This window comes from Camelus bactrianus, chromosome 20 (assembly GCF_048773025.1).
Source record: "Camelus bactrianus isolate YW-2024 breed Bactrian camel chromosome 20, ASM4877302v1, whole genome shotgun sequence".
NCBI classification, from domain to species: Eukaryota; Metazoa; Chordata; class Mammalia; order Artiodactyla; family Camelidae; genus Camelus; species Camelus bactrianus.
In genome coordinates, this window is record NC_133558.1 from 12,953,445 (window position 1) to 13,016,673 (window position 63,229).

At 40.2% G+C, this 63,229-nt stretch overlaps 1 long non-coding RNA gene across 3 annotated transcripts; it reads right to left on the reverse strand.

The window, feature by feature from the left end:
• Positions 1–24,046: 24,046 nt before the first annotated feature.
• Positions 24,047–60,293, reverse strand: LOC123614055 (uncharacterized). 3 transcript variants are annotated; one of them, XR_006721518.2, is made up of 11 exons: positions 60,176–60,293; positions 58,649–58,720; positions 57,810–58,031; positions 55,761–55,983; positions 53,172–53,288; positions 50,261–50,381; positions 49,503–49,630; positions 46,009–46,197; positions 32,267–32,425; positions 32,032–32,142; positions 24,047–24,336 (listed from the first exon to the last, which is right to left on the reverse strand). It is a non-coding gene; the product is annotated as an uncharacterized LOC123614055 (long non-coding RNA). The 3 variants fall into 3 exon arrangements; XR_006721516.2 differs by lacking the exon at positions 50,261–50,381; XR_006721517.2 differs by lacking the exons at positions 50,261–50,381; positions 60,176–60,293 and adding an exon at positions 59,490–59,810.
• Positions 60,294–63,229: the final 2,936 nt, after the last annotated feature.

The following is a 63,229-nucleotide window of genomic DNA, read 5'->3' on the forward strand; positions in this document are numbered from 1 at the left end:
ACTGGCGTCTAGTACGGAGAGGCCAGGGACACTGTTGAACATCCTACAAAGCACCGAGCAGTCCCCTCGCCACTCCCACAACAACAAATTATCTGGCTTCAAATGTCCATGGTGCCAAGGTTAAGAAACCCTGGTCTAGGTGGGAGAAAACACACAAAAAACTAGCTTTCTATCATTTTATGTCTAGCCACTCCCCTAGTCACTCTTTCCTTCATTGCTAAACGTTTTCAAAATATCTCATCTCATCTATTTCCAATACCCTCTGACTCCTTAAACATCTGCAGTTTATTTATCTTCCGAACAAGTCACTGCAACTGTTCTCTTTAGGACCACTAACCTCTCTAATGGTCCAACCAAACAGCCCAGTGAATGCTTTCCTGTCTTCAATTTTGACATCTCCTTGCCTTTGAAGTGTTGACCACTTTCTCCTTCATATAACGCTCTCGTTGCTTGGTACCGTTCACACCATCCTCTTCAAGTCGTCATCATCATCGCATCAATCATCACGACTGCTGATATCTCATGTCCCGCTTCATTCTGTTCTCCATAGAAATGTCCCCCATCAGAGAGGTTTCCCTGCCTGCCCTTCCCAGAGCAGCACCCCCCAGGTCTTTCTATTTCCTTCACTTGCTTTGCCATTTTCGTAGCTTATATTGCTACCTGATACTGCACTATGTTTTCGTTTTGAATATAAGAATATATACATTATATAAGAACATAAGCTTTGAGATGGAGCAGAGACAGTGTTTCTTTTGTTCGCGTCTATGTGATGAGGACCTGGTCCTTAGCCACACGTGCATATTTGTAGAATGAATGAATGAATGAAAGACTAGATGAATTTATGAATGAGTGGGGAAAAACAACCTATGAAGTACTTTCTACCTGCCAGCCCTGTGCTTAGTACAGGGTCCAATACTGGCTGTATCTGTTTTCTTAAAAGTCATTTCTTTCCTTGTCTCCTAAGACTTTGCCCTAAGCGGATACCTGTGTTTCCACAACCATTTCTCTTTTTCCTTTGATGCCTCCTCTGACGGCTACTAAAGTCACATGGAACTTAAATTCTATATAGTGCAGAAAAGCACAAGTTTGGGAAACACCCATGTAACTAAAAGAGATGTCATTTGCTTTTCCCTTTTTTACCCTACTATGTTTTCTTCTTCAAAGTTTTTTTTTTTCCTTCCTCTGTTGTGTTGTGTTTTTTTTTTTTTTTTTTTCTATCCAGCCTCTTTGCCTTTAAAGAAAACTCCTTCATGGTGGGAAGCCATTGAAAGTAATCACATATAATCTGAGTTATCAAAGGGGATTTGAAAGAAAGGTAATTTCTGACCAGGAATACCAGCCAAGACAAAGATAAAGAGGCAGAGAGAGAGAGAGAGTGAGAGGGAGGGAGTGTGTATGTGTGTGTGTGCGTGTGTGCACACGCGGGAGCACACTCACACCCCTCTATGTATGCCTGCCTGTGGCAGTGTTTATGCAAAACCCTGGTATCTGAACTTCGTTTTCAAAGACACGTGAACCAAACAAGTACCCCATGAATGAAAGATGATTCTATTATAAAGGGGAAACAATCACGTAGATTATTTTTAGAACCTTGAGAAAAATAAGCAGATATTATTAAAAAGAGTGAGTGTAAATACTTTGGAAACTGTGAAACATTAGACACAGATAATATACTGTTGCTATTGATAAATGATTTGTATATTTATTTGGCTTGGCACATTTAGATACGCTGTATGATTTAAATAGAACGATTGGAAGCTGCTTTAAATATGAGGGGGAAGTCAATTCTAGTGAGAAACTAGAGGGGAAAAAATCATTTTCTCTTTCTGAACTCGTCCCAGGATGTTTGTATTTGGAATCTTTATTTTAGATCACTGTTCCCTTTCTAATTATCTTGTATATTCATGTATTTGGACATTGAGATAGAGATTTAATACTCCACTTAGAAAGATTCTTCTATCTGTCAAATTATACAATGAATTTAACTGATTAATGAATTAACCAGCTGGTAACCATGGGTGCTTCTCTTCCCTGGATGTATTTTAGCACCTTTTCAGCTAAGAGGGACGAAAGAGGTATTAGAGACTGCTTGGGAATCATGGATGATAATAGCATACATTTAGATGAAGGCGATTTGATATTAATTTTCAGAGAAAAGAGTAGAAATCTTGCAGTCTTTTCTGGGGGATAGTTGGAGCCCAGAACCTTGGTGATTTGACTGGACTGTGTGCTGCAGAGTTTAAGACTGGTCCTCATAGAAATTGCTTGGTTTGCAAATTGTCAAGGGACTAAATGACTTAATCAACCTTTCCCATTTTTATCTGCAGTCAATCTAAGCTTAATATTATCAAACCACTCAAGTGATGGCCCTTGATTGAACAGAACGTTCCAGTGAGAACAGCGTGAGTAGCCTTCCCTCCTGGGGGGTGGGGGCGGCTCACGGATGTTGCTGTGTTCTTTTGTCACCTTCAACCTCTATAGGTGGACACTTAAAAGCCATTTCAAACATTATCTCATTATCCCTTCACTTTTCAGCCAGGAGTTGATTACCCTTAATTTACAAGGGGACACTGTATTGAGAAGTGACCCGATTTTTCTAATGTCACATATGAAGCACTCTGTGTGGGGCTAAGAACAGAATTCATATCTTCAGGTCATAATTTAGCCTCTGCTTTGGCATTTACATCGCGTAACATTACGACCAGGACCTTCACGACCTTTGAAAAATAACAAGATATTATTGACAAACAAAAATTCTTTTGTGCACCTTTAAAATCCTATTCCTTAAATCAAAGGTGGCTGTTTATGAGATAGAACTAAATTCAGACCTTCAAATATAGACGTGGTTTTATTTATTTATTTTTTTCTAGTTAGAAAGCTGCTCTGTTTAGCAAGAGCCCAAATGGATGAGCACATTCCTCAAAGAGACAAAGGTAACCCTGATTGTTTTGTTGACTTTGCTAAAGGCAATGGCCCAAAGCATTAGTAATTAAAACCCATTTAAAATTAATTTAATTTCAGGAGCTCCACAAACCCATAAAATCAGATACATGCAAAGTGAACAGCTACAGATGCATTTTCGAAATCAGTGGTTTTCAAAGTGAAAAGATGGACAACAAAAGCAAGGAGAGTGCAGGACAAAGACAGAGGATATAAAGGCAAAGAGAGAAAAGAGAAAGTGCCCAACGTTAGCCTGAGAAGCTTGCCTTCTGAGCCCCAGCCCACTGTTTCAAAGACAGGATTACTTGACTGAGTAAGGGTTCAAGTTACTGAAGCATCCTTCCCCAGAATGGAGCCCAACTGGACCAGGACATTTGAAAATGTTTCTCTGGGCAAACATTAAATTTGTATCCATTTCTCAAAACCAATCAGAGCTTCCATTGACTACCATCTTCACGCCTCAAAATTTAAGCAGCTACTTTCTGCCGTGAAATGTTATCCAAGCTTTGCATTGATGGCAACTTTAACCATTGCTCACAACTTTAAGACACAGGCTTTTAGATGATCAGATGTTGGTGTTTGCGGGAGGCGGTAAATATATCTAAACCCTGGTCCAACTCTTAAGGACAAGGGAAAGTGTGGAACCTGACTTATCAGGTGTGGAAAACAGTGTCACCTACAGCAAACTGCAAGTGTAGGGGCTTGGGTGTAAGCGCCCGAGGTGGGGTAGGAGTACAGGAGAGCAACGGACATGAAGATCAAAGCCAGAGTCTCCTTTTTCTACCTATTTCTTTCCCTTGCAAAGTATACACTTTCAATCAAGTGAATGACCCCGTACTAAAAATAAAACTGCCTAAAAAAAAAATGTAGGCAATTTACAGAACCCTATTCTTGAAAAAGACTTTAGAAATGACCCAAACCTACCTCTAATTACCTGCAGAAGATTCAGCTACGCCTCCCTGACAGTGATGTTCGTTCTCTCTCCCCAGCTCACTTGTGGTTGAGGCAGACAAGCCTATTGTTGGCACAGACCAATTCTTAGAAAATTCTTCTAGATCCTAATTCTGCTCTCTTGAGCAATGTAGTATATGATATCCATGTCCAGGGCTACAGAGATAGCTGTGCAGAGACAGGTAGGTTACTCAATCTCCCTGAGCTTCAGTTTACTTACCTGTGAAGTGGAATAATAAATATTTCTCACCTCATAGGCTTTTTGTAAGGATGATAGAAATAACACGTGTAGAACTATGCCTAGCATATAATAAATGCTTAAATAGAGTAACTGTGATCATGGTGTTAAAGGGATGGACTTTAGAGTCAAATCGTCCTGTGTTCAAACCCCAGCTCCACTGGTAAGTAGCCGTCCTTAGGCGAATTAATTTCTCTGAGCTTCAGTTTTCTCAACCTTGACATGTCTAGTTCACAGGGATTTTGTAATGATTTAATGAAAAAATATTAAAGTGTTTAATATAACATCTGGCCCTAATTTCTTTCATCATTATCATTGCTATGATTATGCAGTTAATCAATGGATTCCTTAAAGCCTGGTGCTGGGAACTAATAAAATAGTCACAACATAGTCAGAAGCAACACAAAGGATGATGTGAGGACTGCTTCTCCCCTGACCTAAGCACGATCCATTTATTAATGCAGCCTACTGTTGTGTTTGCCTTTCTCTTCAGACCCTCAGAAATAAGAGAAATGAAAGAGAAAGTACCTGCCCAGGATCCACTGGTTCCATCCCACGCAGAGTAAGCCAATGTCCGTCCAATAAGAATGCTAATAGTGAGGGTAGGTCACATGACAGTTCTCTTTAAAGAAAGACATAATTATACTTAGTTCATTTATCCACTCCATTAACTGTTCCAACAAACACTTGCCAAGTGGCTGCATACTGCATGACACAGACCCTGCCCTTTTGGGGGGGGGGTCTCATGGTTTAGTGGCATCTGGAATCCCAAGACCTGCTCAATTGAAGCCTATTTCTCTTAGATGGTCTTAAAACGACCTCTGTGTGATTCATTCTACATAATCATTCATGTTCCCCAGAAAGGAAAAGTGACGTACTTCCCGTAAACCCAGATGTCAAACGGAAAGAATGAACTACCACCATCAAGATGGCGGCACAGAAAAGGAGACCATCCCAGTCCCAAGACACCTGGCCCTTTGGACTTTCTGCTCATTTACTCAGCATACAGGCTCCGTGCTGAGTGACCTAAGACGTCCTTCTAGCTGTCTCGTTTTCAGCCTTACAACTGCATCGTTCTACTATCACGAACTTTCTGTAGCACAAACTACCCAAAGCCATATATGTCACTAGGACAGGATCTCTTGGCTCAGTCATAGAGGGAACCCTCACTGAGGGTTCTTTCTTAACTCTCAAACAAATATTCAAGAGGAAATTCCTAATGTCCCAAAATATACATGACCAGCCTAAAAACAGTTCTGGTAGCACACATGGTTGCTTTTCCCACCAGCTGTCTCTCCTGCCCACTCTGATTGCTTCCAGGCTGCAGAAACTCATTTTGTTCATATATTTATTCACCACATGTGTCAAAGAAGTCCCGGCCTCTACTTAGTCCCAGAGGTTAAATGTTCATCATTATCCTCATCCCTTTGCCAGTGATCGGTTTAGGGGCAGGCAAGTGATTGCAATTCTGGACAATTACAGGAGACATATAACATGAAGGTAAATCTACTAAGTGGCTTCTGGAAAATGTTCCTTTGCTGTTCAGTAGGCATATGTGGGAGGAGGAAGCTTCCTTTCTCCCACGCCTTCACCCAGCTGTGCAAGGGGAGGCCAGGAGTCATCTGTGACCACAGGAAGATGCACCTGAGTATAGAAGGAAACACTCAGAGAAGACCAGGAAAAGGAAAACCACCCAGGCTCTTCCTGACATCACTGTGTTGCACAGTTAACCAGGCCTGGAACTGCCTGCCTCTAGTCTACTTATTCGCTGAGATTTAAAAAAAAAAAAAAAAAAGAGTTCTGTTTAAGGCTGTGTTTCTCAAACTATAATGTGCATACAAGTAATCTGTGTGTCTTGTTAAAATGCAGATTGTGATTCAGAAGGTCTGGGCTGGGGCTGTGGATTCTGCAATTCCGTCAAGCTCCCAGGTGATGGTGGTGGTGATGCCGGCAGTCTGGAGCCCAGTCTTAGAGGAAGAAGGGTTTAAGTCATTTGAGATAAATGTTCTGTTCTCAGTAGCTGAAATCATCTCAAATGATACAATCCTCAATCTAGCATTCTTTCTCATCACCTTGTACCTATGTCGGTGAAATCCAATTGAGAACCTGAAAATGTAAACGTTAATTTCAGTGGATGTGAACCTGTATTCGTGCTTTGACTCAGTTCCACCCGTTTCAATATCCCACCGTCACCAGCACCTTCTCATTCTTCCCTGCCTTAACTAAGGCATTCAGGGGCCCCGGAAACCAGGCGGTGGCAAAGACGCCTGTGAATGCGGGGTGCGTTCGCCCTGCTCCACCACCGAGTGCTTGTCAGCGCACCTGGCCCAGAGGTGAAGCAGCTGCATGCACGGCGGTCCCTTCCCTGCCACCTCCGGCTTTAAAGAGAAATGCTTGAGTGCTTTTGCAAATCAAAATCTTTTCATCCTGAATTTGGTGATTCACCCTGAATGGCGTCTTCTTGGAAAGTCTGTAATGCACTATTGTGTAAGACGGGGTAAAATTGGCCTGTCTCATTGACAACACGCTTCTTCTCATGGCTCAGACTGGGCTGGGGGAGGTGAAGGAGTCACAATAAAAAGGCTTCTTTACGAATGGCCTCCCTCCCTGGTCGGTGCAGCCATGCCAGGGTGCCTGCGTGGGCTGAGCTCTCGGTACCGCCGTGGGGATTACTGCCCCGTTTGTTCATTACATAGCCTCTGGACGAGAATTAGGTTTCAGCAGGTATGAAGATGGTGCTTGTTTTTAACAAGGCGAATTTACAAAGCTTCCATACTTTAAAAAAAAAAAAAAAGTGTGGGGGAGGCAGACATTCAAAGGCCATGCCAAATTTGCTTTCCCCCAAAGCAGGGAGAGACAAAGGAAATCTCAAGCCTACCTCTCAGACACAAAGAACATGTGTTTGCCCTCCAAACTCAAGCAGGTGAACTCAGCTCATTATCCCAGGAGCTGGTCACTAATTCTACCCAGTTTAAAAGATATATCGGCAGTCCCATTCAAATAGTGAAGTATTCTTTTCATATTTTCGGTCAACTGACATTTCTTTTCATGCCAGACAACTCTACACTATGAACTTTCATGTATGTTATCTTTTTTAATCTTTTCAACAGCTCTGTCATAAAAACAAACTTCTTCTGTATAGCACAGGAGACTATATTCAATATCTTGTAATAACCTTTAATGGAAAAGAATATGAAAATGAATATATGTATATATAGGCATGACTGGGACATTCTGCTGTGCACCAGAAATTGCTACATCGTAACTGACTATACTTCAATAAAAAACAAAACAAAACCCAACTCTGTCAGTTAGCTATGTGAATCGGTAGAAGTCCAGAATCTGAAATGTACATATTAAACCCAAGAGAGTTTTACAAGAGGAAAAGATAAAATCTACTAAGTGGCTTCTGGAAAATGTTCCCTTGCTGTTCAAAAGGCATATGTGGGAGGAGGAAGCTTCCTTTTTCCCACTATTTAACTATGTTTAACTATGTTAAATAGTGCTAGAGCAATTTTAGAGAATCAGTAATTTTTTTCCCCCACAGAACTGAAACTGACCTTTCCTTGGCTCTGCGTCAGTAGGGACAGTTATGATCTTTGCAGACAGAAGGACTGATGGCCAGAACCTTTCCCTGGAACCTGGTAGTCCTGTATTTACAACCTGCACTACACTTCTGGACCACAACCGTCTGGATCAGAGCTTGTAAGTAGCCATCCAGAAGCCAAGGCCAGCCCATGGTCATCTTTTGTGTGGCTCTCTCAACTTTGTTCATTTAGATTCATTGCTGGCATTTTAAGATGTAGGCATTTCTGTAAAAACCTGGATTTTTGAATTCTCCAAAGAAGTCAAGAGATCTCTCTATGCTGCTGGGTCATGGGACATGACTCTTAATTGCTGGGTAGTGGGAGCTCCTTTATTCAGGGCACACTGAATCTCTCCTGCTGTCTGCCCAACACAGGGGCCACTGTCACTACCATATACATATCGGTCAGCCCCAAGGTTCCTCAAATTTGAATCTATGGCCATTTGGGGTCAGATAATTCTTGGCTGTGGGGACTGTCCAGCTTCCTCAGCCTCTACTTACTAGATGTCAGCAGTAACCTTCACCCCAGTCAGGACAACCAAAAATGTCCCCAGATATTGCCCAGTGTTCCATGGGCAAAACAGTCCCTGGATGAGAGGCAGAATAGAAAGACACAGAGCTCACCTTCTCCCACGAATACATCAAAAATACAATCTACGTGTGGGACAACTTTCACAAAAGACCCCCTGGCTGAGAACCACTGCTTTACACACACCCAGTCGTTTCCACTCATTTTAGATGCTAGCCAAGCCCCCATCCTCACTAGTCTGCATCTCCCACTGCCTCAGAATCGTCCCTTATACCACTAACGATAAAAAGTCTACGAAGAAATGCTGATCTCCTTCAACTTAAGGTTCTGTGTCCCCTTTATAACGCGAGTCAGTCTGGTAAGGTAGTGTATGAAGCTACCAATCCTTTCTATCTCAGATCTTCCAGATCTTTCCTTAAGGGCAAATTTTTACAAGGCAGAGGATAAGGGCAGCGTGAAACCACCGTGTCCTGAAGGAAGGTTGATACGAAAAAGCTGTTTTAAGAAGGAAAGGAAACAGGGTAACGAGTGGGCTACATCCATTTTTCTTTAAATTGGAAACCAAACATTTCAGGAAATTTGAATATGCAAGGTCATCGGGAGAAGCGGTTTCTGTTATGACTGGTTACGAGCTTACGGTGGATTGCTGGGGCTATTTCATAATCAAATCTTAATACTGAGGAAACACTCCAATGCTCACGTCTGCCAACCCTATCATAGCACGTGGCAGAAAGAGATCATCCTGAACAACGCCCACATTTTTGGTTTGCTTATTGAAAATATGACCTAAAACAATACTGAAAACCGTTTTGAAATAAAAATCACTGTAATCAAAAAAAAAAAAGAACCAAAAAACAAATGGGCTACATCATTTTCTTAAGTGCCAGCCCAGCAGGCTTCCACCTGAAACAAAGCTTTACGAGGCTCACCTGTGTGCACATTGAACTTGACTGCTTTGAGTAGGAGAGTAGATTTGCACAAGTCCACCCCCCTCCTGCCTTGTTTAATGATGCACCTCATCATATTCTGATGAAATCTAGATGTAATCATATTCCTGTTTTAACTGGCTGTTCTGGCAAGGGGTCCTTCTCCAGAACTCAATTTCTCACGTTGGCAACAGTTAAGAAAAACATACCCATTTGCCAGCTCCCCTCAGCGTCTGCCCTAATTAGAGGGGATGTTGCTGTTCTCCTCCAAATGGCCGTGGAAGGCAAAGGGAGGCTGCAAGGAGAGGGACCCTTCCCAGGGACAATCACTCCAAGTCTCCCCTTAGCAGGACCGACCATCAGGATCAGTGAAGGGATGTTGTCTGACAGGATCTGAAGGGAGTCATTGGGAGAACTCTGGGGTTAGACAAACGTAACTTCACAACTTGTTTATGACTGAACAGCCACAGGAACAACCTCCTGTACCAAACCTACAGAGAGCAGCTAAAGCAGTCCCCTAAGGAAACGTGTCCACTTGAAAGAATACGTCTCTAAGAACTCAAGAAGGGTGAAAAGTAAAAATCTAACAACCATAGAAAACTCTTTTTTTTCAAAGTAGAAGGAATTGATAAGAATAAAAGCAAAGGTAAATAAAAATAAGAACAAAGTAGACAAGTATTGAAGACTATGATAAAGAAAAAGATCAGAAAAGGTCATAAACGAATAACGTTCGAGATGAAAAGGGACACAGAAGTAGAGTTACTGATGAGATTTTTTAAAATTCTAAGATCTGAGAGACTCTGCTCTGGAGCAGTAAAACCCTGCCTGAGACATATTGCTTGTTTCTGCACAAAAAGACAGCTTATGCTCCCATAACACCTCCCGTGCACACCTCCACGCCAGCACTTAGCACAGCGCGCGGTTTTCCGTTCGTCTCACCCACTAGCCCTCGAACTCTCTCCCGGAAGGACCTGTTTATGTTGGTCCTTTAGCTCTGGGCATGCCTGCCGATAGTTAGTGCGTAACACGTTTCTGATGAGTGAGGGAAGTCAGAGAGGAGTGGCAGGATGATGAGGGGCTGCAAACTTTGTGATGAGGAAAGGTGGAAGGACAGAGGGATGTCTGAGCCTCCAAAGAGGTGATTACACATCACACCATAGCTGCGTTCAACAGTGTGAAGGGCCATCATGGGAAAGGGGAGGGCCCTTTTTAGTAGACACCCACAGAACAGACTTAGACCAATGGGTACAGTGGAGACAAATAAGATTCAAGGGGGCAGAAGAGCCAACTGGATGATCTGACTTAGAAGGTGCCCTCCTTCCCAGAAAGACTCTCTTTAACTTATTTAAAAGTACGAAATCAGTCTCACTTCCTTTAAATTGAGGAGGAATTCCCTGCTTTCCTCCTCAGTACTAACCCCCAGCGCACCCCCAAATCACCTGCAGACAGCCCAGGACAGTGGGTGGTCAAGAACTCGTTTTGACCAGCTTTGGGATGCAGCCACATACAGGCTACTTCCGGTATTTCTGTCAGATTTCCAGTTCCGGAATGGACCTCATCAGGCTGGGACGAAGCCTGATTCTTGCAAGACCTAATATTCCACCGAGCTGCCTGCCAGACGCTGCTAATGTCAACATTCTGTTCTGCACTCCGAATTGCAGTTAAAAATCAGTCGGGCTTTTTTTCCCAAATACCAAGGCCACCTGTTTAAATCCTCCTTTCCCTTCTGCCTAGCATCGACCTAGTTCTCCAAAAATTTGCATTAATGACTTTTCTTTATCAACTGCATTAACTGTAGAGCTTAGACTGACTTTTGAACCTGATCACAGCCCACCAGCTCTCTGCAAGGGTTTTGTTCTTGAGGCAAACCAACTCTTGACACGCTCACCTAAAGTTATACTTTCTATGAAGACCACTTTCAGACGAGAAATGCCGTTACTGAAACTGCATCAGATATGTGTAATTACTCAGGTCTCTCCCTGCGGTGAATTGGTTCCACACTGGAGGAAATGCAAATCACTTTAAATCCAGGTGGAGGAGTATTTCTCAGAGGTGTTTATTGAAAATCCTACAGCACAACACACCTAGCAGCTTAGAGAATGAGAGGTGAGGAGCTGAAAATGTTTTACTTGCTCAAATTCAAGATATTGCTGTGTGTTTGCCTGTATACATATATACTGTAAATACACATGAATATGTAACACACATTCATTTTCTAGAACAATCACAGCCAGCCTCCTGCAGCACACTCTCCGGACTGTTTTCCTGGAACACCAGTTTTGCTGGCGTATCTATTTCTTCCCTCCCCAGCCTGGCTCCTCACAGCGCCAGACCTTTAGGGAATTTACATGAAATAGGCAACAAGTATGTCTGTCAAAACACTTGGTTTCCTACTGGAAGCCCCAGATCACTAGAATAGTTAGTTAATAGGAACTTACTTTAACCAGTCAACTCAACAAACGGCATATAAAAGCTGAAACTCTCCTCTGTCACCGAACTCCCAACTGTGTATTGGTTGAAGAAATGACAAGTCTTGAGTTGACTTCTCCTTAGGCATAGCCACTTATCCGTTCCAGAGTCTCATAGTGAGCATTATTTGGAAAGATGCTGCCTACTTTTCATGGGCTTAACAAAGGGGAAAGTGGGGAAAGGCTGTTTTTTCATCCAAGGGATGCTCTGTTTTTCTTTGGTGGGTAGAGTGATCTTCTTTATCTCCTCCTTGTTTGTAAGTTTTTGATTTTTTTTTCCCCTTGGAATGTGATTTGGTTTTTTCTTACAATCTGTGTTTCTAATCACTCCATGGGACACCACACACACACACACACACACACACACATTTTCCAGAGTACCTGCTATGTCATATCATTGTTTCACTAATGATCCTATTGACAACACTTGGACATTGTATAAGATAGGTAGATTTACTGATAGGGAAACAACGGATGGACAGATTAAAAAAGATAGGTAGACAGACAGACAGACAGACATAATGTTCCCTCTATATTTAAGCCCTCAAAAGCTTAAAATTCCCTAAAATTTTCCTTGACAGAAAGGAGAAAAATATTTATTAGTGGTCTCTATTTTCATCAGGAAGCGACCACAGTGTCCATTTGATATTCTTCTCAGCTGTGCAACATCTAAATCCCCTCCTTAGAAATGAGAGCTTTCACTAAAATGAATCTTTGCAGGAGGTGGAGCCCATCTCCTCCTACACAACAAGTCCATTTTTCTGTGACCTCCACCAGACTGGCTGCCATTCATGGACACACGACCTAGTCTCAGCCAATCAGACGCCACCACCAGAGACACCGGGCCTGGCAGCCATGATGGAAAGACGCCTAGACGCCAATAGTGTCCCGTGACCACCGCAGCAGCAAAGGCAGCGTCAGTTGGAGACTGCACTGTCCCTCAGGGGTAGCAGCATTGTCCACAGCAGGACACTTCATTTATTTCTGCCCAATGACCAGGCATAGCTATCAGCTTTCCTGGAAATTCTGTGAGATAACCAATCTATTCTTTTGTTTTCATTTTCTGGTATTTCTTTTCCTTTCCTGTTAAGATTTATCAATGCCATATATGTGCAGAGTTTATAAATTAAACAGACGTGAAAGATTTATGAAGGAAACAGCTATCCCTGGCTTGCTCTCTCAGTCCCTCCCTACCTCCAGCCACGCACCCGAGAGACATCACTTTAATTTCTTTGTCTATTTTTTTCTGGAGTTTATCTCCACATTCTCCTCACAGCATACCCCGCTAGTCCTTGATTATCAGTGTCAGGCATCATCCATTGACGTCCTCTTACACTGGATAAGGAGTGAGAGCCTCTTCCCTTCTCCTCCTCGCCCGGTCTGCCATAAACAGTCGCAGGACAATTTTATTTAACCCAGCACAGAGTATTCGCATTATAAGGTCTAGAGAAAGGCTATGAAGTACATTCTATGATCTTTCTTCTACATTATCACATTTCATCACACATTTTTAGAATTGCATAGTCTCCTACATCCAATCACTGATTTTTTTCCCAAATGTTTCGACTGTACACGAATTTCAGTTGTTGTTTTTTTTTCAAGTACATTCTCATATCAGATAATTTCCTCTTGCCTTTTTTTCTCCCCCTGAGGATCTGATGTTTACTTGGCTGCTGTCTTTCCAGTTGGAAGCTTCATTCTGATGTTTGCAGGTCCTTGGCTAGCTGTTCACAGGGTGAGGGCCTAAAACCAATGGGAAATCCAGGGCACAGGGGAGGGTCCAAACCCTTGTCGGTTTCTGTCTAGAGTGAACGGGGGGAAGGTCTACTGACTACCGGTGAACTCCTAAGCTCGTGAAAATTCTCTTCTCAAGGGTAGGATCCACCAGTCTCCTTCATCGGCGTAAAATCCTGGCTCCTGACCCTCTGGGGTCGGGGGGAAGCAAGCATCCTACACGAATAGAAAGTTGGGTAGTTCCTACAGCCTGAATCAGGCCAAGGTGGAGAGTCAGGGAAGCGAGGAGAGGAGGGTATAAATACTAGACCAGTTAGTGTCCATCAGGGCTTAGAAAAGTAATGTGACAGACACATGAATTTCTGTACTTAACTGAAGAGTATTGCTTCTATTAAAAATATTTCATACCTTAAAAATGTCTTTGTTAAGTCTGGCATTGCAAAAAACTTGTGACTTCTCCAGTGTTTTTGTTGAGGTAATGGGAAATAATGGATTCTGGAGTCTACAGACATGGCACTGAAGCCCGGTCTCAGTACTCCCCAAGTGCAGCTTATACATAAGTTCCTGCTCTGCAGGAAAACAAATGCCCCGGGAACTGCTGCTAAGCTCCTTCAGAGGGATTTGCAAAAGGAAGGGGAAAACTTTCCAGATGCTCCAGAGCTTCAGAAAGCAGTAAGGAAATGTACACAATGCCTTGCCAGGGAAACAGGACAGCAGGTAAAAGTCTAAAAGGATCTCCAGGAAAGATTCCAATCAGGATGACCCATGAACCCATGAAGCAAATAAGAATCTCTGCTTTTAATTTGGGCAAGAAGACTCTTCCAGAGTTTGCCAGTGCTGGCCTCCAAAATCATCGCCATCTTTCAATCTATTCTTGGATCCAAGACTGGCCTTAATAGTAGATGGCGTCAGTGGTCAAGTATGAGTTTTTGAGAGCCCTGGAAATTCCCCTACCACTTGTAATTGCAGCTCTGTCACTGGAAATCCCTTTGTTTGAACTCATATCTCCAAGAGCCCGCAATAAAACTTTAATGCTATTTACAGGGCTATCTAATGTTGGTACTGGCTAATGCTCAGAGGAGATTGCCCTCCACTGGTGCATTACGAAGAGGAAAAAGTTAAAACAAGTCTCAGAGCTGACTGAGAACCAGAAGAACAAAATGTGCCAAAGGAAACACAGGAGGATGAATGGTCAAGATAACCTTGTATCTCCGTCTTCACAACACTCCCCTGAGATGGCTGTCCCCAGCCTCCTCCTAAAGCATAAAAAGTAGACGGGGTTCACTTCTCCCAGGTATGTTTCCTTGCAGCTTTGCCTGTGGATGACTTGCTCAACAATGACTCCATTTCCCTGACAAACTGTCCGGCAGCCCTGCTGTTACCACTCACCTCGCAGCGGAAATCGGTGGGCCACAAAGAACCCCTGCCTAAAATCGCAGGGCTCATCAGGGGCAGGAACCACTGCAAAATTCCCAGTCTGCCGAGCACAGGCACAGGGTCGGGAGAACCTTCCAGTTCTATCACTAGCCTTTGCTTTTCAGCTCTCTGGGCACACTGGTTTACAGAGTGTGTGTGTGCACAGAAGAGTACAGGAAGTCGTCTTTTTTTTTGCTCCATGATAAACAGAAACAGCCATGCCTACATCAATACAAAGTAACAGCACACATTTTTTCCCCCACTCTTTGGATTTGCCCTTAGAAACAGTCATCTACTAATAGCAGGTGAATAATTTTTTTTAATAGACTGGCACAGACAGTCTTTGACTCTCTGGAACTGACTGTATTTTCTTTGGTTAAGGACCAAACAGAAAACTGTGCTTGGTTTCTGAGACACAGGAGCTCTATTTTGAGAAGGAATCAAATACTAAGAGACATAACAAGTGTTCTACGGCAAACCTGAGTCAGATAAGCCTTTTCTCAAATCCCCAATTTCAGCCAAAAATAAACTTCTCTGAGGTTTAAGTCAGCATGAGATGTGTGAGGTACCTCTTCCTTCCAGCATCCCCAATGCTTGACGAGGCAAAAGAAAGACGACTAAGTGTGCAGCTGCTTCTCAGAGGAGAGTCATGGAAATCAGGAGAAGAATAGAAGATGACATGTGTGGAGAAAGTTGAAGGAATTAGGATTCTTATGTCAGAAAAAAAATCAGTGTAAATGGGAATTTTGGGTTCCTCATATATGAAAACAACAATTCTGACAACAAAAACAGTAATTACATCAGCAACAAGCTTTTCATGATTAGAGAAAAACACCAAGGGGCACACAGGGCACAGAGCATTCTGAAGACCCGGGAAGCAGCTCAGAGCAGCCGGCGGAGGCCACGTGGAGGCGCAGGGTAGCGACACCATGGTCTAGAATAGAAGGATTGTTAGCTCGGCTTGGGCATTAAAAAAAAAAAGCCAATGGGGGTGAATTCATCTTTGAGTATGTAAGGGATAAAGAGCTGCAAGATGCCATCTGATTTTCTGTAATAAGAGCAGACCACAAACAAGGGCAGAACGCAAATACGTCTGAATTGCTGGCGCTGTAACAAAATGACGCCACGAGGGACGTGCAGCTGGAAGTTGACCAGAACTCTTCACGTCTCTCCTCAGCCGAGGTGCTGATGCCCTTTAGGTATCAGACACCCTAAAGAATAGGAAACAGCCCCCCACATGCAGAGTTTACAAAAGCAATTCCTGAAAATCGGTCCTGTAACTCCTGAGCCCCATCACTTACTGTGAAAATATGAAAGGATGGACAGAGAGAGAAATAGTGAAGAGACTCGGTAGAGGAGGTCTGCCCACCCAAGAAGGGTGGAGACTCCTGACTCCTCTGTGATCTCAGCCCAGACAGGGGGCTTGCAGGGGGCCATTTGAAGATCTGGGAATGGATTTCCCTCAGTCACGAGACACAGAGGATTGGCTCCCACCTTATAGCTGAGAAAGCTGAAACAGTCGAAGGAGGGAGGATGGGGGGGCGGTGATACTGGGATTGGCCTGCGTTCCCTAGTAAGGACATGTAGATTCTCCCTGTGGAGCAGAAGTGAACTAAAGGGCTTTGCAGCGGACCCTGTGCACTAGGAGCAAGATGCTGGAGATTAAAGCCATCAGAACGACATTTTGACTTCCATTTGGTTATGAAGATTGAAGGAAAGACATCTCAGCTCTAAAAACTAAGACAACATTGGAAGATTTAAGTAAGACTTTAAGAGAGAAGGAAATCACTTGATTGTTCTTAGATTGGTTCAGAGCAAAGCAAGGTGAGGAAAAATTCAGTTACAAACTTTAATGTATGGTGCTATACCACTGTTGGAAAGAAATTAAGAGTTTTGAGGCAAAACCAGCTGTCAGACAGGTAGAAAATATGATACAGCCGTTGAGAAAAGAGAAGGCTCCTCGAACAGATGGGCGCACCTCTGAGCTTTATAAAGCATTAACTGGCTGTTTAAATAAGTCCTTAGCAGATGTTTTCAATGTAATTTTGGAGGTGAAATGGAAAAAAACAAAGTCCAAGGCACAAGGGGAATTGATATCACAAATAAGAGACATTCTTGCATTCAGAGTGCAAGTTATTGTCAAAAGTTTTTCTTCTTGTAAAATTGGAGCACATTACCAAATTCTGCAATTAAAATAATGCATATTGCATTATTAGCCTGTAAATGAAGGAAAGAGGCATATTTAAAGGAAAAGATAGTTGACCTAGGTGATACATACAGCTATTTACCAAAGACCAAAAAGGTGAGTAAGCCTCCATACCTGCATTGCTACTTGTAAGAGGGTTGTCTTTGTAATGGTACCTTGTTTATAATGAATAGATTCATTAGGAAGGAGATAAATCACAAAAGGGAAAGGCAAAGATGCTCAAAGATCTGTGTCGAATGTATTGATGCTCATTACTATGTTAAGAATGTGTGTGTGTGTGAGAGAGAGAGAGAGAGAGAGAGAGATGATTATATTGCATAGAAAATAAAAGGGGGCAATGAGTTTTCTTGTAAGATGACTCACATACATACATACCTAGTTAAGTAGATCAGCAGATGTTTATCAAGTGCCTCTGCATGCCAGGGAGTGAACTGGGTGATGCACAAGGCAGAAAAATAACACCTGGTCCCTGCTCTCAAGGAGCTGACCTTCCTTGCTGGCTACCCTCACCACTGCTAGAACCTCTGGTTACCTAACTTTCCCTACAAATGCTACATATACCCACATCTCTCACCATCCGCCTGTAAGGATGGTGGGAGGGGAGCTAAAGAGATAGTGGAGGCATCTATGAAGACTTGGACTGCACTCAAATGATGGGCTGCAGAGGAAAGTGTGTGAGATCATCACTCCAATAAGATGGAGACCCATGGATCTAACCCCGCAGCCCATTCACTTCAACACCATGATGACATGACATCATTTAAGGTGGAAGGAGAGAAGGCATGGGAGAGGGGAGGGAAAGTAGCATCCATGGCTGTAAAATCTAGGTATATGTATTGAGAAATAATGTGGAACAATCCAGGGATGCTTTCATAGAAGTGTAAGGAGGAAAGAAAGGACTAACTTTTTTAAATTATCATTTTTGGCAGAATTCTTATCAGTCAAAGGGTCATTAAATCCAACATCATGGTTTAGAGCATGGGTTTTTGCCTTCAGATAACCCAGGACTAGAGCCATGACTTTGCCACTCACTAGATGGATAACTTCTAAGGTTCATTTTCCTCATCTGCAAAATGGGAATAAAAACAGTACCTACAAAGGGTTGCTATAAAAATTAAATCAGACAATGCACACAAAGTACATTTAGCACAGTACATGGTATGTACAAGAACTCAACAAATGTTTTCTATTATTAAGATTACCAGAGCATCTTGTTTGCATGGCCCTGTGGAATTTATCATTGATGCATTCAACAAGAGGTTCCTGAGATCTGTTATGTGGCAGACACTGTGCTTGGGATACAACAGAGGGTAAGACAGCCTGGTTCCTATCCTCCCAGAGCTCAAAGTTTGGGAGAAGAATTATTCCAGAAATGTGATGTCATTGGCCACGTTCTTAGCATCAGAAAATTTCAGAAGAATCCTTGTGAGACTCATGATGGGTCAAATAACTCTTACAAAATAAATAAGATCTTCCCTATAGGAAAACTAGAAAGGAAAAAAATGAGCCGGAAAAACACGAGCCTGGGATCGGATGGAACATGTACCTGACGTGGGATCGTCTGACCACAAGCCTTGCTACTCCCCACTCAGACCCATTCGATGGCTGCCCTCCTCTTTTCCTTCACTGCCACGATTCTAGTTCCTTTCTGAGCATCTCTGGCAGGTACGAGACTCCTTGGTGAGTGTCTGACATCTGGGTTCAGTCCCCACTAATCATTTCTCAAAACTCTCCCAACAGTCTTTCACATTGTTTCCCATGAGCTCATTCCCCTGTTTAAAACTCCCTGACACCTTCCCATTGTCCGCAGGGTAGAAGCCAGTGGCTTTTCAAGACAATCAAAGCTGCTCATGAACAGGACCCTTCTTATACGTCAGATCTTGCTAGTTCCTCTGCCGAAATTGTTATCTTGTCTTCATGACTTAAAGGTTCCAAAAGGATCATATTATCTCTCACTTCTGTTTTTCTACATGCTGGCCCTTCTGCCCAGCATGCCTTGTCCCTCTGTAGGACTCCTGTAATATCATCAGGGCTCCTCAGACCTGGATTCCAGGAATCTTAATGGTTTGTCACATTTGGTTTGGTTTTGCGTCCATCTCTCCACTGACCTGCCAGCTCCTTGTGAGCAACTTGTCTTATATTTTGGTATCCCATCATCTGTAATATTACATAACTCAAAATACATGCTCGACAGACAAGTACCTACGCTTATTCTACTTGATATTCACAGAAACTGTGCCTTTTAGAAATTACATGAGATTGGTAGGGCTGTCTGGGACTTCTGTTCCACTGCCAAACGATAAAACCAAAGTTAAGAAACACTCAACAACATGTTGTTACTTAAATTCTTGCATTGTCTGCTCATTGTCTCTTCTTTCTCAAGTTCTGTGTGACCTCTGAGTATAAAGATATGAAGCAAAGAAAACTGATTGAATAATAAAATAATGCAGCAAGAAAGCAGAAGGCGTTTTCAGATGTAAACCAAAAATGAATCTAACTCATGACTCTCTGCTAGTCACTACTCAAAAAATTTACTCCCAAAGAGTAATTTTCTACATTGTTTGCCATCCTCAAACCAAACCAAAATTCTTGCATACTTTCTAATCTATTTGCTCTTTAAACTTTGATTCTTCTGATATTTGTAATCAACTTCAAATTTCCAAAATGTCATTAAGCATTACATTGAATTATATAGCAAACCTACATTTCAGGTAGGACACTGCCTATAGGACTCACACTTGGGGATGCTTGGGTAATCCAAACAGGGAGACAATATTGCTTTAAGCCACATCAGCTCTCAATGGTGTCACTGGTCGCGGGGAAAGAGGCAAACTCACAAGCAGCATTGTGGGAGTTAATGAATGGTTGACCAGATGGCGCCTGTCAGAAGGTGTTGACTCTTCAGACAACTGGGACTGTTTCCTGGGAGTAATGAGAGGTGCAGCAGAAACGGATTGCATCTCAATCACACAGAAGCAGAGAGGCTCCTTGTTAATGAAGATGATCACATAGCCAAGCATATTTTTCCTCATATGATTTTGTTTGTTTTACATGAGAGGCGTGGAGGAGAGCCTAGCTGAAAATATACTATTCTCGGTAAGATATGCTATGGAGTAAATATGAAAAGCTATGTATAAACTGCACACTAGTATTTTTAATTAGGAAATGTCAACTAGAAGGAGGAAAAACTCTGTGAAAGAATAGTAAACTACCTAGAATTAATAAGGGTATTTCAATTACTATACCATCAACTGCTTAGAGAGAAATAACAGTTGAAATACAATAATCGGCAGATGTTCTAGAAAGACATTCAAACGGGTGGAGCCCACTCAGGTCATGCTGGCACTTTTGACTTTCTAACATAACACACTGAAATAAACCACTCTTCCCAGTTTGACCATTTTCATTTGTTGCTTTACTCAGCTGGAGAAGTTTTCCTATTACATGCTCAGTGATGTCTTTGATGGGTAAACCCTGGCACTCAATGCTAACATTTTAGCAGATATAATCAGTCAAAAACTTCATTGACTTTTTGTCGTTATCAGAGAACGTTACCTGAACATACTCTGTCAATGGTGTTGTGTTGCTGTCAGGTATGGCCCAAAATCAACTAAATAAATGCCGTCACCAAACTCTCGGTGGGCAGTTGGATCTCTGTGAAGAAGTCAACAGATTGTATGACCCACTTCTTGTCAGCTGTGTGACCTCAGACAAGTTGTTTAACCTCTCCTTGCCTTGGTCTTCTGGTTGTAGTCAAGAGTATGTGAAATGAATGAAAAGAACTTGACATAGAAGCTGGCCTGAAATCAAAGCTTAATTGCTTAACTGCTTCTCTTTCCTGACTACAAAGAGCACTCAGTCAAGCTCATTCATTCAGTTCATTTTTTTGTTCCTTCTCCTTGATTGCAAACTCTGGGTTTGTCTCTACCTTTGCATCATCCTGAAAAACCTTCTAGAACTTCACAGACGTATCCAGAGATTTGCCTTGTTTGTTACCTAACAAAGGAAGCAGTGACTATCTGAGGACTATATGGAGATACTGAATATCATACTACCATTTTTTGCAATTAGAGTCAGCAGGGGTCAGTGTAGTGAGTTTTTCCTTTACAATGTCCTCTATGCTGGGCATTAAGCATTTCCTGGGGGCAGGGATTTCTTGCAGAGAGTTTAAACAATGCAGTCAGCAGAAATAAGCAAAGTTCCATATTCTTAGCACTGACCAAAATACAGGTTATTTCTTTCTCTTTTAAATGTGATTTTAAAAAAAATCTGTTGGTTGTGAGATGTGCATCAGATATGTAATTCATAGACACATTTCTCATTACATGGGGTTAGGCACGCATTCAGCCTCCATCTCTTCCTGCATGAGAGATTTCAGTAACTATCAAGATGTGGAACCGGTTGTGTTGGTCAGAATAACAATGACATATTTTTATTTCCAACAGACTTAATAATGAAATAGAATAACAGAATGAGAAAGATTTTGACAGTGTCCATGTGCATTCTAAGAGAAAAGGAGGGCAAAGAGAATACTGAGCTCAGAAGAGAATGTTCGCCAACCTGGTATATGAGGGGCAGTGACTACCAGGTAACCATTAGCTTGAAAAAGCCATTATATCGATCTCGGAAAAGTCTCCAACTTTTAACACTTACCTAAATTCCAACTCAAGACATTTAACCATGAGGCAAATGTCCTTAATGCTAATTCTGAGAGATTAGAATGCTTCTGAAACTGTTGTTGGGTTGAGTCGAGTCAATGCTTTTGCAGACCTGCGGACAGCACTCCTAACAGTAAAAGCAACACTATTTCTACATATTTGTCTCACGTCACTCTTCTCTCAGTACCAGCCTTTTCTCTGTCTCACCAGCGTCCTTGGTGAGACAAGCATTAAGACCCAAGGACACTCAGCACTCCTGATTATTTCACATGGAGAGTAATGAATGCATAATTGCAAATCAGTTGGCCTCCTAACTCTAACCCATTAGATTTGTCACATATCCATTAGCACCATTTACAGAAATAGAAGTGCTTCCCTCACAAACATCTGCAGACCACCTATGTCTAGTTACTTACAATGATTATGTGCACATTGCATGCAAGATGACCATCACAAACACACCCCATAAAACCAAGATATACATGTGTCAAATGGAAGTTGAATCTTAACACAGCTTTCCTCCCTAGGGATCCGTGATTTCCACATTTCAAGTTCCAAACCAGGGTTAGCTCCATCTTGAATCCTAATTGCCTGTTAAGGAAACAGCTTTTTTCCATTGGGCTCCAACAAGACAGAGAATTGAAACGATGCTCTGGATCATCTGGGCCAGAATCAACTTTAGCTTCATATATTTGTGCTGGATAGTATTTTTGCCTCATTTCTCTTTTTCACTTTGCATTTACTGACCCAAGCAAAGAAGCATTAAACACTGATGAGATTAGAGATACCAATGTCAGCTGGGTATTACTGGTACAGGCTGTGAGAAGACTTGCGAATTATCTAGTGTGTATCATTCATCATGGCCCATCCAATGAGGCCGAGCAATTTAAACACTGGACTTTCTGGTCTTCTGCCCACCATGGGAGAGCCGCTTATACTTAGGTCAAGTAAATGTCTAACTTCTAAGTCCAGTGGCCCAGTCACCATGTCCTCATCCCCATCCCTGACATTTTTGCCTCAGAATTCCTAAAATTCCTTTCACATGGGGCAAAGCTTTTCATTTTGAAATGCAACCAGGCAGAAGCACTAGAAGCAAAACACGTGTGCGCATCTTTACGTTAAGGAACGGACAGCCCTACATGGGGAACCTCCTCCCCTAGTGTTAGCCTTGCAGCCTCCCCTGGATTTGACTGTCTGGTTGCTGGTTGTCCAACCTGAGACACTCCTTTCAAGGTGGCTGGCTCTCACTTAGATCCCGTAGGTCCCTGATCCTTCCAAGTCAATACTACCTTATAACCACACAGTCACCCAGATCTTCCACCTACGACTTCACACAAACGTAATAACAGAGAGTATCTCCCCTACAGACCTGAGTACTGTGCTCTCTTCTGAGGAAAGCATGAGGTATCAACAGGAGGAAGAATGAGGTGGATACCATTGCAGGCGCACAGGCTGAAGGAAGAATAGGCTGGGGTGATAGATGTCAGTCCCCTTCCCCGTTCTCTATTAAGATCCTGCTCATTTCTGAAGGCTCAACACAGATTCTTCCTCGCCACAGAGCTTTTTCTGTCTCCATGAAGTCCCAATTTACCCATCTTCTAATCTTGTAACATTTTGTTTATACATTTATCATTGCCCTAAAATTATGCTGTCTCGTAGTATAATTAGTTGTTTGCTGTCCTCCACCCCAAGTAAAGTAAGTGCTCCTTTGACCAAGGACCCTGCCTTATCTCATGTACTGCTGGAGGCTCGTTAGAGACAGTAACAATAGTAATAATACTAACAGTGATGGCCGCCGTATACTGAGTGCTTACCTTTGAGTGCCCCAGCCACCAAGCCTTGACATGAGGATTGTCAGTCCTTTTTCACAGAGGTAAGAACCAAGGTTTTAAACAGTCAAAACAACTTCTCCAAAGTCACGTAACCAATATATGGCTTCAGTCCCACATCTGACTAATTCCCAGAGGATGTGGTTTGTTCTTTCCAGTGACCACTAAATAAGTGTTTACTGCAAAAATAAGGATAGTAAAATTTCACCTGTTTCCCAGTTTTGCTCTGTAAATGGCCCAAAGGGAATCAACAGGCAGAAGAGGTTACTTGTTGTTTTTACTACCTAACATGGCCCTGCCTAAGTGAGCCCCACTTCACAGGCTTGTGTTTCCAAGATGCCCATACATAAAATGGATGAATATTAAGAATATAAAAATAAAGATGAGACTATAAGAATGGGTAAAGGTGATCAACATGCATAAACTTCCAGTTATAAGTAAGTCCTGGGGATGTAATGTACAGCACAGTGACTACAGTTAACAATTATATATTTGAAAGTTGCTAAGAGAATAGATCTTAAAAGCTCTCATCACCAGAAAGAAAAAAAAATGTAACTATGGGTGGTGATGGATGTTAACTAAATTTATTGTGGTAATCATTTTGCAATATATAAATGTCAAATCATTATGTTGTAGACCTAAAACCAATACAAGGTTATATATCAATTATATCTCAATAAAAAAGAATAAATACGTATCTAAAGATATAACTTATTTTCATTTCTGCCATGATTTAGGTGGTCCCTCTTACACTGAAGAGACTCTTAGCTCCCAGCAAGCCAGGTGACTCACTACGACGATATGATGCTCAATCTGTCTGCCAACTTCTGCAGATGCTCTATAGATGCTCAAATCCTGTGGCAAAGGATAAAAAAAAAAAAATCAAAAGAATTTTCTGAGATCTATTTTAGTATGTATTAAGTGATGTGAATTCAGTATTATCATTTTTTAATAGAATGAAAAGTCTGTGAGAGAACTAAGTTATCTTCAGGTTATTTACTGTGGGGAAAAAAATAATTCTTTATCCCTCGATTAATCAAGCTTCATGGCACTGCACACGAAATCTGCTTGCCAGAGGTCAGTGCTGTGAATGTTAAACGACTTCTGTGCCAGAATATTTAGACTTATCCTAGCTTTGGGATACAAAGACAGCCCTGCTCCACCAAGGCAGAGGCAAGTCTTATACCTGGTGATAACGTTAATCAGACATGAACGGATGAGCAATGAGGAATGTGGAACAGCCATTATTACTGGTGGGGAAATTAGAAGTAAAGAAAGAAAAACAAAGACGATACAGCCACCCAAACACACATGAGCACATACTTGGGAGAGGAGATCGGAAAAGAACAGAACAGAATTACCAAGTTCACTGTATTATACGGGGCAGTTGGTAACTCATGTAATTGCCAAAATGATGGGCTAACAACAGTATCGATCTCAATTGATATTAGAAGGTTTAAAAATGTTTTTTGTTCATTTGGTCAATCAACTAATCAAATTAGTTTGTTTTCACAAGTTATTGGGTTATTAATTATTAACTGTGTTAGGCTGTTGAGGGGGGAAACAAGGAAATAGTAAAAGATAGTTCTTTTCCTCAAACTTCTCAACCTCCTTCATTGCACACTTTTCTGATGCTGACCCTGTGCCAGGCACTGTTTCCAAGTCTCTCTGTCCCACTAGACCAAGAAATCCTTGTGTGCTGGGACATAAGAAAACCATTATGACACAGCGTGATTAGTACTAATCAGAAGAATGACCTTTGCAAAGCTTCCCAGAAGGGATATTGATTGAGATGATCTTGATTAATGGGGAAATGTTATGTGTTTGAAGACAGCATGCTGCTTTTAGAGAACAGTAAGGGAACCCATGTGACAGAATCGCAGTGCCTTTCAGGAAACAGAAGTTAAGGTAGCTGGAATGAAGGGCCATCACAAAGGGTCTCAGATGCTACAATCTGGAGCTTGCACTTTGTCCCCTGAGTGATGGAGAGAGGAACAAAATGCATGCACAGAAAAATACAGCCAAGAGCATAATGGAGCAAATATGGAGAGTGAATGATTAAGAGCTCAAAGTTCAGAGGGCCTGTCTTGAAGGCTGAGTAGACAGAGAAATGAGAAGATCACTTGTGGTAGACATAACAACCATCCCCAACTCTCCTTCCTCTTGCCTGTCTCCCAGTAGGAAGGCACAAATCAGGAGACCGGCTTTCTAGCCTCCTGTAAGCCAAGGTCAGCCACCTGACCAGTGCCCATGAGATCCTAATCAAGCCACTGAGCTTAAGAGAATGTCTGCAAAAGCTTCTCACATACACAAACACAAAGGAATCGCACACGCTACCTAACTTAAAGACTTTTCTTTCCTAATAAAAGGAAAGCCTCACCAAGCAAGCTTCTTCTCACTCCTCTACCACGCCCACGTTACTTCCTTTGAAAAGGCCTGGTAACCTTGTGAATTTTGACACAGCAGTGGCTAATTTAAGATTATAGCAGAAGCTGGGGGCACTATTTCCTAAACTGAGCTCAAACTCACTAAATAAATCATTCCTGGCTGAACTGGTGTCTCATCTGGTGAACAGACCAACACCAACCATCTGATTACCACCATTTATATCTTGAGGTAAGTAAACAAAACTTCATTTTGTTGCATCATCAGGTTCAACAAAGTAAGAAAAGACCAAAAGCTAAAAGGCAGATACCTGGGAACTAGAGGAAAGTCCTCTCTGGGTTTTTGTTCAGATGGCCATACTGTATAATCTACTGGAATGAGCACTAGATAGAAAGCCAGACTCTGGTATGTGCTTTGTCTTTAGTTAACAAGCAGGTTAGATTGCCTACAGAATGAGTACGCTGGCTAGAAGTCAGGACCTGGAATCAGATACATTCCTTGGGGTTGAAGGCATGTTAGACACAGAATGCCCATGGATAAGGCTGCAGGAGAATTCTTGGTGAATGACTGTGTTCTTTTCCTGCTATGTTTTACACCTCCCTTTCCCTAAGATCACATTCTGCTTCTGGATCATAGAGCTACTGGGACCCATCTCTTACTAAGTGATAATAGGAGTGATTAGCAAGGTGGCACTGGGGCACCTGGAGCTAACCAGAAATCCCTTGCCACAACTGGGTTCTGGGTCAGAGTGAGACTCACAGCAAGTGTGAATGTTAGGTTTGTTAACTCCAAAATAATGGAACCCTGCCTTTCTAAAGGTGGGACTGGTCCTAAAGACAGGGAGGCTGACTGCCTCCTACTGAAGAACAGGTGGTGATGGACCTAAGCAGCAAGGAAGGAGGGCTGACCACTCATCAGAGAGGAGGCGGTATCCGATAAGCCTGTTAGCACTGGCCAGTTGAAGACCCTGAATCTGAGTTTATGCACTCCTGATTGTCCTTCAACTCTTCTAAGACCCAATGCAGAGATCTGCCAGCAAGGAGAGCTACAGAAAGAAGGAATTTTTTCTGTACTTAAATGTTAATGAGGGACCCTTAGAAGTAGCCTTAACCCCTCCTCCCCACAAAATGGATTCTAGTGTATTAGACCCCTGGGGAGATATTAAGACAGAGCTTAATTAAAAACAGAAACGATTGCCTAATTAGCTCTAGACCAGTTCATTTTATACACTATCTAAAAAGGTCGGTAAGTACTATGTTAATAACAGTGAGTAACAAAGTCATACTAAACTAATACCACCCCAGATTTGGGAATCAATCTTGTTATACCCTCCTTGTATCCTCACATGCTTTATTGTTTACTTCTTTTTCTATGGTTGCTAATTGTTACATAGTTCTCTGCTGGGGTTCTGAATCCCTTAATGCATCTCTTAGAGATTCCTAGTTTCACAGCTTCTGAAATGACGACAGAGCTAAAACAGAAGGAAATACAGTATCAAACCCCTGCTGGTGTGATTCTATATAGCTTCCTCAGAATGGAAACATTGTGTTTAGCTATTTGCATATCAACTCCAACCTGTGCAGGAATATCAATTGCTCTCCAGAGCTGCTCTCCTCTTTGTTTTTCTGAAAGTAAGGCAGGCCAGTGGTGCATGCTGATGAGCGGACACCCTCTCTCCCACACACAGAGGGACTGGACTGATCATTGAACTTCACTCTGTCTGAGAAGCAGCTATCTTTTGATTAGAAGATTTGAGAGCAGGTGTAAAGTTTTCTATTAATAAAACAAATGACAAATCAAGATCTTATTTAGAACTAATGTATGTTTAATAAGTTTACTTTGACAAGTACGTAGTATGCACTCATCACTGATTCTGATTACTACATTGATCACCAAATGAGATGCTGATGTGGAATGCATTAGCTCAGATGTCCTATCTCAAGGGCTTGAGTTTTGATAATCAGACTATCATCATTTCAATGCCTTGTCATTGCCAATGTCTGATCCACAGATATGATATATGCCTGATGGTGTGCATTCTAAACAAAGCAGAGAAGAAAATCTCAATAAACTGGCAGCTTCTATCTGTAGGAAAAGAATCCAACAAGAGAGAAACACTAAAAAAGATGGATTAAAAAAATGGATTCAAGTTTTGGAACAATATCCCTGGACTGAGGAACAAAGGGTTCAGTTTAGAGAGGACAGTGCCACAGCTGCCACCATGATGGCCAGGACGTTGTAACACTTTCAATACACTCAAGGCTGGTAATGAGTGCTGTGAGGACATCCCAGCTGTGGCTACAAGAACTGTAGTTCTTCGTACACCATGTGCAAGAAAGAATCCTTTGACTTCTGGCTGCAGCAATGATTAGCAGGACCTAGATCTAGCATCTGCTCAGTTGCTACTTTTTATGTGACACACCCGGATCCTGACTGCCTTATGGCCTGACATGCCGCACTGCTTTCAGGATCTAGGACTGAGCATCAAAAGAGTATTCACGCTTCTAAATGTTTTAAGAATTATCTGAAATAGTCTAGGACCTCTAACTTAATGGGCATCTTTATTTGCACAAACAACCTAGGACAGAAGTGCCAAAGGAACGGAGGATAAGCTTGAAAGAGATGTGTCCCAACTCCATTCCGTCCCATCTCCACTCCACGCCAAAAATGTGTATTACATACTCAGAGTTCCTCATTTATTCTGGATAAAAATCCCTTTTTGATGTAATTCAAAAACTGATTGTAAAATTCATACAGAAATACAAAGGACCTAGAATAACCAAAATAAATAAAAAACCCCACAAAGTTAGAGGACTAGCATGGCCTGATTTCAAGACTTATGAAACAGCTACAGTAAGTAAGAAAGTGTGCTATGGTGTCAACATAGAAAATTAAATGGATGGCATAAAGGATCCAGAAATAGACTCATACATCTATGGCCAACAGGTTTTTTGCTTGTCAATACTGGTGCAAGAAAAAGTTGACTATCCATATGTAAAAAAAGTAAAACTTGACACAATTCACACCACATCCAAAGATTAGTTCAAAAACGGACTATACATTCAAATATAAAACCTAAATTTATCCAGCTTCCAGAAGAAAATATAGAACAAAATCTTACCGACCTTCAGTTAGGCAAATATTTGTTAAGTAGGACTCAAAAAGAAAAAAAATTGATTGAATGGACTTCAACACTTAAAACATTTGCTAAAATTTTGCTCTTCAAAAAGTACTGTTAAGAAAATGAAAAAATAGGCTACAGATTGTGAGAAAATATTTGCAAAACGTATGTCTGAAAAAGGACTTGTATGCAGACTATATTAAAAATTCTTATAACTCCACAAGAAAAGCAAATAATTCAATAAAAAAGCAAAAGATATCAAAGAAGACAATGTAAGCACATGAAAAATTTCAACGTCATTAGTCACTAGAAAAATACTCATTAAAACCACTAGCTACCCTCAAGAATGGCTAAAGAAAAATTTATAAAAGCAGAAAAGGCCAAGTGTTGGTGAAGATGTGGAGCAACCACACCCTTACTCGTTGCTTGTGGGAATGCAAAATAGAGCTGCCATGTTGGAAAATATATTGTCAGCCTTTTATCAATTTAAATACACACATACAATATGGCCCAGTAATTCCACTCCTAAATACTTATCCAAGAGAACCGAAAATGTGTCCATACAAAGATTTGTACTCAAGTTCAGAGCTGCTTCATTCATATTAGTAATTGTCAAAACCCAGAAAGAACTCAAATACCCATCAAGTGATGAAAGGATAGACTAATAGTGGCATATCCATACAATGAAATATTATTCAGCGATAGCATAAATGTTCCTAAGAGGCTTATGTTAAGTGAGAGAAGCCAGACACAAGAGACTGTATACTCCCTTTATGTGACGTTCTAGACAAGGCAGGCAAAAAGACACAAAATGATAGTATATACCTCGATGACTTTTTAACATGCACAGGAAATCAAAAGACATATGTAAGAATGATGACAGGGATTGTCTATGAATGGGTTTGTTGAAAAATTATTTTTAGAATATGAAAATGAACATATGTATCTATATGCATGACTGGGACATTGTGCTGTGCACCAGAAATTGACTGTACGTTGTAACTGACTGTACTTCAGTTAAAAAAAATTGTTTTCAGTAATTTCCAAATTTTTATGAGAATGTACTACTTTTGTAATAGGGCCTTTAAGTGGATAGAAAGGAATGCAAATAACACATAGGAACACTGTTCCCAGGAAGGGACTGCTAGCAGATTTATCATGATAGGCAACTTGTTCCACTCTATTTCATCTACCTGTTGAGTTCATGCTTTTCTTATTATTAAAGACCTTTTCAAAAATATTTTCTTACCTTGCAAGCAATGGTCTGACCTCCACAAAAGGCAAATCATTTCAGCAAGACTACAATGGCTGGGAACACTACCTGGGCAGGTAATTCAACCACTGAATATAGGTAGTGCTCAGGGAATGGACACTTTCTCACCACAAATGACTTCTTCAAATGCTACATTCAGTCTGACACAAAGATAGTTCCCTGGGACAACCAGCTTATTAGCAGAGTTTTAATATGAGTTAAAGGTACAAACTTATAGAAGTCATTTTCTTGAAAGTAATTGCCGAACAAGACATCATCTGTTATCAAAGCATGGGAAATGTGTTGAAAAACGTACAAAGAAAACTGATGCTGTGGGAAGTTTTAAGTACATTTCATATTGACAACTTGAAATACGAGAAGAATGCCTGGTGCGTGTTTTGGGGAATGTTCATGCAAGATAACAGACTTTGAATATAAACAAGTACCTAGAAAACATTTTCGAATTACTTAGAAGGATATCCGTTCTTTTAAAAATGTATGGATTTGTGAGGTAACTACCCGTAAATACCTGAGGGCGTGCAGCTATTAAGCCAACCTCCAAAGCTGTGCATTTCTCCAAAGACACTCTACTTTCACGGACAAAAGTACAAAATGGAAAAAGGAAACATTTTTTTTGCCACGAAAAATATCCTGTATGGAATCAAACTCACTCACCAAACATCATCCATTTTGTCACGTTCATTTAAACCATTACCCAAAACACGAGCAACTGCTTCATCGAAGAGAGAACATAATGATATCTAACATCTGATGAATTCTAAGTCTGTGCCAGTAACTCTTCTAACAATTAACGTTTTGTATTAATTTATGAAATGCACTCAGAAATAATACTTTTCATCTGACTTGACCCCGGAATATTAAGTTGTATCCTTGGCTTTTCTTGACCACCTCTTCCTAAATCCATATCAAAAATATTTAAATTAAGTGGCAAAGTGGACACTTTTTTAATGGGCCTCTTGTGGAGCAAATTAGCTCTTTCCAAGTTGCCGTTAACACCAGGGCACACTCTTACCAAATACTCCTTAGTACTGTTCACGTCCTACTGCCATTTTTCCCCTGATCACTGCTCTACATTATACAGCACATTTTGTCACGATTTATGATTCTCTGTTATTTGCATTACTTACTCTATTTATTGTCGCACATTAGTGTCTGTTTAGGAAATATCTGTTTGCTTCGTTTGAAGGTGATGTTTCCTCCAAATGGAAAAGCTTCTAGAGAATAAGGGTCAGTTTGGGTTTTTCTCTATTTTCCTGGGGCCCAGAACAGAACCCTGTCAGTGGTTCAGTTGCTTTGAGCTGAAGACCACTAAGCAAGAGTGCTTAAAAAGAATTTTCTTCACCTTAGGACATGGTCTGATAACCTTGGGAAAGTCTCAGGTGTGAGGCAATATTAGCGTGTAGGGCTGTCTGCCCAGGTAATTAATAGAAGGCAAGTGGGATCTGGCTCGTTCCCTGAGAAAGTTCAATGGTGGCATCCTTAGTGGGGCCAAACCAGTTTCCTAGTACGCTATTCGGTGACCTTCCTTCCAGCCCTGGCTAAAAGCAAATGGGATTAAGAAGTCTCAGAAGCTCACACTCGATGTGGCTTGCACAGGCCCTGCTCTGACTCACTAGTAAGGAGATAACTCCAGGCACCTCCGTCTACCTGGCCTGGCCTCGTTTTCCCTTTCTGTAACTTTGGAATAACCTCCAAGGTCTTAAGGAAGCAATATAAATAAAGCACTTCCTCGCCTAGTCAGCACTCAGTCAATGATAGCGAGCATTATTACCTCTCTCTGTAGCCCGTTGGTAGAGAAAAGCAGAGTGGCTGTTCTGTTCAACCGCAGATTTCTTCAGCAGATGGTTCTGTTAATGAAGGATGCCCAGGACCTCTACTTGGGCTGGAAAATGACAGAACCAATGACAATGTCAGATTGCTTCCACCTGGTGAATCAGTAGGACACGCATACCAAAGAATTACTATTCGCAAAACAGCTCTTCCCCGCCCACTGGAAAGAGAATCACCTGGTCTGAGTCAGTGAGCAACGTGCAGGCTCATCTTCCAGCAGCTTCGGGTGGCCGTGAGCCCCACGGGGACCAGCGCAGGTTCAGTCCAGCTGCAGTGACCTTGAGCCTTCCCCCAAAAGCCTGCCGGTCATTGGGGGGATGATCCCCTCCAGGCTCCTGGGGAAACCACACTAGTGAGGAGTTGGAGTTAAGGTGGATATTTCCGGGAGAGGGACTGGGTACCAGAAAAGAGGTGGAAGTCCCAGTGTTTAAGGAGTTCTGTGCTGTGTGGGGAGCAAGACAGATGTGGCTCAAGAGTTCTGGCTTCCAAGGCTGAACAGTAGTGTCATCCAACCCTCTGAGCCTCGGTTTCCCCAGCTGAGCACATTTTCTATCATAACACTTGCCTATCTCCAAATATTATTTGATAATTAGATCAATGAAAAGACTCAAAAACCTGTATTTTGGAAATGTAAGTGCTCATTGCTTCCTCAAATCCCTGCTTGAGAAATATCCAAGAGATGTATCTCTCAGTCTCCCTGAGGATCTCGGACAAGTCACTGGACTCAGCCTGTTTGAAAAATGGGAATGACAACTCCATGTCACTAGCTTTGTGGGATATATGAAAATACAAATACTCTCACAGCCTTTTGGAAAGTCCTAGGTTAAAAAAAAATGTACCTTAATTAATTGAATGTTTCTCCCAAGAGAATATGTCCAGTTTATGTCTGAGGCATGACAAAAGAGCTGGAAATGTTTCTGCTGCATATCAAAAAGCAGAAGGGGCGCTTCAGCCTCTTTCCCTGGCCCCTTCTGGCTGCAGTGTTGGGTTCATTTTTCCTCTACCTCCATACATTCTTTCTTAAACTCGTTTGGAGTGTGGAACTCAAAGTTTTGCCATTTCTCGCCCTCTCCTTTTTCTTTAGGATATCCTTTTCCTAACAGATTCTCTGCACTCCATTATGCCTCATACCTGAGGATTATAAAGACCAGACATTTCTCCAGGGGCCCAAGCTCTGTGCTCAGCTTGCCTGGTCCTGATTCCTCACAGGTCTGCTCTGGGTGTGTTTGCTCAGAGGGGGCGGAGGCATCATTAAGTTCCTGGTTCCCTTGGAGATTAGGGTTGAAGGCTCGCTCAGGGTGCATTCAGCTCACACGTTCTTTCCGTCTCCATCCAAATTAAAATGCAGCAGGTACTACGCCTGCACATCTCTGTGAAAACGTTCTGCCTGTGCTGACCACGGAAATCAAGTCCATTACAGCTACCAGAACTCATCCTCACTCCCAAGAAGACTCATAAAAATTAGGCTGCTGTATGCAGCAAACAAATTGTTTTTAAATGTATTCTCTTTGGCTTTTAAATCTCTTTGGCTTTTGAATATGAGCACATTAATATGGTCTTTGACATCAGAAGAATGAAACCAAGAGCTGACAAAAATTTAAATAGAACCAAATATTCCAAACCTTATCAGAAAATGCTGGACCATCCCACTCTATTTCTCCCCATATCCAACAACCCCCAAACCATATATCCTTCCCCCAAAAATATGAAAAAAAATCATTTAAAAGATGCTTAGACATTTAACATCATATAGGGTATGAACATTAAAGTATTACTCTAATCAAACCCCCAATGCCTTATGGAGAGGCAGCACAGTGAAGCTGTTAAGACCTCAGCCTGAGAGATCTGGGTTTGAATTTAGACTGCTCCTCAGTATCTCGGACCTTGATTAAAGTATTTTAGTATTTCTAAGGCAGTGGTATTTCATTAGGGGCAAACAATGGCAATAATTTGGATAATTCTTTTGCCATGTCATTCCATGCACTGCCTCCCACCAATTCAGAGAACTCATCCTTAAAATTCTGTTTTCGTGGCACCAGATGACAAAGAGATAGGTAAATAAATAGGTAGATATAATAGATAGATGATAGACAGACAGGTAAATAGACAAATTAATCACAGAAAACTGGCGTACAGCTGTGAGGGCTAAGTCAGCAAGTCAGAAATCCACAGGCCAGGCTGTTAGGAAGTAAGCGTCGTGAGTGGAACTCCACGGGCACAGAACAAAGCGTCGACCGTAGGCAGAATTTCTTCTCTCTGGAAGGGAAACCTCAGTGCTGACTTTAAATCCTTCCAACTGATTCAGCCAGGCCCACCCGGATTATCCACATAATCTCCCTTCCTTACGGTCAAGCCATGAAAGTGACTAATTGCATACACAAAATACCTTCACAGCACTGATGTTTGATTGAATCACTAGTCTAATGTAGGAAGAAACAGTCTAGTGGACTCTAGTCAAGGTGACACATGAAAACACTAACATATATCTTTCAAAAATCCAATACCTAGGTAAAAACCTAAAAAAACCCAAAATTTGTAAGACCTCTGTGCTGAAAACTGAGAAATTACTAGGAGAGCTATGCTAAAAGATGTAAATGAATGGAGGGTGATGCCATGTTCATAAATTGAAAGGCTCAATACTGTGAAGCTAACAATGCTCCCCAAACTTAACGATACATGAATACAATCCTAATTAAATCCCTAGCCGATATGCAAGTGAATTTTGGCAAAAGGGCAAAAATCACAAAACAATCCTGAACAACAACAAAACTCTGGGTAACTTACACTCCAGATATTAAGACTTATTATAAAGCTACATTAAAGACAGTACAGACTGCTGTAAAAATAGAGTAGTAGATCATGAGAACAGAATAGAATTTAGAAACTGTAACAGAGAGAAAAGGTTTTGCTTCTCAGTCAGAAGATATGTCATGTAGATGGATGAAACCCTAGGATCTGGGTTGTTTATTTTGAAAACCTGGTACAGTTTACCAACTGAGTGTTGGTTACTGCTCCCTGAAATCAAACACATTTTCCTTTTCTAACTCATTTTCCATGCAACTTCCCATGAAAAGAAATAACAAGAAACTATATTTCCTGGAGCCACATCAGGCTCTCAGGAGTGAATATTTGGAAAGGTTAAGTCCCACATCCTTAAGATTAAATGACACCTCTACTGTAATCTACATTAGACCAATTTTGACCTGTGAAGTGCAGGGTTCGGAATATTATTTTAGGTCCTGTCTTTAGATTCACTCCTTTTGATTAAATATCTTTTCCTCCACATTGAGAGAGAGCGCCGAATCCTAACCACTAGACTACCAGGGAGCGCTTCCTCCGCTGTGAGATGTTTAAAACACCACCCAATTATTTCCTAGTACAGCATGATCCCCTAAGTGTTTCTTAAAGAACTGGTTCACTCTTGAAATTGGCCCTCTACCAAACATTTGTGAATGTAATTAATTCATTTTCTTGATTTCCTAGGTGTGATATCACACGTACAAATTATAATATACAGATCTACTTCCTGGCAGGAGCACCGTGTGCTTCGCACAGTAATCTATTACACCACACACACATTATTCATTAGCACTAATGGACATCATGTGCATAAAACCCCCACTCATTAATTGGAAAATTAAACCCTCTTGTGTATAAATAAATCACACCTCCAGCTATAGAAAGGCACTTATTTTTAGATTTAAATTTGCATTTCAGTGCTTGTCTAATACATGCAATTGGGCTCTTCTCTAATATCTTTTATTGTAGCAAAGATTTGGCTATGCTGAGAACAAATCCCATACGCTGAAGTCTGTGCATTTCAAGTCCAACAGGGTAGCAACAGAACCATTATTACCCTTCACTCAGTCACTAATGTTCCATGTCAAAAGACGCGTGTTTTGCAGGCTGCTAGTAAGGCATGCAGGTCCTATTAGCAGGGAAAACTTTGGCTAAGTTTCAGGCAAAAGGGCCTCGTGAGCTCAAAATGTCACCCTTATGTGTTTCTGTCTGTCTGAAATGGTGAATAAGCTCGCACTAGTCTGTGTTCTCATTTCCCCAGCTGTAAAATGGGATAATAATAAGACCTAGCTCACCAGCCTCTGGGAGGATTATATGAAATAACAGATGTGAAGCGTTTGCTGCAAGACCTACCACAGCTGAACAGAAGCTAGGAAAAAAAAAAAAAAAGCTGAGATGATCCACCAATTAATTGAAGCCACTAAATATTGATAATGAAGCCCTCCTGTGTGTCAGTCAGTCACTTTAAGGGATGCTTTTCTTGCCTTATTTCAAGCAATCCTCATGATGCTGATGGACAGTTATTATTGCTACTGTGGACATAAAATAATGTTGCAGTTTACAGGAACCTGGCTCAGAGAGGTCAAGCTGACTCTCCAGGTCACACAGATCCTGGCCCAAGGATTCTTGATTGAGGTCTATGCCCTTTCTCTGATCAAAACAAAGCTGAAGAACAAATGCAGGAGGAGAACTTTTTGTTCTAGAAAAATATCCAAAGCCCCATAAACTGCGATGAAGTCTTTTTTTGTAGCTCCTCAGAGAATTTTTATAGATAATAGTTTAATAAAGCAGGAAAATGTTTTTGACAATATCATCAAGTATAGAGAGATTCAACGATAGAGACCAGAATATTAAGCATCTTTAGCATCAAATAAATGAGTTTCTGAGTAACTTTGTTACCTTGCAAGCTGTCTTAGCTCAAACTCCTGCTTCACACACGGGGGAAGAGAAACTCAGTCAAATCTATTTGTTTGTCACAATTTCCTGGTAAAATCGGCAGAATGTCTACATTAGTTTTTTCAAAAAAGAGAAAGAAAAGGGTTGGTTTGGAATTCAGACTACAAAAGAACAAGCATGCTTTTATCCACATTTACACAAAAAATTTCTTAATGTTTACTCGTCATATGATTAGTGTTTGAAAAGATTTATCTGGTATAAAAATAGTTTTAAAGTTGTAAAAAATGTTTTAAATAAATAAGAGGCTCTGAGAACCATCTAGCATTTACAACACTGTTAAGTACTGATTGAAGAGCCATTTCAGTAAAGCTTCTAAAATTTCCTGCATAAACTAGTGCCCTTATATGTCTACATAGACAGTTTCTCCACTGCAAACTGTGCATTCTTGGCTCTTAACAAAGGTGAATACCTCAAGCAAGGGACTAGTATTAGCATTTCTTCAACAAATGGTAAAAATTCATTATGACCTTTTTCCTTTAATATATCCTTGCATAATCTACATTATATTTAGACCCAAGAAACTAGTATAAGAATTTCCATGGGAAAAAAGTGGCATTTTATTGTAAGTCAAGAGAGATTTTTTCCATACATACACTGCTACCCCTCCTGTATGTATAAATTAATATTTTTAAAACCCCCTCAGTTTTCAAATATATATGTATATAACATATATAAAAGCATAGAGGACATTAATAATATTTTGTGTTTTTCCTCAAACTCAATGCAGCCATATTCTTTAATTTGTATGTTTTGGTATTTGTCACCACTCAGAATACCTAAGATTCTAAAATGCTGGCATTCTGAAACATAACCATTAGGATAGTTGTTACATATTTAATTTCATGCTCCACTCAGCATAAAGCAGTTGTGGGACTACAGACCAAAGCAAATTAAGTGACTTCTTAGATAATTTCCTGCTTAATTGAAAGCAGGTAGCTTTTTAAAAGTAATAACTGGCTTTGTTTCAAATGCTTGTAAGGTTATTGCTTTTTAGTTTTTAAATACACGATTATAGGATAGCTTTCTTCTTAGTCCAAGCACAATGCGTTGGAATTCTCCCACTGAGTCTAAGGGACAAGAATTGGAGCCAGTGCTGGTAGCAAATAAATGGGAACACTCCATGGAGGGGTGTGCCTGTGGGGCACAAACAAAGTGGAGAAAAAACAAGAAAACACACACACACACATGTACAAACATATACATACATATTTTTCTCATTAACATGTACAATAAATTAGATTTCCTTTCTATTGCTCTGCTTTACTCTTAGCATTGGTTTAATGTTAGCAAGTGGTCAATTAGGAGATTGGTAGCCCCAGTCCCTATCTAACAGACAGCTCGTGCTCATTACAGTATTGAACTAAGCATTGGCTGTGATGGACTCTACCTTTACTATAGGAAACATAGTCCTAGGAGTGAGAGAACGTGGGCATGTGAACAAAGAAGACATAAAGGAATCAGGTTTGACATAAATGCCTATATAATAAGTGGACGATGGCATTCTGATGTGTCAGGAGTCAATATTCAGACTTTTTCAAATAAAGTAAGCCTGCTAAAAGGCTTTTAAATTACAGAAAAGAGAGAATGTTTTCTTGCTGCCTAGATTTAAGAGAAAAATAGAGAGACAGAGAGAGAGAGACAGAATGAGACAGAGAGGAAAAGGTATTCTTCAGAACCTCAGATTTAAAACACTACAAGGGAAAATTATATACTGAATTTTCACATCCATCAATTGCTAAGGTAATTCATGCCACTGCTAACAGTGAGCATCAGTGCCCTAGAGCGATGGGGTAAGTGTTAGAGGTGCATTTTCGGTATTTACTAAAGTTCTAACTTGCCTGCAGTCTTTTTTATATTATTATTGAAGCAGAGCTGATTTATAATATTGTGTTAATTTCAAGTGTACAGCATAATAATAGTGTTTTTTTAAAGATTATATACCATTGTAGGTTGTTACAAGATATCGGGTATGAGCCCCAGGGTCATACAGTGAGTCCTTGTTGCTTGCCTAATTTATGTACAGTAGTAGCCGGGACATGGAAGCAACCTGCAGCCCTTCTGGCCCCTGACTCTATTGTCTGTGCTGCTCTGGATGACTGCTGTCAGTCAGACTGCTCTTAGGACCACTAGCTATGCAGTTACAATGCAGTATATAAGAAGTCAGTCTTTTTCAATACTTGTAACCATTGTATAGCACTGAATGCTCAGTTTCCCATTTTTGTGGCATGCCTAGGAATGTCTTTCCAGTCATTTTTAAAATGTCAGAAGAAAGAAAAGAAAGAGGGAGACAGTGGGAGAGGGAAGACTGACAGCAGAAGAGTTATGCGTGAGCCCAGCAGTCATTACAATTGTTCACCAGCTCTTCCCGTTTTCCACCTCCATGGTATAGGGTAGAACTATAATTCCTGATCTACTTGAAGCTGGGCATGGTAATGAGACCTGCTTTCTTTGATCATTGGAAGATGAGTTCAATTGATGTATGTCACTGCCAGACAGAAGCCTTTCAGAGCTAAGGTAGGATATACCTGACTTCCTTCTATCTTTTTGGTGCAGCAGCAGACAACTCTCTAGATAGAGGCTCCATCAGCTTTACTCACACCCAGAAGAACTCACAAGGCAGTGTCTGCAGCCAGTCCATGATGGACATGTAGCAGAAGCAAGAAATAAATCTTTGTTTTTATATGCAACTAAGGTTTTACTTTAACATAAGCTGGATCCTAACTAATAGTACGTGATGGGCAATAAGAACTCAGCTTACAGCAAGTATTGTAAAGTTAAAAAGGAAGAAACAAAACAAAGTAAAAAGAATTGAGATAGTATAAGAGGATACAAAGTTCCAGAAAGAATATGAAACCGAAAATTTAAATACTAGCCATAAGTGGTCTAGACCCTTAGGACAATACTAACAGAACTCCATCAGGTGCCAAACATCCAAGTTTCAACTGAAAATCATGCTTCATAACAAGAATCAGAAAAGCCTCAACTTCGACGAGAAAAGACAATCAACAGACATAAACACTGTCATGACAAAGATTTTAATATTAATTTTAATTTGACACTTTATTTGTTTGACATATTATTTGACATTTGACACATAATAAAATATGACACTTTCCAGTTAATTTTACGAAACCAAAATCCTGATAACAAAACCAGACAAATACAGTACAAAGAAAGAAAGAGAGAGAGAGGAAGGAAAGAAGGGAGCAAGGAAAGAAAGACAGACAGACAGGAAGGAAGGAAGGAAGGAACTAGTCTAATATCCCTCATGAATATAAATGCAGCAATCCTTAACAAAATATTAGCAAATAGATTTCAGCACTATGTCAGCACAGAATTATATACTGTGACGTAGTAGTATTCATTCCTGGGATACAAGGCTGGTTCAACATTAGAAAATCAGTCGATATAATCTACCAGATTAACAGGCTAAAAAAGGAAAATCACCTACTTCTATCAATTGATGTAGAAAAAGCATCTGACAAAATTCAATATCCACTCATGATAAAAACTCTCAGAAAACTAGGAATAAGGAAAACTTCCTTAAATCGATTTTTAAAAACTTAATAAAATAAAATAAACCTATAACTAACATCATACTTAATGATGAAAGACAAAATGCTTTCCCTGTAAGATAGGAATAAAGCAAGCATGTCCCATCTCACCACTGCTACTCAACACAGTGCTGGACATTCTAGCAAACACAATAAGGTAAGAAAACGAAGTAAAAGGAAGAACTGAAACTCCGCATTTGTAGATGACATGATTCTCTATGTAAAGAAATCCAAGGAATTCAAAACAAACCAACAAAAAAACCTCCTAGAACAAATAAGTGAGTACCGTAAGGTCACAGAGTACAAAATCGACATACAAATACTAATTAAATTTCTATGTACTACTACTAAGAATGTGTAAACAAAAATTAGAAATATAGGACCATTAGCAATTGCTCAACAAGGTGAAACACTGAGGTGTAAATTTAACTGAACGTGTTCAGGACTCTGTATCCTGAAAACTGCAAAATGTTAATGAAAGGAACCAACGTCTACATGAGTGAAGAGAGAGACATACTGTGTTCATAGACTGGGAGATCCCACCTAGTATAGATGTCAATTCTTCCCAAATTGATACACAGTTTAACACAATTCCTACCAAAACCCCAGTAAGGTTTATTATAAATATATGCAAAATTATTCCAAAATGTGTATGGAAAGGGAATAGAGCTAGAATAGCTTTTGTACAAAGGGAATAATGTAGGAGGAATCAGTCTACCCAACCTCAAGGCGTATTACGTAGCTACAGGTGTCAAGACAGCGTGGTGACTCTGGAAAGACGGATACATAGGTCAATAGAACACAACAGAGAAGCCACGTGTAGACCCCCACAAATACTGCCAGCTGATTTCCACAAAGGTGCAAATGCAATCTAATGGAGAAAGGATAGTCTTTTTCAACAAATTGGACATTCACAGGCAAAAATGAACCTTGATCTAAACTTCACACCTTGTGCAATAATTAAAATGGATTATAGACTTCAATGTAAAATGTGAACCTATAAAACTTTTAAAGGAAAACATAGGAGAAAATCTTCAAGATCTAGGACTCGGTGGAGGGTTCTTAGACGTGACACCAAAAGCATGACATATTATAATATTAAAATTTTGGATTTCCTCAAAATTGAAAACTTTGTTCTCCAAGAGATCTTTTCAAGAGTACAAAAAGACTAGGACAAACTACTTGCAAACTGCATGTCTGATAAAGGACTTGTATCTAGAATTTATGAAGAAGTCTCAGAACTCAACAATAACAAAGCAATCTAATAAGAAAATGGGCAAAACGCATGAAGAAAAATTTAACTCAAGAGGACATGTGGATGGCAAATAAGGACACAAAAAGATGTTCAACAGCACTAGACTTTAGGAAAATGCAAATTAATAACTCCATGATGAGACATCACTAGACACACGCCAGAGTTAAAATTAAAATTTTGGCAAGGATGGGAGAAACTGGTTCTCCTGTGCATTGCTGTTAGGAAAGTAAAATCGCATAGAATTTCAGGAAAACAATTTGGCAGTTTCTTTAAAAACTAAACATATACTTACCATATGAGCCGGGAATCATACTCCTGGGCATTTATCCCAGAGAAATGAAAACTTATGTCCACAGAAAACCTATACACTGAATGTAGATAGCAGCTTATTTGGAATTGTCCCCCAAGAAGAAAACAACTGATGCAGGAAAAACGGATATGGGGTGTCGAGCACCAAAGATATGATGCAGGAATAAAGGATGTGGGGCGTGAGGAGGGCTGTGTCCCAGGCTTCGGTTGAGCCCCTGGGACATGCCCCGCTACGTGTGGGTCCTTGGCTTCAGGCAGGAAAGAATTCAAGAGTGAGCCACAGTTGAGTAAAGGTAGATTTATTTAGAGAGATACAATGAAAGGCAAGAGAAAGGCCATGAGGTGTGGGGGTTGGGTGCTCAGATTACAGTAGAAGTAGGTACACACGCTACAGACAGAGCACAGGCCCTGAAGAGGAAGAGAGAGGGCAGCGGCTGCGAGGAGGTGACAGTGTTGCCAGTTTTTATGGACTTGGTGGCTTCATATGCTAATAAGAGGAAGGACCAGTCTAACTAGCCTGGGGAAGGGTCTGGGATTCCCAGAAAGTTGGCCATTTCCCACTCTTTGACCTTTTGTGCCTAGCCTTGGGACTGTCATGGCACCTGTGGGCATGTTATTTACCATGTTAATATATTACAATGGGCATATAATAAAGCTCAAGATCTGCTAGAAGTGAAATCTCCTACCAACTTGAGCCTCAAGGCCTACGAGGAGTTGAATCTTCCACCATTTTGATGTTAATTGCTGTATTATTCCTTGAATGGCTGTGCCCTGCCCTCTTCCTGTCTCACAATCACAATGTTCTACAATAGGTGATTAATTAAACTGTGGTACATCCATATGATGGAATATATCTCAGCAGCAGAAAGGAATAAACTCTTGATACATGCAACAACTTGTATGGGTCTCAAGGGAATGATGCTGAGTGGAAAAAGCCAGTCTCAGAAGGTCACAAGCATGTAACAGTCAATATTTTATATACAGCATACTTAAATGACAAAATAATACGGATGGAGAAAAGATAAATAGTTGCCAAGGGTTAGAGATTCTGTGAGGATGAGGGTATGACTAAAAAGGGATTGTACCAGGAAGATCTTTGCTGTGGGTTGGAATAGTTGTGTCTTGATTGTGCTAGGTGGTTATAAGAATCTGCGAGCGACGAGATGACACAGAATTACAAGAACACTTTCTCAATGTCAATTTCCTGATTTAATAACTTGTCACTTTCCTGATTTAATAACTATTCTATAGTTATGTAAAATGTAAACCATGGTGGAAACAAAGTAAAGGATGTATGGCACCTCTTTGTATCATCTTTGCAACTTCCCGTGAATCTATAATTCAAAATCAAAAGGTTTTTGTTTTTTGTTTTTTGTTTTTTTCTTTCAGTAGATGCCCAGGCCATACCCCAGACCAAGTAAATAAAAATCTCCAGGGAAGGAACCTAGCCAACTGTATTTTTTTTATTTATTTATTTTTTAAGTTCATGGAATTCTGAAGTGTGGCTAGGGTTGGGAACCACTGGCAGCTAATGTTATCACTGAAACTACAGGTGAGTGAAACACCTGTGATTAAGTTTAGTTGAAGATAGAAAGGAAGGGGAAAAAATAAATGTGCAAATCTGTTTTTGCTCTCTTGAGGATTCCCCCCAACCCCATGTTGAAACCTGGCATTTAAGTGAATCCAAATAATGTGGATGGGATAATCACTCATCCATTATGTTAGAGACACTTTCATACAAAAGAAAAAAAAAAGCCAAACCCAATAGACTGTTCTTTGGATTCTAAAGCATTTGGTTATCAATGTTACAATTTTAAAATGCTAAGGAGAATTACAATCACTTAAATATGCAACAATTTTAGAAAATTAATGTTTCACTCAGTCCTCATTTTTGATGGGTAACAAAATGAGTCTGGAATTTTTATTTTATTTTATTATTTTTAAATAAACTGCTACCAGCCGTTTCCTGGGAAACACGTGAAAAGTAAATATTCCAATCTTGATAATGAATTCTAATATATTAGTTATTTTTTATTAATGATCATCAACTACGATTAGTCTAGTCTCTCTGCACTGAACTGTCCCTTATGTCTGGTTAGTAATCATTCCTTAGCACCATCATCAAGATACTCAGCTGGGCCAGCAGTTTTAAAGTTTAGGAAAGAGTCCTTCTCTCCCTTCGAAGGGTTTAAAATTCGTTTGAAGACAGAACTAAATATTTAAACAATAAATAACAAAGCAAAAAGGATATGCTGAGCTCCAGACTAACAGAAAGTTGAAAAGGGCCAAAGTGCTTGTTTTTTTACTGGAGGTATTTTTGCAAGAGCTGGAAGGGGAATTTGGGTCCTCTGGGCTCATGGAACCCAAAAAAGAGCAGCTTCAACAATGCAAATTTATGCTATCCGTGGGAGGGTTTCGTTTAGTTCTCAGTTGTGGACTTAATTCCAAAAAATGCAGCTGTTTTGAAGAAGTTTGTCAAAAAAGCGAAATAAAGCATAAGGAATTACCTCCCACCCAACTCTGGCCAATAGCTATGTCTTCCCCCGCCCCCAACCCGCCACCCCCGCGCGGCCCGGACCTCAGGGCTTAAAGATTTCTGGATGTGTGTGGAGTGAGGGTGGAAGTGGGTTGCGTACCGAACAATTTGCCTTACCCCGAAAACCACCAATCTCTTCCATCTCTCCTTCCCTTTCTTTCTCTTCCCCTCCCTCCTTCCAAATACCTCCTGACCCTCACACTCTCCATCCTAATTTACAGCACTACAACTTCCCAGATCTGTTTTCTCTCCTAGAAAGATTTATCCTCCTGGAAGCGTTCAGTTCCTAACTTCAAGTTCCTAACTGTCGTGAAGTCTGATTTAAAATCAAAATAAGAACCACCGCGTTTTAGGAAGGGAAAGTGCAAAATTCTTATAAAGAAAGTTGTTTTGTGATTGTGGGAGGTAATCAACACCTACTGCGACATTCTTCCCTAAGACAGCTGAGGTTTATCATTTTCGCTATTATGGCAATAAATTTTTCCTCCTTTTGCTTTACGCCTTTTGGCAGGAGCCTCGACTCCGCAGGTGTTAGCGCTGCAACGGCTGAACGCCACCACCAGTCGGTCGGCCGAGCCTAGCATGGGATGTTGCCCAGCAAAACACAGAGCCCAGGGAGACCGCACCGGAGAAGGGGAGCCTGCAAGCACGCTTCCGAAGAGACTGGGACTAAAGCCCTAGAAAACTAGAGAGAATGCATTTCCCGGCAGGGGGAACCCGCAGGAGCCTGGAAAAAAAGAGAGAAAGAAACCCACCCCCGCGCTCCCAGGCTCCGCGCGAGCGAGGGAGCGCGCGGGCTGCCGGGGGCTGCTCCAGCTGGAAGTCATTGTGCCGGCTGGCGTCTGCGTTGCCAGGGCGACCGCCCGGCCGGCGCCAGCGGAGGGGGGAGGCGGGCTCGGTGAATGGGTGACGTCACGCGGCCGGCGCCAGGCAGTCTGGGCGGCCGAGCCAATGAATCAGCTGTCGGGAGAGCGCGGCGCGGGAGGAGGGCGCAGGAATGCGCCGGAGCCGCGCGGCCCCGGCGGGCAGGAGGGAGGCGCCTCCGCCCCGCCCCGCGGGTCCCCGGGCGGCCTGCGCGTCCCTGGCGAGGCGGGGCTGATGCTCCTGGCTCTTCGCACCGGGGGTGGCCCCCTTGCTTTCAGCCGGGCCCCCCACGGGCGCGCGCTCTGCAGGGAGGCCCGGGAGCTGGGCCGGGTTCCCTGAGAGAAGACTTGTTTTCCACTTAGTGACTATGCCACTTACTCATTAAAAAAGGGAAAACAAAATAAAACTTGCCCTTGTAGATTAAGTGGACCTCCAAAGTGTGGGATTCCTTCACTGCGACCTTACTGTGTGCTCTGCATTGTGCTAGTATCACAACAAAATTTTTTTTAAATAAAAATAAAAAATCATAGGGCTCAAAAGAGCTCAAAATTGTACAGGGAAGAAAGACATGTAAGGAACCCATGATTCGGCCTGGAGCGGACTGCATTTTCTTCCTTTTTTCCATTATGCTGTACTGTACAGTACCTTGAAAGGACTAGAAGGTGAAAGGTTCCAATTTTTCAGTGCTTTTATGCTTTCTTTTTTCCTCTGTCCCGTCGTGCTGTCCATTAGTGACCTCCAGAAGGCCGAGTACCAGGTCATGGTTAATTAGTATCCCCAGCGTTTAGCTCTCTCCCAGACACATGGTAAGGACTCTGATTTGTGATGGATACTCTACAAAGCAAGAGCAAATAATCTTTGAGTAAAGGCCTGAGTTAAATGAATACCTTTGAATTCCTAAGTATATATTTTGGGTACTTACTTGTTGGCTTTTGGCAGTGTCAACATTGATGATGCATTGTTACTGAAACTGGAAAACTAAAGTGTATCGCCTGAGTATTATAGATATTAAATCTGCCCTCCCTCCTGCAGTCGTTTCCCTCACTGGGCCTCCTGTTTCTCCATCTGTAAAAGGGGTCGATTTGGTGAACTGTTCTCTTAAGGTCCCTAAGGTTCTATAAGCTCAACATTGTATTTATCAACCTTTAAAACTAAATTTTGGGTTTACTATTTCTATAATTCTATCTGGTAAACATGATCATTCATTCAACAAACAGTTCTGGGTGCCTGCTATGTGAATACACAGTAAGTACTAGAGGTATTGTATTTGTTAAGTTAGAAGATAGGATCTCTGGCCTGAAAAACTTTAAAGATATAAAAGTAATACCTGAACTAGAAAACAAAAGGAGATGCTAATGAACTGTTATAGACCAGTGCGTCTCAAAGTGTGATGTACATTCAAGTCACCTGGCATCTGGTTGAAATGCAGACTCAGCTGCGGGTTGGAACTCTGGATGAATAATAGGCGTCCACGTGTTGCGGGCCCATGGACCACACTTTGAGTAAAGAGGGGCTACACTACAAAGTATTTAGGAAGTCTTAAAATAAGGATATGATGGATGTAAACTGATATCATTTCCTGAAAGCCTCTGGAGGAGGTGAGCTTGAGCCAGGTGACTGAGGAGATGATAGGCTGAGGGGAATGAAAACATTTTCAGGACAGGAAACAGCATAAATAACAACAGCAGTGAAGGGGAAGGAGCAAGAAATAAGTAGGGCAGTGGAGAGGATTTTGTTTGACTTCAATTAAGAAATATTTGGGGGGCACTACAAAAGATGAGATTGGGTATATACGGGTGGATGGGTAGTATGGCAATGAAGCAGAAAATTTACAATTTCAGAGCTGCCAAGAAACTTAGGAGTTGTCAGTCCCTACTGATTTGTTGTGGATGAAGAAACTGAGCAGCAAAATGATTCCACTGGGTGATGGCCAAGCTCGGAGTGGAAGCCAATGCGTACATTCTGTAGATAGCAGAGTTCTTGATATAAGGGAAGCCGTTTGTTATTGTTGTATAAGGTGGAAATACGAACGAAGAATAAAAACGAGACAGACCTATGCGAAATAATTTTATAGTCCAAGCATGGAGTTTTGGATAAGGTCTGGGCAAGGGAGATGAGGAAATAGAGGGGAAGATTTAATCTGAAAAATGTTGGTTTTATCTAAGTTATAATGGCTGGAACCAGCTAAGCCATCCTTTTTCTGTAAGAGAACTCCCTCCATCCTTCTTATATTCCAATGCAATGTTTTTCAACCCTGACTCCACACGGCATCGCCCCAGGAGCATTTTCCTTTTTTTAAAAAAAGAAATGTCTGGGCTGCACCCCACATGAATTTAATCCGACTCTCTGGGAGCAGAGCCCTGGCATCAGTATTTTTAAAAGCTCCCCAGGTGATTATAATGTGCAGCCAGTGTTGAGAATCACTAATCCTAATATACAGTCACCAGTTCGTTTCGTAGACTTCATTTCTGCCCCTGAACATTTCCCCGAGTGCTAACTATTATACGAACGCTAGATCATTTTTAATACTTGGTGTATTTTGTGGAGGATTTGATGGTTTATAGCACATTCTCGAAGCTCAGTGTCTTCTATCCCTCATTAACTGTCACGGCTTAGTTGTGAACATATCCTGATATCTCTCATTGGCAAGAAAGCGGAAAGTGATTTGGCACGTTATTGGATGGAAATGATAAACCTAGTTTATGAAGCTATATGGTACCATAGGGCGGCAGTTACTTTACTTGATTTTATCTTAGCTTGAACAATTAAAATTAACAGCATCTTTAGGAGTATAGCTGATGAAAGAGGTAAGTACTTAAAATAGCTACTTGGACCCTTCGAACTTTTATTTTCAGTCTTCTCTCAAAAAATAATTTTAGTTTTTGCTGAAAAAAAAATCCTCAAAGTGAGAAGTCCTTATGGCTTTTTCTTTGGTGACTAACGTAACTTTTAAACCTTCATTGATTCATTCATTTCGCTAAAAATAATTGAGTACCAACTATGTGCAGGTACTTTTTCAGGGATGAGGATGCCAAGAGAACAAAAGCAATTTTCTGTCTTCAAAGAGGAAAGGATAAGCACAGTTAATTTCAGGCACTGTATTTATTCAGTCTGGATATTTAAAAGGTACTTGGCTTTTCCACACTATCTTATAGCTGCATTCTATAAGTATTTTTTAAAGTTCAATTCATTCATTCAGTTAAAAAAAAAAGAATGCATTCACGTGTTCAAAAACCAAATGAAAGAAAATTCTCCCCTCATTCTTGTCCTGCATCTGCTTCATTTCCCACTCATACCCAACAGAAGTTGCTCATTAAGTTCTTGGGTACCCTTCCAGAGTAGTTTTTTATAACTACACAAGCAAGTAGAAATAGATTCTTATTTTCCCCAGTTTTACATTATCCTGTATCTTTTTTTATAATTTAAAAATATTGCAAGGTTTTTTCTATATCAGCCACATTCGTTTTCATTTTGTTATACCTCCATAATGATTTTCTGTTGTCTGAAAGCACTGTAAGTTATTTATCTCACTCCTATTGATGGTGACCTACATTGTTTCCAATCTTTTATTACAAAGCTGCATAAATAACCCCACATCTGTGTCATTTTACACATGTGAGTTTCTTTCTGGGATCAACCCCTGCAAGTGAAATGACTGGGTCTTTAAAGTGTGTATGTTAACATTCCTGATAGCTTCTTTATGACAAACTCCTAGGATTGTTGAGTTGAAAGGCGTAAATATTTTTCAGGTTTTAATATTTACTGACAAATTACCATCTAAAAGTTTGTACTGATTCATTTTCTCACTTGCATAGTATGTAAGTACCCCTTTCTCTGAAACCTTGCCAGCACTGGAAACAAATTTTTTCCCCTTTTAAATAAATCTTTGTTAATTTGATAGGTAAAGAATGGTGTGTGGGTGTGTGTGTATAGAGGTACATATACATACATAATTTTAACGTGCATTTCTATAACTATTAGATCGTTAAAAATTGATTCCATTAGCCACTGCATGATTAGGGACTTGTTTGTTCTTTGGCCAGTTTTGGAGAATTTTTATTTTTCTTACTGATTTGCAGTAAATGGCTTATTTTTATTAACATAACTAATAATAGTGGCTTATATTTATTAACACTTACCTTGATCCAGGTGCTGTGCCAAGCAAGCATTTTTAACTGGTCCTATATATTGTAAATATTTTATCTGAGTTTCGTATGTGTCTTTAATCCTTATTTAAACAGTATTTCCATTTGGAAACCTGTAGGGGCTTTAAAAATCATGTGATAAAATAAATTAATATATTATGGTAGTTTGGGGTTTTTTTTTTTTATTGCTTTTACACATGAAAAAAGTCTGTACCACTCTAAAGTCAGATTAGCATTCACGTTTACTTTTTTAAGTTCTTGAAAGATTTTGAATAACTTTTTAAAACCCAGATCAACTGTATGCATACACATAAATAAAAGTATTTTCAAACAGTCACCTACCTACACTGTAACTATCTTTTCTGTTTTAAGAAAACATTTATATCCTTTTTTTAAAAAATAGTTTTTAAAATACAGATAACTACAAAAGGAGAGGGGAGACTAAGATTATCCACAATCCACCAACTTGAGACAATCCCTATTAATATTTAGAGCAAATCTAGATGATTTTCTATACATGACTATCTACATCGACATATATATATGCGTATGTATCACAAAATGGCACTACACTCTGTGTGTATTTTATAACTTGCTTCCCCCTACCCTTAGCTACAGGTGAATATCTTTCTATGTCAGTAATTCTACATCCCATCACTAGTCATCCATTGTATGGACAAGAACTCTCTAATGAGATAATGTCACTCAAAGGGAAGGAAACTTGGGCAGAAGCATTCTAGGAAAAACCTCACCTGCCAGTTGGATGTTCATCTGGCCAGAATTTCCTAAGGCAGTTTAATTCTCAAAGACTTTCAGTTTCACTAAGGGCTTAACTGCCAGCAAAAATGGCTAACGTAGCGGTCAATCATTAACCTGCTCCAACAAGAGAGAGAACTCAGAAAGAAAATTAAAATCGCTTTCTTAGCAAGGCATGCATGGTTCAAAACAGTCTTCCAGACTTGTTTTCCTCAGTTTGCTTTCTCTCTTCCTTCCCCTACTTCCTTCTCTTTTCCTGTACCCATGCTACCTGCATGTCTCCTTGTAGATAATTTTTAACTTAGGCCGCTTATTCATTTCTTAACAAACATAATGACATGATTTACTTTTCCAGAGAGCTGACCTTAGGCTTGTTCTGACTGCAACAGTAGCATAGACTCTTCCATCAATTATGAATGTAGTCATGTGTGCAGAGGCTACAGCAGGCCAATGGTAATGTTACCTTATTCCAGAGATCTGCCCGTATAAATAAATAATGAGATGTTTCTGTGAAATGCCTTTAGCAAAGGCAGGAGAAAGCCTCACTTCTCAAAAGACTAAACATTTTAAAGATTAAAAGCTTTAAAATACCAAAAGTTCCTCAATAGAATATAAACCATTTATATGGAAAAGAAAAAGAAAGACATGAACTGGAAACTATAATGCTAAATTGTAGCCAAAGTTCTCTGGATGGCAAGTGTGGAATCTAGGCGAACCATGAGAGCCTCAGATGGATTCTTGAATATGCAAGGACACTTTGCTCTCTACCTCCAAATATCTTCCTGTTATACATTTTAAACGATTAAATCTCTACAAGAAAATCTTAGCTAAAGATACCATGATACAATACTACATTTTTACCTATTGAACATAATACTGAAAATTTGCAGTAAATAATTTCAATGAGAGTGATATAATCTAGTGGTATATATGATAGATTGTTTTTATTATTAAACATCTTTTTTTTTTCTGTTCCAATGAATTCATTTAGGCTTATGTATTAAGCTAGATATTCAAGTCTAGGCAGTAATTCAGATAGCTTCATGAAGTCCAGTGAGCGCTAGCTTCTTGAGATGATCTGTTCTGTGCTGTATATTCTAATCCTGTTTCTAGCAAAGTGGAAAATGCTTTGTGGTTGCCACTAGAGGGCAAATAGCCTCCTGGACTCCTCTTGGACCAAAGAGCATCTCCATCTAGGCAGCTCAAGTTTTAAGGTCTTATATAACCTAGTTTTAAATCCTACATTGCCAACTTTTAGTCAACCCACAGGCAGAGCAAGCCAACAACTTTAAAAGTCAAGATTTAAATGTGCTGTTTTACCATTTTACCAAATGGTCCCATTTGGGATGACAGCTCTCTTCCCTGAGGGCACTGACTCCTAACCATTTTATCCTAACTCTTTCTGGTCTAGGTCTGAAACCGTGCTGCTCTGCCAGCAAGGTGACCTAACCTCAGAGTATTCAACAGCAATCTTAGACCTTAGAGTGACGAAAAGGTACTTTCCAATCTGATTGATTTCTGCTTGTCTTTCCAACCTCCTCCCCTCTCCTTCATATTCCCTCTACACTGCACCAATTCAGAATTACAGGTCCTTAAACATGCCTTTGTTCATGTCCTTGTGTCTTGGCTGAGGCTTCTGTCTGAGATGCTGGCACTGCCCATGACACACTATTGGAGGCTCAGTTCAGACATTACCTATGAGAAGGCTCACGGTATCTGCTGATCCCACCCTCGCCCCTCTTCCTTCTCCTAGGCGATGGATTTCATTTCTCCCTCCTCTCTGCTCATCCAGGGTCTTGTGCACACCTCTGTTAACAGTACTGACTATGCTGCTGTGATTATGTCTCGCAGGATATGAATGTTAAATCTATTTTGAGAGGTAAACTTGGCTGTTTTGTCTTTTCTTTGCTGCACTAGAAGTTGTTAGAAGTTCTGGAAGGATGAAATGCAAACAACTGCCCTCCTCCCCCAGAAGCGGAGAACAGGCAATTGTGGTTTTTGAAGACTGAGTTCTCTCTGCCCTTGAGTAAGGAGATACAAGATTTCTGCTGATAAGAACTTGGACTTCATTGCTAGTCAAAAGAAACGACTAGGACTTTAGGCACGAGGAAATATTTGGAATCTGGAGAGACAGGTAGACCAGAAAAGGTTCAGAGAGGCCATCCATCACTGCCCAAAGTCAGGAGAATGGTCTGAAATACAGCTGCTTTTGGAGGTGCTCAGTGATGCGGGGCCATGATGAAGTACTCAGGAGCCACTGACTCAACTCTGCATAGCCCTCACCAAAGGGCCACCTAGCTTGAGTGCGAGTCCTGCCTCAGCTAGACAAACAATCATGAGTTGTGAGTTTCAGCCTTTAATCAAGTGTTTCTGTCTTTATTTTTCAGGCAAAATCAAACAAATCCTGAAAAATATCAAAGTTCACTTGTTATGGTGATTATTTTGTAATGCAGAAGAATAGCCAGTCATGAGGTTGCACACCTGAAAGTAACGATGTCGTAGGTCAATTATACTTCAATAAAGAAAACAAAAAACTATCAAAGACCATTAAAAACAAGGAGCATCTGAAAAACCATTGCAGCCAAGAAGAGTCTTAAGGAAACATGGCAACTAAATATAAAGTGGTGTTCTGGATGAGATCTTGGAACAGAAAAACGACATTAATGGGAACTAAAGAAATCTGATTAACTATAGACTTAATAACAGTGTGTTGGGATTGGTTCATTAATTACAATTATATGTACCATTTCAAGGTAAGATGTTAGTAATAGGGGAAGCTGGTGTGTGTATATGGAATCTCTCTGTACTGTCTTTCCAATGATTCTATAAATGTAAAATTGTTCTAAAAACTAAAGTTTATTAAAAAGAAGGGAGAGGAGGAGGAGAAGAAGAAAAATACAAACTAACCTGTGAGAATGTCTCTTCCAAACCCTTTAGGAAGCGGGAAGTGCACAGGGCACCTGGACCTATGAGTTCCTTGAGTGCAGGGACTGGTCAGGTCACGCTGATTGATATCTTCAGTGCCTGGTTTTAATAAGTGATCAATGTATAATTATTAAATTAAGATTTCTTTCCAGTAAGAGAGTAGCAAGAGGTTGTAAAGAGAATGTTTTGCTTGTGATGATACATAAAACTGCAAAATGTATTTTGTTTGCTTAAGTTGTTGTAGGACTATCCAGCTCAACAGTGTTTGCCCTGATATTTAGAAAGACTATTGTAAGACAAACTATTATTTTAATGCAGAAAATAAAACAAATTTCATTCTTTAAGAATATTGCCAATTTTCTGATGATAACCAGGAGGAAAACTATCCTTATAAGAATGAGATGTTAAAATTGAGGCAGAAAATACATAAGGAGAGTTCAGGCACAAAACATCTAAATAGTTTTAAGTAAAGAACAAAAGTTCAATTTCTTTTTCTTATAAAAGGAAACATGTTAAAATTCTCCTAAGTACTAATATTTGAAGTACATAGACTAAAAATAGAACATGCTCATATAATGTATTTTTGATATAAAAATTGTTCTCTAATATGTTTTTTAGGTTAATGAAAGTCTCTTGGCCAATGATACTCAACATTTTAGCCATGAGGAGTATTTCAAAATAATCTGGAATATAGACATTCTTTTAAAATGGTGCATATCTCATGATATTTGTCTTTCAATATGGTACAGTAGAAATTTACACTTAAAAGAAGACAGTGTGGAAGAAAGAAAAGATGGCCCCCCAAAATAAAGGTTTGGAATAATAAATTCAACAGCTTTTCCTCTGCCAGCATTCTGTGCATTGACTGAAGCAGTTGGGGGTCTTGCTGGTGACTCAGGACCCTGCTAAGCTGTCTTGCTTATCACAAGGGAGGCTACCAGCCACACAGATATAAAGCTGTAACCCTCTCTCCTTGGCAAGGAAGTAAAAAAAAAACTAATAGATTTTTAGTTTAAACAGGCAACTCCTACTGATATTTTATTCTGGACATATTGTGAGAAAAGTAAAAAGGTCATTTTTGGTACTTTCGGAATAAATTCACATCAGTGATGCTTCAAAATACCTTCACTTTCAGATATGTATTAAAATGTACTCCAGATAATATATTAAAATACATTAATTCCAGGTGATGGTAATTAATTACATGAATATGATTAAAGGCAACAGGGTGGAAAGGACTCTAGGTGTATCGAGAGGAAAGAAAAGTGGTTGGAGACGTCTCTGTGCCAACAACTCTGTGAGTGAACTATCATGCCTACTCCATGGTTCTGCTATGCTTTGGAATTTCATATGCATTTTCTAATTTTCTTAACAATTTCAACAAACCAATTATTATCCGTATTTTAGAAATGAGGGCCTTGTTATTCAGAGAGTTTAGTAGCTAGTCCAAGGTCACTCACCCAGTAAGAAACAGACCCAAATATGAAAATGAACATATGTATGTATATGCATGACTGGGACATTGTGCTGTACACCAGAAATTGACATTGTAATTGACCGTACTTCAATTAAAAAAAAAAAAAAAAGCACATCCAGGTTATCAAGCCCAGATCTACCTGATTCTATAGATTATGGAAGCTACTATACTGTCGCTCAGCATTTCCCTGTCAGAACTTGTCAGATTGGAGATTTTGATAGGTCAATTCACATTTGTAAGAGCACTTGAAGGTCCAAGTCATTACTGAAGCTAATTGAACCTCGTCAATTCTCTCAACCTTTCTTCAATAGCTATAATCTTTGCTGTCCTTTGTGGTCCACAAAGAGAAATTTCATTACTTCTGCCAAATGCTTTGTGCTCTGCTATAAACCGGGACGGTCTTCAATTTATTGCACTGGTGCTGTTTATGCTACATCTGCACTCACAATGTTTAGATCAGTGCTCAAACTCTCATATCCTGTATATTTTTTTTTAATGGCTCAGATAGTGTTTCTTAATCCTTTGAATTTCTTTTGGCTCATTATTATTGTTTCTAGTTCTCCATAGACACTTTTCATCTTGTCCTTTAATTTCTGAAAATATGAATGGTGGTCTGTGTCTGAAAACTCCATTTTCCCATGTGGGTCTGTCTGGTTTGTCTGTTTTTCTTTTGGATTTTGGACACATCCTGCCTCCTTGTTTGCCTGGTTATTACTGATAACCAGACACTGTATATAGTAATCGTCAAGAGACTTTATATGATGCTATATTCCTCCAGAGAGAATGTATATGTGCTATAAGGCAGGCAGCTAGGTTAGGGGCACTAATAACCACTGAACTCCTTAATCTAGTCCGCAAATGAAGACCATCTGAAGTTGAGTTTCAGTTCCTTGAGAACTGGTCTATTTCCAGCTCACTGTTACTCCTGGGTATAGCCCTTCTGGGTCCAGACTGCCTGCCTGAGATGTTTACTAAGATCCCTACTCCTTGGCAAACACTGCCTCCAATTTTCGGGCCCCCACCTCCATGAGTCTTTCCAAAGCTCTCAGCTCTCATCCTCTCAGCCAGCCACAGCTTTCAGAATCAGCACTCACCTTTATAAGAAGAGTGGGCCCAAATATCCGGTTCACCTCTATGGACTTTCATCCTCTCCCAGGTCTTGACTTCACAATTCTTCACAGCCTTGCTGGCTTTGCACTGATTTTACACTTTTCATTTTTTTCTCTTATTTACTATTTAGTCCAGCTCCTCCAGCTGCTCTCAGCAGAAGGGTTGGTCCAAAGCAACCTGTGCTGTTGTTGCTGGAAGAGGGTTCACCTATAACAGGATCAATTATTTTTAAATGTATCATCAGTATAAACCTACAGTTTCTATTAAAAATTTGAGGCATTTGGCTTTCTTGTAAATAATTAGAAATTAGAGCTAAAAACTGGCCTTGCATGTCAGCAATGTCAGCATGTCAATCTGTTGAAACAGAGTAAGGGCCGTCACTTTGAGATGAGTCAGGCATGATTCTAGTTCTCAAGTCTTCTCAACATCCTAGTTTATTGCATCAGCTTCCTTTGTCCGTTTCTGCTACATGCGTGGCCCCCATATGCATTTGAGTTTGTGACCCTTGGTTCAAGTGACTATTTATAAATTAGGCAACAGAGATTCAAATAGGCTGAATCAAGTTCTTTTCCGAGAAAATCAGTTAGCACTCAGCAGCAACAAAGGTTTTGCTCACTCCCTTTGATAACCCTCAGAACTAAAGAAATTTCTGTCCATATAATACAGCTGAGGTAAATCACACAGCATCATTTTTGTAATATATTCTGCAACACGTTTGCATCCATAAACATTTCTCTGCCTTACTTGAAACTCACAAATTTTGATTATCTAATCATGACCAAGCAATCCTAATCTATATCAATTGCTTAAAGACTTACAATTTCTTCTTTAATTGAGTCTCATTTCCTTGTTTCCTCAATTGAACTAATTAAATGATTGCACATGGAATTTTGCACAAATTGATTTGGCTAATAGTGAATGTTCAGTTTGGGAGGATATTATCCATGACTGGCAACTTTTTATTCTGCCTCTCACTCATCAAATATTTGAGCAGACACCCTGTGTCAGGTACTGCCCTAAATGTTAACGATGCCAAGATGAGTAAGAGAGGGGCCTTGACCTAGAGCAGCTCACTGTAGTAGGGAGACAGACACAAAAAACAATCCATTCAACACCCAGTGATAAATATTATAATTGAGTTATAAGCAAAAAGCTATGGGAGTGAGTGACTAGGTATGTCTCAGGAGTAGGGGCAAAAGGCTTCTCAGAGGAAGTAGCATTTCAACCTGCTCTTAAATGAATGATTTAGATGTTGGTCAAGTAAAGAAGAGAAAGGAGGGCTTTGTAGCCTTTTGCATAAACCATACTACCCACAGCGTTCCCTCTGCTTTCCCTGCTTCACATTCTTCCCGCCAGCAATCCATTCTCTGCACTGACCTTTCCAAAGCATAATCCGATCATTGGTTTCCCATCCTCCTCATGACAAATTTGGACCCCTTGGCTGGCATTCAAGGCCTTTGTCATCCCAAGCCCCCACTTCACATCCAGTTCCAGTCCCTGCCCTGTCTCCCAGGCAGGGTACAAACACTCAAAAGGCCATGCTACTTCATGCTTCCATGTCTTTTGCATGAGCTTCCTCTTCCTCAGGCACGTCTTCTATGCCTGTTTTCATGGTGCTCTAGGACGACCTCTATTAGCACCTACCCACTGTGCAATAAGGTCTGCCTCTCCTGTCTGGGTTCATCCAAAAGGCTAATGGGTCCACAGAGGACGGCCCAGTGCTTAGCACGAAGTGGTCCTCAATACCTGTTTGGGGTGAATGAATGAACTAAAGAAACATTGTGATGCTTACTGTAGCTACAGGTCAAGGGATGAGGGATACACTGAAAGAAAATGAGCTACATAAGATACTACCTACGTATGAAGGTAACTATTTCTCAGAACACAATATACACATTTTCATTTAGATGATCCTGCTAAGTCTCTGAGATACTGCCCTGCACTTAAGTCCAGGCATATGTCACAGTTAACAGTGTTTGCAATACTTTGACTTACAAGAGCCCTTGTTAAATTCTGACAGTAAGGGAACATACCAGACAAACTGAAGGTAGCATCAGATATACAGACTGCTTGAAGTAAAACATAATGATGGCTACATCTTTTAAGTTATTTCTGTGTTATTTCTATTTACTGTTCCTGATTCCAGAGCTAAGTCCCTGATCCATTAGGTCTGAGGTCTTTGTAGCTCAAAAGCTGGTCCTAATTTTTCTCAAAAGCTAGAATTTTAGCTACAATTTGGTAGCCTGGATTCAATCCTGGAAAAGAAAAAGAACATCAGTGGAAAAACTGGTTAAATCCAAATGAAGCCTGTAATTTAGCCAATAGCAATACAGCAAGGTTAAGACCTTAACCATCACAAATACACCATAGTTATGAAAGATGTTAACATCTGGGGAAACTGAGTAAAAGGCACACAGGAATTCTATGTTCTATTTTTGCAGCTTTTACGTACACCTAAAATTATTCCAGATAAAAAGCTTATTTTTAAAAAAGTTGGAGTGGTAAGAATTATGTTCAGAGCATATCTATCACCTACAGAGAAATCAAATTTACTTAAAGATTGACCCATAATATAATGCTACAACCTGACATGTCTTAGGCACCCCAAGATACAGGGTATTGATGGCTTCCTTTATAAACATCCTCCTGTGTTGCTTTTTGCCTTCCAGACTGGTTGGATTTTACATTTGTATTCTAGGGAAAATTCACGTGGACCTTGTTTATGCTTGTTGTCTTCACCCACAACTGATATTCCCAGGATCCCTCATTAAGCTAGAAAAGTCACTGGGATGTAATCCATGCTCCTTTAATAATAACACTAAACAAAGAACAGCAAAAAAATTAAAAAAATAAAAAAGTGAAAAACACTTACCATGGAAATTGTTTGGTGGTGTATTTCTTTTTCTTTTTATTCTTTGCACCAGTAATTCTTGTTTGTTGTGGACTATTCAGGAAGTAAAGACAAAAATTTGTTTTGTTTCTATTGTTATAAATTAATACTTAATTGTGATAAATAAGAGGAAAAGGAAACATTCAACATGCTGCCAATACATGGCCTCTAAGGTGACTGCGGGAATAGAATAAAATGCTAAGTTATGTTATGATAAGCAGGTGTTTCTAGGTAATGGCATGTAAACAGTACACAGCTTAACATAGCAGGCGGCATGTTTCACTGGGTGAGTCCCATGGTTTGCACCTATACACATACAATCTGCATAACTGAAAACCAAAACTTTTAAACACCCATTAAATTGAAAAATTTGATAATTAGGGAGACTAGTGGCATAATCTACATGTAGAGAAACTAAATTCAATAAAAAGTTATTAAATGAATCACTCTTCTCCAAGACCTCAGGCCAGTAGTGGGGCCTCTTCTCCCTAAAGCCACCAAGAAGCTCACTCTTGCTGAGTATATTAAAAAAATATGCTCACAAGTGTGAGTCTGAAATCCACAGGCAAAAAGGGTCAAATAGAGGAGGGATGTGTGGCAATGACCTAAGTGGGAAGAATTTTATTTGTCCCTGACAAAGCAACTGAGCCAGTGAGGAGATCAGACTCATAGAGTTTCTGTGGAGCATCAGTGCTGCTTCCTGCCCACAGCTGAGAAAGGGATAAAACACAGATAACCTCACAGACCACCTGGCAAACCCCTGATGTGGGGTAGTCAGAGCTGAAAGGAGGGCAGCAGATGAGAGATGTTCTCAACGACAGACCTTAGTGTCAAAGGTGCTGGCTGATGGGTGTCCTTGGAGAGCTCTGGGTCTGCCACAAAGCACCGTGGGAAACTGAGCCTAGGAGATGTCCCTTGATGGACAGACATTATGTTAAAGCTCGTTCATTCATTTCACGTATCCTATTTATAAGGAAATCCAGGAATACATTCAAATAATAAGTACAAAAAAAGAAGGATTTTTTTTTTTCCACTTAAGAGAGTTTGGAAAAAATCCTTTTACAGTGCATTTTTCCGGTTGGAAAGTAGGCTCTTTGGATAGTTTCCACTAACTCCATCATCAGGTCACTGAAAACACAGGAAAATAAAATTTCTTCTTGGAAGAAATTACCAAATGTTTCTCTAGCAGAATGAAGCAGGTGATAATTTTTTTTTTTTACCCAAACTGTGTATGTGATAAGAACATTTAACATAAAATCTGCCCTCTTAGCAAATTTTTAAGTCTGCAATACAGTATTGTTTACTCTAGGCACTATGCTGTATTCTATCTGTAAATCTCTAGAATTTATTCATTCATCTTGCATAACTGAAACTTCGTACCCTTTGATTTATATTCAGATAACTTGTTACTTACAGAAGTTACATAGCTCAGCTTCATAAAAAGATATGTTATACGTAACTTCAGTCTTAAAAAAAAATAGAGTTAATAATATGTTTTTCATGACTTACGATTCTGTTGAATTTTGAGATCTTTTAGGGAGTAAGGTCATGTTGTTCTCACCAAACTCTGTGAAGAGTTTTCATTGTCAGGAAAAAGGGCTCCACCCTCCCCTTTGCTGGTTATGACAAACAGTCCTGCCAAAGCTGCCCTGGTGGTTACACTATATTGGGAGTTCTCCTCCAAAGTGAAACTTGGCTGGGTACACACTACTCCTCCTTTCACTCCTAAGAGTCTATATTTGGAGAACCAGTTTACCCTGCTCTGGTTCTTGGTTTTTCTTTTTGCATTTATTTTTTTGACAATTTCTTCCCCTAACCGTCCCCAGCCTAATTAAGCCTGAAAATAGAGCATGCACATGAACGACTAGTGAGTAGCCTTCTGCAAGTGGGTGCATAGGTACACTTACAGATACAGCTGTAGAGACAGATTATTAATCTCTTTGCCTCATTGGCTTTTTGTTCTTTTAATGTTCTTAATCTACATTTACTCTGTTGGTTGCAACTGCTAACTAATTTCACACAGTCCTTCATTCTGAGGTGAGGGCTCTTGGGCTTGTGAGAATTAAGTGACATATCTAAATGTGAAGCCACTTCATAGTGCTTAGAATATGGTCACAGTTTAATACATGGTAGGTATCATATGCCATCATATCCTCATCACCAACATGCACTGCACATTTTCCCGCCCCAATCATTCCCAGTCATAGTGTGTCAACTCCGGAAATGTCTGCACAAATAACTCGCAAAGAATTGTCTTGAATTATCTACCTTTACCCACAGGCTTGATGAAATCCCATATGTACAGTGTTTGCTTTTTGAATTTATTATTACACTTACTGCTGACGACACCAGTATTTTTCAAAATGTGGTCCTTGAATCATTGCATTTGAATCACCTGAAGCAGAAAAACTAGAGGTGATTCCCAGATATCTGTATTTTAGGCAAGTATAGAGGAGATTGTTTTGCGCACCATCACCTGGCAACCAGTGTTAGTCTACTTTCAATCCCTACCATTTCATCAATGCCATCCCTTTGCCAGTGATTCTTAAAATAGTGAGAGAGATTTATCTTACCATATCTTTAAAGTAATCCATATTTGCAGAGTATAATTCTCTAGCACATATTAATCAGAATAAAATATATAATAAAAGTTATTATTATATTATGCAGCTATTAATAAATACTAATAGATAACTACTATATAATTCATATAATATAATTATAATATGTTAATGTAATATATAATAATTATTATTATAAAGGTTTAACTCTCCAGGGGAAATAGAAGGACCAAGTACAAATTGATAGACAATGAATGAATGACAATACAATGGATTCAAGCCTCCTCAGGGTTTACGTATCCTAGATATTTGAAGAGATAAGAGGGTGAATGCACGCACTTCCTTATATTGTGAACTCCAAGTAACATAGTTATAGGCGAACTGGCTATTCATTTCCCTGCTTTAATTAGCAGATTGAGTTTGACAATGCACATTTGTATATGCTGCAAATCCTTTTGAGAACCATATAGACTCTGTTTCCTAGAAAAAAGTCAGTAAAAATGTGGGAGATAACCAGAATTCATCCATGTGACAGGACTATGGAGTAATGAGACCAGTTTTCTTGGATGACTTACGGAAATCAGAATTGATAACACAAAGCCATTCTCTGTATTTCAAAAACACAGCCACTACATGAACATAAATATCTTACAAGCTGTAGATGAGACGCGTGTGCTAGATGGTAACGTACAAGGCATATGCACAAAGCAAATGGGATGCTTTAAAATAAGTGCTGAATCTCTTGCAAGATGACATATTAGTATTATTGACATAGGCCAAGTACCTTTATCACCAAGGTGCCTGTTTATCTCTTTGCTGCCTGTAGTAAAGTGGTATTAGGCATTCAGAGGTGAAGACCAGTGAAGCATTTTACTAAAACTGTAATTGCAAAGATAATTGGAGATTGCAAATTAAGAGGGTATGGTGCACAGTGAAGTAAGAATGCCATGGAATCACAGAAATTTACATTTGGAAGGGAACTAGATAATTTCCAGTTCAATCTCCCACCCAGATCATTATATTCTGCTTTAAATATGTGAATACAGGAGAAAAATTCTATGTGTTAGCTAGCAAATATTTATGTTATATTCTATCAGCTGTTGTTGAAGCAGATAATTGGTTCAAAATCCTTCTCTCATATTTTTTGCCTCCTTGTATTTACTTTCCTAGATGCCAGACCTGGATTCCTGTCCCCAACCATTGTTATTTTCTTTCTCATGTTATCTCTGAAAAGTTGGTTCAGAGGTATTTATTTGTTCTGTTAGTGCCCAGAGACTTCCTGATCACTAATCCAAATTCTTCTGCTGGCTATAAAATAGCCTTTATTCAGTGCGTATTACAACCATGGTAAAATTATAAAAATTAAATGGCCAAGAGAAGCCATATTGTTCTAGACGTGTGATTTTTTACTCATGACAAGGGAATGAGAACTAACAGGGAGATCTTCAGCCAAGTCCCCTCCTCTGCCATGTACCATCCTATCAGCAAGTTGATGGACTATTGGCAAATGGTCTTTGGACCTGGCTACCACACTTGCTACTCAACCCTAAAATCTGAAATTGTCTAGAAATTCAATAATGAGAACAGAGATAGAACTGGTGACCATGACTTCTTCCCATTTCTTTGGGAAACAATTCTAAATGTTATCAAGACATAGGACAGATAACACTCTTTTAGCTTATCTAAGTCTGAAGGAAGGAAGAGGCCCCTTGTAACACCTGCCATAAAGATCATAATAAAGATCTCAGAACCACTTCTAATTTCATAAATTTCAGTAAGTGCTAACCACTCTTCTTCATTTCAGCAGGACAGATAGAAGGAAGCCTCAGGAGACGGATGGCTCAGCACACATGCTAAGGCAGCATGAAGGAAGAGTGCTCTCCCATTGCTGTCTCCTGTCCCTTCAGAAATTAAATAATGGATTTCTGACCTCCTGGATTACAAAAGCAGCGTCTAACAAACAGCAGGTTAAAACACTGATCATATTTCAACTGAGAAAATG